Below are 65,227 nucleotides of genomic sequence, written 5' to 3'. Positions count from 1 at the left end.
CCTCTTGAGTCTCTCTGTCCTTGCCCGGAAGATGCGGAACCTTCTACCAGATTGCAGAAGTTGGAACAGTTTGTTGCCAGGATGGGACGGGTCCTTCAGTATCTGCGCTGCTCTAGTCCGGCATCTCCTGGTGTAGGTGTCCTGAAGCGGGGGGAGAGCAATCCTGCAGCAGCGTTCTGCTGTACGGATCACTCTCTGGAGAGCTTTTTGGTCCTTCACACAGCTGTTCCCAAACCACGATGTCATGTTCTGTGTGAGGATGCTCTCCACAGCGCCTGTATAGAAAATCCTGAGGATCTTTGGAGAGACCCTGAACTTCCTCAGTTGTCGTAGGTGATACAGGCGCTGCCTAGCCTTTTTGGTCTGGACCTGAATGTGGGCAGCCCATGTCAGGTCTGAGGAGATGTGGACACCAAGATACTTGAAGGACTGCACCCTCTCCACTGGAGCTCCATTGATGATAATGGGCTTGTAGTCTCTGTGCTTACTCCTTCTGAAGTCCACCACCAGCTCTTTGGTCTTGCTGACGTTCAGCTGGAGGTGGTTGTCCTGGCACCACGATGCCAGATTCTTCACTTCATCCATGTAGGCCGCCTCATCGTTGTTGGAGATGGCACCCAACACCACTGTGTCGTCAGCAAACTTCACAATGTTGTTGGAGCCATGGGTGGCCACACAGTCTGAAGTGTAGAGGGAGTAGAGCAGTGGCGAGAGGACACATCCCTGAGGTGCTCCTGTGTTGATGGTGATGCTGTTGGAGAAGCACCTGCCCACCCTCACCACCTGAGTTCTGCCAGTGAGGAAGTCCAACACCCATGCACACAGACGGCTGTTAAGTCCCAGATCCCTCAGCTTTGTGAACTTTGTGAGCTTTGTGCAGGGCACTATTGTGTTATATTAAGGCTTAAAATGTACATGATGTACATGATGGGGGCGTGGTACTTAATTCTGATCTTATTCAATCAACATTATTGGCGGTACGCAGCCCCATAGACAGGAGGCAGTAGGGGCCTTCGACACCTACTAGTTTATTAGAAGTTTTTTTTTTAATCATCCATTCACATAGATGACCACTAACAGAGGTATAGGAAGACTCCATAATCTGTTGCTGCTGGCTTCCAGTTGATAAGGCAATATTTACAGGTAAAATTATTTAAATGGAGAGCATAACGTCCATTGAATGGACTGATAATGATGAGCCAAAGCAGGTGCTTTGACAGTGGATGGCAGCACGGGCTGACTTCAGTTAGCCTGCGCCACCTGAACTGTGTTTGTGCTGTTGATGCCTTTTAATTTTAATGAAAGTCCATTTTAATGAAAGTATCTGACAAATAACAAGGCTGCTGTGCAGTTAATTCTACTAAGAGGTCATCTAAGATGTCTGTGCTCTAGTAATAGTGAATGAAATTCTAGGATTTTATTCAGATCTTGCCTAAAACCACCATACTGGCAGTGAAAAAGCTGTGGCTTCAAGATTCAAAACCAGTGAGTGAAATCATGGTGGCTACATCGTGTAGACTCCAAACATTTTGGTCAGCATTTGCCAAGCCAACTGTATAAATGAAGTTGGCTTGGGGCCTGGAACCTGGAACAAGAGCCTGGAACAAGAGCCTGGAACAAGAGGAGACTAATGTGCAGAGTAGCAACAGCAAAATGTTTAGAAAGATATGCACAATATTAACTGCAAATACAGTATTAATACAGTATTAACAGATATGCGGTTAAAGTAAAGTACCCCATGAAACTATATACTATATATAATATAAATATTAAAAATATAAAATATGTTTTAAAGAAGTGTTTGTATATTTTAAGTTATTAGTATAATATAAAAGAATAAATCTGTGTAGAGTCATGTTGTTTCATGTGTTTTTTATATAAAATACGAGTGTATATCTAAAGTAAATATAATGTTTCACATGGCATCATCGAAAGACAGTTTCACCTTTATTCAGTTTTTTATGCAGCAAAGTCGATACATTTGTAGCGTCGCCCATTGCGAGTTTTATTTTGTAAAAACCATGAAACTAAAACGGAAGTTGTGCGTGTGCGCTTTTCTCTGACTGCACCGCCACGAGCCAGCAACAGCTGCTGCTGCAGCACATCCCTATCGGTGTGTCGGTGAAACCAGGAGAGAGAAAAAAACACACCTCACCGACGAGGACGTGTCTGTATGTTCATCAAGAAATAATCAATTATATCGACATGTCCTCGCGCGCAGGTACAGAAAACCTCAGACCAAAGGCACGTTCAGGTTTCACAGGAAATAAACAGGTCCTAACAATAAATCTTAGTATAGAAGAAAAAAGAGGACCATGGTTTCTCAGTACGGACGCACTGGTATCTGATTGGCTCGAGGTGGCGGGCTGGGAGCCAATCAGAACACCTTGAGGGATTTTGCCGGTCCTAGCAACAAGAAGAAACACCAAAGGGTTTCGCACTTTTCTCAAAAGAGTAAAAAAGGAAATGTGGTGAATTTATTGAAACTTTTACTGCTAAACTTTCTTCTTCGCTGAATCACGTGCTCTGACACACATCTGAAAATCTGCTTCGCACCGTTTTTTGTGTCAGAAATCACTCCGAGTTGTGAGAAATGCATTAAGAGGGTTGAGAAAACTCAGAGCTTTAACAATTCTTCTTTAACTGAACAAGGACTTTATAAATCTATTATAAACTATGAGGCTGTTTGAAACTATTGTTTGTATTGACAGCATGTCGACATATAGGGAATGATATATGGGGATTTTTAATATCACGTTACTTTGGATCTCTGACCTCATCTTCAAGGTCAAATAAGGTCAAAATTAAAATAAAATGTTTGATCTTTAAAACTTTTTTTAAAATCCTGCTCCTTATTTGTATTATTCACGTGTAGGAAATGATAGTGGCGATTCTAAATAATTAAGTCTGCATCCAAATCAATCAATCAATCAATCAATCAATCAATCAATCAATCAATCAATCAATCAATCAATCAATCAATCAATCTTTATTTATAAAGCACTTTTCATATAATACACACACACACACACACACACACACACACACACACACACACACACACACACACACACACACACACACACACACTTAAAGAGTAAAATTGGGCTGGGGACACATGAGCCAGGTGAGGAAACACTATCACAGGGAGCCGTCTGCACCAGGAGCCGGTCACAGACCGCAGCCACCAGGCTGGGCACACAGCAGGAGGGAGTCAAAGAAGCCCCCCAGCCAGGCTGAATAGACAGGCAGAGCCCCAGCAGCCACGGTCGATCACAGCCCCGGTGCAGAGAGCCCCCTCCGAGGAAACACTGAAGATATGACCCAATAAGAATATATACAGGATAAAAAGATAAAATAAATAAGAATGGGATACAATATAACTTTTAGTTGAGTTTTGCGGCTGATGGAGGTGGGGACTGCTGAAGATTTGATTTAACACCTGGAAACATGGCTGGAAATGGAACAGCACCCTCTGCTGGCTGGATTGTATACTTTACTGTAAACGTTAACTGAAGCTCACTGATGTAAATCTAAGTTTTTAGTGGTTCATGTTTCCTCTTCCCAAAGTTAAGCATATGAGCAAAACTTTGATTAACTGAAGACAGAAAAAGGACAGTATACCCAAGCATGGACTGGACATTCACATACTAACATATTTGTCAACGTCATTTTAACTCATTCACTGCCAATGGCTGGCAGTGAATGAGTTAAATGAACACAAGTTACATGTGAAAATGCGGAGGGCCATTTTTTAAAATTTAGAATTGAATTTGAAAAGGAAATTTTAAAATATGAATGCTATAAGTTTTAATGAAATGCCAGCGGGAACAAAGCGTACACCACAACATTGATTATCTCAAGTATCCTACATCTTCCGTCTGCATCCAAACAAAACTGCAACCTCAGCCGAACAAACACATAACAGCTGAAAGGTCAGTGTGATAGTACGTGTGTCAGGCAGAACTACGCAATACTGACATGATAATCTCAAATACGCCGTGTACTCAGATGTATCTTGATAAGGTGACATTGGGAGTTTTTCAAGCTCTTCTTTCCTTTAGACCCAACAGTTCTGACATGAAGGTAATCATCCAAATTTTACATCCAACTATGTTCTCTTCATTCACGTTACCATATCATAACCTACAGTTATTACAACTGAAGCTGTTGTATTAGCCACTGAAACAGTAAAGCATCTCAGTGAAAACAAAACCTCTAAGTCTCTAATTCTGTGCACCCGACACTTTTATTGTTTAATCCCACTGATCACCAGCCATTGCATCTTTCTCAGACTGCTCATATTCATTTTGCATTGCTGACATGTGTGTCTCATGTATGACAAAAGATTAATACAACAGTCAGCACAAGGAGAGAACCGATGATAATTTTTGAATTTCTTTGATACAATATCTCTGGCTTCAAAGGCTCAAGCCTCTGGACTCTGTCTATGTCGTCTTTATCATGGTGGCCTTGAAGACGTTGTCTGTGTATTTGTAGCTGCACAAAGATCAGGAGATGCAGCTACAAAAGGGGAAAAAAGGCTAGAAAGTCCCTAATTTAAACCCAATATTTCTCATAAGAATGAAGATGGACCATAGTAGGAGGATACACATCTGCAGGTAGCCATTAAATGTCAGTCAGTACCCGTTGATCAATATATACAGCCTCAAATCACAGCAACTGTCACCTACAAGTGTGAGGCAAAGACCCTCCAATAATAAAAAGAAAACCCCAACAATCAGATAAACCCCTTTAAGGAAGCACTTTGGTGACAGTGGGAAGGGAAAAACTCCCTCTTAACACAAAGAAACCTTATGATTTTGCTTTGGAGAAGGTGGAATCTTTAGAGGGAGGTTTCCATGATTTACCACCGCTGTGGACTCCACCTCCACCCCTTCACTCCTCATGGGTGGGGACAGCAGCGAGGATCCACGTGAAAACAGAGACAGCTGATGGCTCGCTCCACCTGCTGCAGAATCACCAGAGAACAGTTCAGAACTACTGAACAGTAGCCTTCAGCCACCTCATCCTCCATCAGAGCTGCAGAAGGTAAGAGGATCTGCACACCACTGACATCTGCAGCAACAATTCACCAGATTTCAATCCTCATGATTGTTCATACATCAACTTTGCCCCCAAAACAGAAACAAGTGAGAGGGACTGTAGGGTCAACAATAGCTTCCTGTAGCTTTATTTCAAAACAAAAGCCACCTAGAGTACCGTATCACATGCTGATGCCAATTTTTACTGTCTTGGTTTGAAAAATCCAAACCTTATAGCTGGTTGCTATTAAAGTTTAAGACTCCCAACAAGCTGTGTGAGCAGAACAATACAAAGCAACAGTCTGAGTTCAGGGCAGGCTTCAACAGGAAGAATAACAAAAATGAACTCAACTCAAGGGTGAATTTTGGCTCCTTTTTAACAGCAGTAGTTCATAGTTGAATAGTTTGGTGTCAGAAATACACTTTTAACCTTTAATTTCAAACTCTAGTCCAACAAGAGCCTTTTTCCATGCACTCTGACACAATAAAACCTGTAAGACAACATTTTAAAGAAACCTAATTGATCAGCAGTATTACATCATAAGCAGTTACTTCCTCAATTCCCAACAACAAGCATCAGCAGCTCAGCCAGGTTACAGACTCTGGTCAGACACCTACTGCAGTACAGCCTCCATGGACTTCATAGACAGTTGTCGTCACCTGTTTATATTCATGGTTAAAGTAACTCAGTCTGTGTTAGCTGTTGATAAATACGAACTATTGTATCACCTCTCAAAACCATTTTTGCTTTTCCTGTCAAACTATCCTGTCAGTTTAAGTCGGAGCTACCTTATTGTGACTTATTTTTAGGAGCGCTTCGTTTTTGTCGTACAGTCACGCCCACCCATTAATTAACCACATGAAGACAAGGGAAAAAAATACTTATATAGTGCTTTTTTACTATATTTGAGCACTCAAAGTGTTTTCTTAACACAAGAACATTTGCCTCATTCATATACACATTTATACAAATGCTTTATTCTGTGCCAGAGTGCTTCTAAACTAATATAGATGCATTGAGGTCAACTCAGGGTTCAGTACCTTGCCCAAGGTACTTTTAACATGCAGACTAGAGGAGTTAGGGACCTTCCGGTAGCTGGGCCAACAGTGATAAATGGACCTTTAAATTGGTAAATGACCCACTTTACCTTCCAAGCCACAGTGACCTGTATTTGAAATTTATTTTGTATGGCCACTCATGTCATATCAGATCTGTAAAACACTTGGGCATTGTGGGTGTGTTTTCACCACGTGTTGAGAACTGGAACAGCAGTCTGGAAACCATGTTTGAGCATGAATGAACTTAAAAACAAAGATAAGGAGGACATGCCTTGCATCAAGGTGACCCCACACATGAGCATGCTCACAAGATAAGTCATATTTTTATGACTAGTTGGGAAAACATTATAACAAAAGTTGTGGAAAACAGCGAGTATATAGTCATTCCATTATATTGCTGTTAAGAGGCCAGTCATACACTCTCTGTCATATACTTATTCAAGGTAAAAATGTTGTTTACGCTGACAGTTGTTTTTTTAGCCTACAGCTATTTCAAGTTCCATGGTGATGGAGTAAATTTGATTCTGTATAGGACTTTGATGTGGCTATGTTACAGTTTGATTGTGGCTGTTACTTTCTGTCCAATCAGAAAACTTGTGTCTTTCAGGTCTCTGTGAGCTGATTGTCTCCCCTCCAACATGCCCCGCCCTCTGCTCTTCCTGTCTACTCTCATTGCACTTGCATGTAAGCATCGGCACAGCAGCCTAGAAGACCTGAATAGAAAGAGCATAATTAAATCTGAACAGTATAGGAATGAAAAAGCAGAAAGTGTTCATGGGCAGATATTTCTGCCATCTTCGTAAGAACTGCTAAATGATGACATCATGATAGAAGTGTTGACCTTTCATGAAGTCGACACTTGAACGTACAGTACTTCCTGTTAAGGTATAGCTAACACCCATCCTCTGTATGTTTTCAGGTGCTCAGCAGATAATTACACCGTCCTCAGTGTTGAACATCAGCTCATGTCCCATCACGTATTATGGAAAGAAGTATGAACAAATCTATGTGAGTAGAAACGTGATGTTTCAGAAGACCATTGTTATTGATTGATGAACTAAAGCAATCCTTGAATTATGTGTAACATTTTCAATTACAGCTCAGTAATAAAAATGGAAATAGTGGAGTAATATGGTGGGAACAAATATGTAAATAGCAAGTCATTTAATTACCATTATCATCAGTGATAATGCCCATGTAATTATCCTGTATCAACAGTGGTTGTAGACGAGTTGTAACACTTGTGTAACTGTGTAATAAGAGGCAAGAATGTGGCAGTAATGTGGAAAGAAACACACACACCTATGAGGCAAAACAGTTACTAATTATAGAGTAATTTTTGTAACACTGTAATAACATTGTGGTAATATCATGATACCATCTCTGCATTCAAGTTTTTATATATTGATTTGTGGTAGTAACCTCATAATAACAAGTTAATATTGAATGATGTTTTTAATATATAAGGAAACCATTAGCGTATAAAGTAAAGTTTGTTCTTGATGTTTGTCTCGGACTTCCCCAGGTGAACAGCACGACTGAAAACTTCGCACTCTGCTTTGATGGTTTCTTCAAAACTCAAACTGGAGGAGACTGTCTTGTGGGGCCTGCAGCCAGCTATGTTACCTTACACATAAATTCAAAAAATTCAAAATTGGAATCACAAGTCCACCAAGAAGTGCCATCAATTAAGGCCAGTTTGAAATGCAACTTGGAATTCTTCATGGAATACACCAAGGCGACAAGTGTAAGTGTTGTTGATTGACATGAGAAGTCAAACTTGACTTTTAGAGTCCACAGCTTACAATTAACTGCTAAAACAATGAAATCAAGCATCCTGATTGTGTCTGGATCTGTGTTCACCCTTTACAGGCCGATTTGTATCTGTTAACTTTTGGGAAACAAGCAGCTCTATTTGTGTTCACAGATGTGACAACTAATGTGGTGAGTTTGTAAACACTTGTGTGTGTACTTTAATATGAGAGAACCATTTTATGCACCAAATAATCTGGTAGATACTTTTCACTCTTGGGCTGAAAGGCACATATAGTTCACAAATCTCACAGCACATGAAAATGAAAAACACTAAATGGAGACTGGGCGCCATAACCAGCCACAGCTGGCTGCTTTGCATTCCCATACCACTGTTTGTGGTATTAGTGTTTTTACCCCTAAATCACTCTTCTGCATTAAGTGTAGGGTGTAAGTCTGCCGTTTACCTCAGCTCTCAATGCGTCCACATTTACTTACTCTTTATGAGTAAGTAAACTTTGTAAAGTTTGTGAAAGGAGTGCAATATGAGTTGATGAGTCAGTGAAGCTAATTTCTGTCTGATGACACTATATTAAAAAGTAGTTTATAAGGTGTACTACGTATCTGGCTGGCCACTAATCAACGTACATCTGGAAGTACAACATTCTTCTTGTCTATTAGATGACCTACAGATTACTTACTGCACCTTTAATATGTCTGAAATGATTTGCCTCAACTCTGAGATCATGATATGAGTTTTGTGCGGTTCTGCTTAGGACTTGGAAGTTTACATCGGTGGTATCAAAGTGACTACAGTGTACAAGAATACAATACAAGATATCAGTGGATGCAGACACTTAGGTTGGTGAATCTCAGGCTCATTACTTTGACTCTGGGATGTTACAGGGAGTGCTGTGCCTTTCTGCTTGCTCTTGCTGGTTTTTAAACTAAAGTAAACCGTCCATCACTTCTCAGGTATTGCATATGAACCTGACACTGTGGTGAGCGCTGATCCAGAAACCTGCTCCAAACTCACCTGCAGTCCTTGAAACCATTGGCTGTGGTCCACTGGAGCGTTGTCAAGGAAACAACACGTGAATATAACCCCATTTATGTTTAAAAGAAAGATCTGACGCGTTAAGGGATTTTTTTTTAAAGTAATTTAATTAATTTTTTTTATTTAGTGTATTTGGTCTCTTCCTCATCAGCGGCTTATGAGGTTAGTGGTTGATTGTTTTCTTCTTTGCTTCCATCAGCTGTGTAGTGGACACCACCTGTACTGTGACTGGCCCAACTGTCATCAACGTCCACGGCCAACTCAACTTCATCAAGGATCGGTGTGCTTACTCTCTGGTTTCTATTCCGTCAATCCCAAACCTGTACCTCGTGGCAAATTTCAGAGACGGCCGTCGTGAAGATGTGAGCTTTTTGGACAGCGTGATACTGCGTCTAGATGGGCCAGGTGTTCATATTCACCTGGAACAAGGCGGGAGAGTTTGGGTAAGCTGCGTCAGGCAAGCTAAGGGTACATCTTTAACCATATTGCCATGTACATTGTTGCAGCCATTCCCCGATTCTCAATGGTGCTCATGGCAATTAATTAATGGTCATAACAATTCGGTCGATTGTTGATCAGTGGTGCAAGTTTAGGTTATGCAAAGAAACTGCTGTGTCTCCTCGCATCGTTCTTCTCAGGGATGTTAGAAGCAGTTCTTTCAGAGCTGCTGAACTCAGTGGTTGTTGCTGTGAAATCAGCCTGTTTGTGTGTTTGACAAGTTTCACTCAGTGTTTCCTCCACTTTATCTCTGCTGTGATGCAGCTGGACGACTCCATGTTGACCCTTGAAAGTTTGCCTCAGCTGGTTCATGGTGTGCAGCTCTCTAAGGACCAAACTGGAGTCACTGCCAAGCTGTTGCTCTCCAACCTCAACATTTCTGTCTTCTTTGATGGCGACACCGCACAGATCCCCTTAGAAGGTACAGAAGATAAAGTTTAATTCATGTAATGTAAACTGTAAACTGTGCTGTTGTGTTCCTCCAGTTTGAAGTCCTTAAAACCTCATATTCCATCCCTGGCTTTTCCAGTCAACATTTTCCTGTATGAATGTGACTGTCTCTTGCTTGCGGTGAAAGTTTTTTGCTTTTTTTTTTTTTTTTTTACTTCAGGTGATTCCCAAAATGTTGACCCCTGTAACAGCTACACTGTACTGAATGATGAGTGGCGTTCAACGAATAACATAAATAATCCAGTCCTACACTGTGATCAATCTATTAACTGGCAAGGCTGGTACCGCCTGTTTCTGGGGAGTTCCAATGCTCGTATTCCCGAGAGGTGTATAGACTCAAACAGGTGTGGAACCCATGCTCCTCTGTGGATAACACAACCTCATCCCTCACAGCCAGGTGAAACTGTAAATCGCACTGTGTGCAACAACTGGTCTGGAAGCTGCTGCCAGTTTCCTTCACACACCATCCAAGTCAAACTATGCTATGGAAACTACTACGTCTACAAACTTGAGAGGCCATCTGTGTGCCACCTTGCGTACTGTGCAGGTATTGTTGCCCTCTAAGCATGATCACACTGTAACAAATTCATCTTTTTCATCCTGCTGCTAAATTCAACTGTTCAGAAGGAAAATGCTCTCAGCTTTACCGCAGTACTCTCACTTATTCATTTATGTATTGACTGTAAACAGAGGTGAACACAACAACATCTGCACTTTCTTCAACCACACCTGCTCCAATACCGCAGACCTCTACAGCCAATCAGGTCAGGCTCACTTCTACAACAGCAGTGAGCAACAGTGCAGCAGTGGAGGGGCGCATCCGCCTGGTTGGAGGAAACAGCTCGTGTTCTGGCAGGGTGGAGATCTTCCACAGTGGGCAGTGGGGGACGGTGTGTGATGATTTATGGGACCTAGTGGATGCTCAGGTGGTGTGTAGACAGCTGGGCTGCGGCAGGGTCGTCTCAGCACCAGCAAATGCTCAGTTTGGTCAGGGCACCGGACCCATCTGGTTGGATGATGTCAGTTGCTCAGGCAGTGAATCAAATCTCACTCAGTGCCAGCACTTAGGATTTGGATCTCACAACTGTGGACACTCTGAGGACGCTGGTGTCATCTGTGAAGGTAAATTTGTGCAGCTGCTTACACTGAAGTCCCACTGCTTGATTATATGTCCAGGATGTTTAGCTGACAGGTTTGCAGTCAACGATTATGATAGCTTTGACTTATGTTACACTGTTTTGCCCACAAGCTCTTTCACATTGAATATTTTATTTACAGACAATATCTTGGAGCCTTACTGTAAACCCAACAAAAAGTCCATCATTTTCCATTTAAAATGCAAATTTGGATGATTTTTTTACTCTTTACAGGCTTTGCACTTGAACCAACTCTTCTTTCAGCTCTTTGTGATGGTAAATTGGGAGGCTTTTGAGTTTTCGTTAAAGTGGGACAACACCAAAATAAAACACCAAAATGCAATGCGTTTCCACAGCTCTTGATATTGCTCCACTCAAATATATGTTATCCAACATGTACCTGCTTTTACAGGCTCCATGAGAATCATATTCTGGAGACGTCTAAGTAACAATATTTGGTCACAATCATACTTGCACCTGGTAGAAACAGGACTTCAGGATTAAATGCTTAAACTTTATCCATTCTAGACTACATTTTCACTGTGGGTTCTGCAAATGATACACAGCTGCATGAAACATAGTTAGTGGGTCCTCTATAACCTTACCTTATGTCCACAGGAAGTCCCTCTTTCTGACTGTGAGCAGCAAAATAATATCCAAGACTTAAAACACCCATGTGACTGCATTAAATGCCCTGATTGCTGGACATGTGACATGCACTGAAATGTTATGGCCCTGTGTTGTGTCCACATACTATTGCATTTTGTTCTGTAGATGCATTTACTAGAAGCACTGGAGGGCGCTAATGAATATCCTTGTTGTTGTGGTACTTGGGAAGGAGAAAAATAAAAAAGGAGTTTTCTCCGGTGATCCTCTGTTCCTACATGCTCATGTGTGTTCATGCCTGCTGAAACAACACCGTGTACGCAAGACATAAATTGTCTGTCTCAGCAAATCTAACAATTTTATATCCAGCAAAAAGTCTTTTTGATTTTGTTTTGAGACTAACAGGGTAAGCAAGAGCACGATGAACGAGATCATTAATCTTCTTTTGAGAATATATGCCTTTTATTTTTTATTTTGTTTATAAACATCGTTTATCAGTGACAACGATGAGGCCGCCTACAGGGAGGAGGTGGATCGTCTGGCTGAGTGGTGCGACACAAACAACCTGCTGCTTAACACCGAGAAGACCAAGGAGCTCATCGTGGACTACAGGAGGAATGCTGACCCACATCCACCCATCCACATTAAGGGGACGGCTGTGGAGCGTGTGAGCAGCTTCAAGTTCCTGGGAGTCCACATCTCCGAGGATCTCACCTGGACGACCAACTGCTCCAAGCTGGTCAAGAAGGCTCACCAGCGCCTCTTCTTCTTGAGGACCCTGAGGAAGAACCACCTGTCCTCAGACATCCTGGTGAACTTCTATTGTTGCACCATCGAGAGCATCCTGACCAACTGTATAACAGTCTGGTACGGGAACTGCTCTGCCTCGGACCGGAAGGCGTTGCAGAGGGTCGTGAAAACTGCCCAGCGCATCGCCGGAGCACCACTTCCTGCCATAAAAGACATCTACAGGAAGCGGTGTCTGAAAAGGGCTGGGAAAATCATCAAAGACCCCAGTCACCCATCACATGGACTCTTCACCCTCCTGCCCTCTGGGAGGCGCCACAGGAGCCTCCGGACTAAGACCACCAGGTACCGGAACAGCTTCTTCCCCACAGCTGTCAGACTCCTGAACTCTGCCTCCTGACATCTGACTAGAGATGGACCGATCCGATATTACGTATCGGTATCGGTCCGATACTGACCTAAATTACTGGATCGGATATCGGAGAAAAATAAAAAATGTAATCCGATCCATTAAATATCACGAAAGCACCTCACAAAACTTGCAACACGCCGTAACTCACCTCAGAATGTTAGCACGTCGGAGCAGTATGCATCACGTGATAGAGCGGCTGTGGCATGCAGGACCTGTCGGTGGTCTGGATAGCATGTGGAGCTTCGCTAGCAACCCGGCATTTCATCTCCGACAAAGTTATCCCGAGAGAAGTAAAGCAAGTGTGTAAGTCCATCTCTGAATGTTTGTAAAGCATTGCTGCGTTAAGCTTAACAAACGACTGCCTCTTCTTGCTGCTACTTCAATCATGAAACTGCTTAACGATCAGCTGATCGGCTTTTCTGTCGCGAGTCCGTGTCTCTAGTTTGCTTTTGGCCCACTTTGCACCAGAAAGAGGAAACCAGCGGCTGAACAACAGCAGCACGTTTAAGCTTGATAAGCTGTTGTTAGAATGTATTTAATCTTACTTTCTACTCCAGGATCTTTTTCTACGTAGCTGACGGCTGGTAACTGTGCAGGGGCGGATCTAGCAAAGTTTAGCCAGGGGGGCCGATAGGGCATTAACAGGGAAAAGGGGGCACAAAGACATACTTTTCTTTCTTATTCTCATTTAAAATGTCTAGCTTTTAATAAATAATTATCTGACACCCAAAGTTTTAATTTGATGCAAAATGAATAGAAGTCCATTATTGTATATAGTAACTATTAAGTCTAATATATATACCCTAGTAAGCTATAGTACTTTTTCCTTTGGGAAGGTACCATCTGTGCAGTCTGCAATTCTGTTGAAGAAAGATGTTGAATCTATTTAATATTTCTTGAAAAATAATTGATTTCTGTGCATTTTTTTTCACACTGCATCAAATTAAGGTTGATTACGGCGATTAAGCATCATGAGGTGGAGCGTGAGGGGTGGTTCCCTATTTTTTATTTATTTATTTTTGTTGTTGCTGGGAGTTGGAACCCTATTAGTTAGGTTGCTTAATATTTATGCTAAGTACTCTTTAAAATACCAGAATAGGGAGGATGGTGTAGGTTTAAGTTTATTAGATTGATCAGTATTGCTGAACTATGAAATATTTTTTTTTGCATACAGGTATAACAGAATAGCTTTAGTGTAGTTGTTGTTTTAAACTTGAGTATGAACTTATACAAAATGCAGCAAGATATTTAAAAAACAGTTTTGTTGATTAAAAAACACTATATCGGATTCATATCGGTATCGGCAGATATCCAAATTTATGATATCGGTATCGGTGTCGGACATAAAAAAGTGGTATCGTGCCATCTCTACATCTGACCAGTGTTGGTCAAGTTACTTGAAAAAAGTAATCAGTAACTAATTACTGATTACTCCCCCAAAAAAGTAATCCCGTTACTTTACTGATTACTTATTTTCAAAAGTAATTAATTACTTAGTTACTTAGTTACTTTTTAAAAACACGATTTACAACCTGAAGAGGTGATAAAGTGATAGATCTTTCAGCCCAATTCTACTTTTTCTACATAATCCATCATACAAAATGTAATCAAATGGAAAAGTCTCTTTTTAAAACTTGTTTTATCAGTTTTAATCTTTTAACTTTATGCATCAAGCAAAACATTTAATTATATGCAACATTCTCTGACTTGAATAAATTAGTTTAACATTTAAACCTATTTTCTACACATTCCAGCACATAAAATAAAATATTTTTTGTGTTTTCACTCACTCTTTCAAACAGATGCAAGTAAAACACAGCAGAAAATAAATAAAGTCAAAGACTCAGCGGTCCTTTTGCTCTATTTTCACCTGTAAAGCAGGAGCAGGGTAGGCGGAGGGTTACCCTGGTGCAGGTGTGCTGCGGTCAGTTGAAGAATCCGCGCGAGTGTCTCTGTGAGTTTCCCATCACATCGTAGCTACTCGGTGCTTGCTCGGAAGTTTAGGGGTTTTTTTCGCTGTAAAAAGAAGTTTTCTTCCCACGCACGATGGACGCTAATGTTTTTGTCACTTTTTATGGAATCAAACTCAAAGTAAGGTCAGTATTTCCACACTTTAAACGCTGCACGCTCATACTCTCTCCCGCACTCGATATATTATCCATTGTTGATCTGCACACAGCTGCTGTCACCAACGTCGCACTTGCTTACGTCACTGTCATGAGACATTCTCGCAAAAAAAATCACGGTTTTAGTAACGCAGTAACGCAGCGTTCCTACGGGAAAGTAACGGTAATCTAATTACCGATTTTGCAATAGTAATCCCTTACTTTACTCGTTACTTGAAAAAAGTAATCAGATTACAGTAACGCGTTACAAGTAACGCGTTACTGCCCATCTCTGCATCTGACCCACGTTAAACTCATGGACTGAACATACACACACCCACAATGGACAACTGTACCCTCAAACACACAATAATAACATGGACTGAACCACCACTCACAACCACTAGCACTTTATATAGCCTCTGTAGAAACTATCTACACCCTCACTTATCTTAACTGCACTACTGTATAGCTCTGTGTAAATAATCATTCTGTACATTCAATAATCTTTAATCCTACAACTGTTTACAACTTGCATAGTTCCCATTTCTGTATAGCTGTATATCTCAGATTTCTGTAAAGTTATTTATTTCATATTCTGTATAGTTTTTCATATTTATATCCTGTTCATAGCCTGTACATAGCTTGTACTCACTACAGCCTTTACATACTTAGTTATAGAATATTCACAACATGCTTCATACCGTGTACATTATAACATACCATAATAGACCCATTTCTGTAGTATACTTACATATCTATACTATTGCTAATATATATTGTAATATATCTATATCACTAAAGCACTTCTGGATGGATGCAAACTGCATTTCGTTGCCCTGTACCTGTGCATGTGCAATGACAATAAAGTTGAATTGTATTCTATTCTATTCTATTCTAAATCCGTAAATTGAGCACTTTACATGCATATTAGACTAATTCATATGGCCACACTGTTGGAATTTACATTGTATTTTACAGCCATTTTTAGCTGTGGACCCTGGTTTCAAGGCCTCTCCTTGTGGGTTTTCTCTGGGTAATTCGGATCCCTCCCACAGTTCGATGACTTGCTGTTCCTGAAGATAGGTGAACTGGTGATTCTAAAATGTCCGTGTGGTTGTAAGCCCTGTGACTGACTTGTGACCAGAAGAATCATCTTTTACATTTGCTGTTGTTTTAAGATTTTTTTTCTCTTAAATTGAGGAAGAGGCGATGCGGAAAGAAGCACCGACAGGCTTGTTTTGAGTTTATTTGACACAATAAAGTGGGTGGAATGAATGTTTCAACTATTCTTTTAAGATATTTCTCACATGTCTAAGGTCGAGACATTATGTCACTTGATTATAGTCTGGATTTTTTTGAAATTAAATACTTTTTTCATGCCAAATATTTAGATGTCAAATCTTTGCAGTGTTCATACCAAAAACTGATTGTATTGAACAAAAAAAGTTTGGAAACTAAAGAGACAATTTAGTTAAAGATATGCACAACAGAAATCTTTAAGACCGGTACAAACACGCTGTTTCATCCCTGCTCCTTCAGTCTGCATGTCGAAGCTTTCTTGGCCAAGACATTGAACCCAATTTGTCCCCAATGCATCTATCAGTGTGTGTGATTGTTTAAAAAGATGACTTCTTTTCATCCTTCAGGATATTCCCAAAGTGTCGATCCTTGTTACAACTACACTGTGCTGAATGATCAATGGCGTTCAACAAACAACACAAACACTCAGGACCTACACTGTGATCAATCTATTAACTGGCAAGGCTGGTACCGCCTGTTTCTGGGGAGCTCCAATGCTCGTATTCCCGAGAGGTGTATAGACTCAAACAGGTGTGGAACCCATGCTCCTCTGTGGATAACACAACCTCATCCCTCACAGCCAGGTGAAACTGTAAATCGCACTGTGTGCAACAACTGGTCTGGAAGCTGCTGCCAGTTTCCTTCACACACCATCCAAGTCAAACTATGCTATGGAAACTACTACGTCTACAAACTTGAGAGGCCATCTGTGTGCCACCTTGCATACTGTGCAGGTATTGTTGCCCTCTAAGCATGATCACACTGTAACAAATTCATCTTTTTCATCCTGCTGCTAAATTCAACTGTTCAGAAGGAAAATGCTCTCAGCTTTACCGCAGTACTCTCACTTATTCATTTATGTATTGACTGTAAACAGAGGTGAACACAACAACATCTGCACTTTCTTCAACCACACCTGCTCCAATACCGCAGACCTCTACAGCCAATCATGTCAGGCTCACTTCTACAACAGCAGTGAGCAACAGTGCAGCAGTGGAGGGGCGCATCCGCCTGGTTGGAGGAAACAGCTCGTGTTCTGGCAGGGTGGAGATCTTCCACAGTGGGCAGTGGGGGACGGTGTGTGATGATTTATGGGACCTAGTGGATGCTCAGGTGGTGTGTAGACAGCTGGGCTGCGGCAGGGTCGTCTCAGCACCAGCAAATGCTCAGTTTGGTCAGGGCACCGGACCCATCTGGTTGGATGATGTCAGTTGCTCAGGCAGTGAATCAAATCTCACTCAGTGCCAGCACTTAGGATTTGGATCTCACAACTGTGGACACTCTGAGGACGCTGGTGTCATCTGTGAAGGTAAATTTGTGCAGCTGCTTACACTGAAGTCCCACTGCTTGATTATATGTCCAGGATGTTTAGCTGACAGGTTTGCAGTCAACGATTATGATAGCTTTGACTTATGTTACACTGTTTTGCCCACAAGCTCTTTCACATTGAATATTTTATTTACAGACAATATCTTGGAGCCTTACTGTAAACCCAACAAAAAGTCCATCATTTTCTATTTAAAATGCAAATTTGGATGATTTTTTTACTCTTTACAGGCTTTGCACTTGAACCAACTCTTCTTTCAGCTCTTTGTGATGGTAAATTGGGAGGCTTTTGAGTTTTCGTTAAAGTGGGACAACACCAAAATAAAACACCAAAATGCAATGCGTTTCCACAGCTCTTGATATTAGCTGACAGGTTTGCAGTCAACGATTATGATAGCTTTGACTTATGTTACACTGTTTTGCCCACAAGCTCTTTCACATTGAATATTTTATTTACAGACAATATCTTGGAGCCTTACTGTAAACCCAACAAAAAGTCCATCATTTTCTATTTAAAATGCAAATTTGGATGATTTTTTTACTCTTTACAGGCTTTGCACTTGAACCAACTCTTCTTTCAGCTCTTTGTGATGGTAAATTGGGAGGCTTTTGAGTTTTCGTTAAAGTGGGACAACACCAAAATAAAACACCAAAATGCAATGCGTTTCCACAGCTCTTGATATTAGCTGACAGGTTTGCAGTCAACGATTATGATAGCTTTGACTTATGTTACACTGTTTTGCCCACAAGCTCTTTCACATTGAATATTTTATTTACAGACAATATCTTGGAGCCTTACTGTAAACCCAACAAAAAGTCCATCATTTTCTATTTAAAATGCAAATTTGGATGATTTTTTTACTCTTTACAGGCTTTGCACTTGAACCAACTCTTCTTTCAGCTCTTTGTGATGGTAAATTGGGAGGCTTTTGAGTTTTCGTTAAAGTGGGACAACACCAAAATAAAACACCAAAATGCAATGCGTTTCCACAGCTCTTGATATTAGCTGACAGGTTTGCAGTCAACGATTATGATAGCTTTGACTTATGTTACACTGTTTTGCCCACAAGCTCTTTCACATTGAATATTTTATTTACAGACAATATCTTGGAGCCTTACTGTAAACCCAACAAAAAGTCCATCATTTTCTATTTAAAATGCAAATTTGGATGATTTTTTACTCTTTACAGGCTTTGCACTTGAACCAACTCTTCTTTCAGCTCTTTGTGATGGTAAATTGGGAGGCTTTTGAGTTTTCGTTAAAGTGGGACAACACCAAAATAAAACACCAAACTGCAATGCGTTTCCACAGCTCTTGATATTAGCTGACAGGTTTGCAGTCAACAACTATGATTTTTTTGATTTATGCTACACTGTTTTACCCACAAGCTCTTTCTTTTTTGGACATGAATTCATTCATTGTATCTGTTCTGGTTTTTTGATAATTATTTACAAAATAATACAGATGTTTATTTTTAATTAAAATTTTAAGGCCTTTTTGACATTTACAGGCATTATATTTGAACATAAATTGTATCTTAAGAGATAATGATTTAATTTAATATTAGCTGCATGAAGAGAATTAAAATCGATCATACTGAAGTTGTTCAAAATTTTCCAGTACCCAGTTCCATCCACTGGCTGTAAGGAACAATCTTTCCACCCCAGTAAACAGAAAACGACACAACAAAAAATGCCCAAACAAGTCTGCTTCATACCACCTGTCACTCACTTCTGGTCATTTCTGCAAAAGACAAAGTAGATTGTGTGCTGAGATATTTTGAAATGTTATCTTAAAGATAATCCAAGAGACCAGTCATTTCCAGAGGTTATATCATCCATACTAAAAGTGTGACCATGGTTAGATATTCACATATGCATCTCCTGAACTTATCATGATATCTTGTGAAACTGTTCAAGAAGTTCTAAATAACTTAGAACTTCCAAAATCCAGAAGACTTGTAGAGCTGATACTAAGACACCCTTTCCCCTATGTTTTTTTTTAAGAATTTCTACCTGAGATGCCCAGTGTGTTGGCCTCAACCTGCACTGTGACCGGCCCCACTATCATTGACGTCCACGGCCAGATTAACTCCATCCAGGATCGCTGTGCGTACTCTCTGTTCTCGACTGCGTTACTCCCAGATTTCCTTGTTCTGGGGAACTTCAGGGACAGACGTCGTAAAGATGTGAGCTTTTTGGACAGTGTGACGCTGCGTGTGGACGGGCATGACATTCACCTGGAACAAGGTGGGAGAGTTCAGGTAAGCGACCTACAGCCACAGTTCATGTGTCAGAGTGGAGTCTGATCCAAAGTCCTCCCTCATCCTCTGCTGTGTCTCCTCTCATCGTTCTTCTCAGGGCTGTTAGAAGCAGTTCTTTCAGAGCTGCTAAACTCAGTGGTTGTTGCTGTGAAATCAGCCTGTTTGTGTGTTTGACATGTTTCACTCAGTGTTTCCTCCACTTTGTCTCTGCTGTGATGCAGATGGACGACTCCACACTGACCCTCGACAGCTCATCTCAGCTGGTTCATGGTGTGCAGCTCTCTAAGGACCAAACTGGAGTCACTGCCAAGCTGTCGCTCTCCAACCTCATCATCTCTGTCTTCTTTGATGGCAACACCGCACAGATCCTCTTAGAAGGTACAGAAGATAAAGTTTAATTCTTGTAACGTAAACTGTAAACTGTGCTGTTATTTATTCTTCTGTGTTTGTCCAGTTTGAATATTGATGCTGATCTGACTCATTCTGTCCTGATCCTCTGCAGGAACTCCAGCAGGTCTCTGAGTGACCTGAGGCTCTCTGAGTACAGCTCCACCAGGTAAGACCTCATCACAAGCTCAGAGTCCCTCTGACTGCTGCTGCTGCTGCTGCTCATGTTGCAGATATTCTGTTTGTATAAAGGAGCCTGAACTTTGTTGTTTGTTGCCCCCTAGCTGTGAGATACAGTACAGTGAGACTGCTGACAGCACGATCAACTGCACCAGTGTGACTGAACGGTGAGCAGACTGATCCACACAGCAGGAAACATCTGTGTTGTACCTTGATCTCTGTTCTAAATTATCACATGTGACTGCAGCATAGATGGAAGATAAACACAACTGATGACAGATTATTATTTTATTGTCTTCAACTTCTTCTTCTCTCTGTGGTACAGCTGTAATCTCCTGAAGGAGGCGCCCTTCTCCTCCTGTAACACTGACATTGACCCAGAGCCCTACATAACCGCCTGCACCGACACTTTGTGTAAATATCCTGCAGTGGACGGACTCAACTGTCAGTTCCTGAAGGCCTACGCCAGAGCCTGCAGTCTACACAACCACACTCTGGATGGCTGGACATCAAAGACCGGCTGCTGTAAGACCTTAATAAGACATTAATAAGCTCTCCTTTGTTAAAGACCTGAACTCTGGAGTTTTAGAGCTCACGTGTTTTCAGGATAATACATCAGTGTGTTCCTCTGTAGCCTCTGAGGCCTTCTGTCAGGACAGGACCTGCAGCGATCACGAGTTCTGTGGTGAGAAGATGGTCGGTGGTGACACTCGCTGCTTCTGTCGGGACATTTTTGCCTCCAAGTACCAAGCAAACAACTCTTTGGGTACGACAGCTGTGACATCACCATGACAACAGGGCTGAATAATGGAGGAAAACTTCTAACTGTGATTTTTCTGACTGATATTGTGACGTTCAGGTGATCCAACGGTCTGCATGCAGGACTCTGCTTCAGTCACTCTGGTTGGTTGTCTCCTGGAGGACAAAGACATCAATTACTCTGCCTTACACCTCAACGACCCGACCTGCAGGGGTCAGGTGGACGAGCTCACCACATGGTGACCTTCAGCTTCAACAGCAGCAAGAGATGTGGGACGGTGGTCACGGTGGGTTTCATCTCCTGCTGTTTAAGCTTTGATCTCTGTGAATTCTAAAATTTTTGGTCATCTGAAGTTTATACCAGTCAGTCAACATCTTAAAGAGTATCAGATGTTAAAGATGAAACAATGAAGAACTTGCTTAGTATCTGATTATGTGACCCTGCAGACCAACAACAGCTACGTCATCTATAAGAACACCATCAGGAGCCAGAATTACTCTTTTGACGTCATCACTCGCAACGCCCAAGTCCAGATCGACTTCTCCTGTGTTCACAGTCAGCCAAGCATCCACATTGCAACCTTCAGAATCAGAGACTGGTTTGTAGTGGCTGCTAGGTATTGTTTGAATATTTGTTAAAATGTGGGCATTGTTAACAGTGCAAATGTGTGCATTCTGCAGCTCCGTTGCACAGAGGATCTCATGTGGAGCTTGGAATTACACTCTGATTATCAAGGCCTACACCGACGCTGGGTGGACACAAGTTGTGCAGCTGAACAGTGAAGTGAGACTGAACCAGAGGATCTGGGTAGAGCTGGAGACTAATGGGCTGGATGGAATCATGGTCACTGTGGTGAGCGACTCCTGCTGGGCAACCAACCAGGCATCACCTACCAGCAGTCCAAGACATGATCTGATCATTAACGGTGAGAGATACTCAGAGTCACTCATAAGTTCACTTTGATCACCTTTATCAGCTCCTCAATAACGTGTATGTATTTTCGTGGTTATGAAAAGCTGTGCAAACCCCGCTGACCTGACAGTGGCAGTGGAGGAAAACGGACTGGGAACCTCCACCTTGTTTTCGTTCAACATCTTCCGGTTCACTGGGGGTTCTGGTGAAGTCTACCTGCACTGCAAACTCCACCTGTGTCCCAAAGAGGAGACCAGCTGCATACCGGTAGGCCTCGCTGTCAAACACTCATAGCAAGCTTTACCTATTCATCCCACCTGTTACAGGAGGGCTTGATTTGTTATGCACAAACCTAACCATCTATTCATTGTTCCAAAGCACACCATTAACATATATGGTCATATATAATCATTTTGGTGCTTTAAGTAAAGCAGGTGCATGTGTTACGTTCTAACTAAACACCTGTTTATTACTAGATTATATTGTTCTGTACATTTTTATCCTCACTTAACTACACTCACAGCACAACACTGAAAACATGAAGTGAATTCAGTTGTATTTTGTTTGAACATCCAGAATTGTAATGCAGCAGCTCGCAGAGGCAGATCAGTTGGATCCAAATACAAAGGTGAAGCCTCCATCGGCATGTCCTGGACTCATTAGGTAACTTCAGGTGACAAATCTAATGAGTGGTGTAAGAAGTAAGATTGGCTGCGAACAGAATCACGAGAGGGCAAGAGTGGTTTCCATGCTGACTACGACTGAATGACCAGTTGCCGACCAAATGCTGAACATTGTTTTTGAGGACAGTGTTCAGCAGACACACAGAGAAACACTACTTCACTCCATCTTCTTTATTCAATATTATTTATATAGTGCCAATTCACACCAAAAGTTGCTTTGAGGCACTATATATTGTAGAGGCCCTACAATTATCTTTATTGTTGTACTTTCTGCCAAAAAAAAATAAAGAATGTGGCAACAACCAGCCTGAGTTTGATCCTTGTTTTCTGGCTCAAACACCATTCAGGTAGAAATCCAGTAATTATCCAGCTGACGATTTCTCCTTTTACGCCACCTAATGGATTCAAAAGCATACAGTGTATCACGGTCCTGGGTGATTTGACCAAGTGTTTTTAAGATTTTGGACTTTCGTTTTATTTATGTAAATATTCTATTTGACTCTTGGTTTACTTGTTTATGTGGTTTCCTGCATTTTCCTTGTGCCTTGATTTTAGCTACCCTTTCATTGGCTCACCCTTCAATTTAGTTTACCTGTGTCTCGTTATCCCCGGCTTTCTCCACTCCCCCTTCTCCGTGTACATATAGTGCTGTATTGGACTTTGAAGTCTGCTCATCTCATCTCTGTGTTTCTGCAAGCTTTACGTTTCAGTTGTTTATAGCTTCCCCCCTTGAGCACACAGTTTTTGATGAAAACAGAGGTGTGACCATAGCAAACAGGAAACTAATGTTGTAGGAGATGAGGCAAGCACTGAACTATTTTAAATCTTGTTAGGCAGAATTTAGAAGTTGACCACACATGTACACAATACTATGCACCCCAGATTATTTCAGAGCATTAAAAACAAATCAAAAACTAAGTTTTATGCAAAAGACTACAAGAATTTCAGAATTTTTTGGGATGAGTTTTTGGGTTCACTTTCTCACAAGAAGAACGCCGGTGAGATTTGATCCAGGAGTTTAAATCTGTACCATGACCGCTTTCGTGCATTTTTCAGGATGTCAGTGGGGCAGTTTGAGGTTTGGTTAGCAGAGTTGGGAAGACATCTGTGGAGGCAGAGAAGTAATTTTAGGGAACTGACTGACAGGGAACAGGAGCAGCTTCTAGCTGTGTATCTGAGGTAAAATAAAGGCCTGAATACTTGCAGATGATTTTGAGCTTCTAGAAATAAATTGAACACATCATTTTTGAAGTGAGAAATGTATTTGGTGACTCAAAGTCCTCCAAGAAGCAAGTCCTTCCACTCAGTTTCTTAAAAGCCTCCTGACACTTTAAACATTAGAAAAATTTATTTCAGTTGGCTGTTTAATGTTTTTGCCAAGTACTCTTTAAAATACCAGAATAGAGAGGATGGAGGATTTAAGTTTATTAGATTGATCAGTATTGCTGAACTATGAAATATTTTGAGTGCAGTGTGTTTTTTGCATACAGGCATAACAGAATAGCTTTAGTGTTTTGTTTTTTAAACTTGAGAATGAACTTATACAAAATGCAGCAAGATATTCAAAAAACATTTTTAATGATTAAAAAATACACTATATCGGATTCATATCAGTATCGGACATATAAAGTGGTATCGTGCCATCTCTAGTATATACAGAATGTGGCAACTGAAGTATACACAGAGGGAAATTCAGGGAAGTGCAGACAGCCATGTAGAACGAGACCCAGCTGAACTAAATTATCAACAATGGCACAAGGAAAGCACAAGCACGCCAACTCAAAATAAACCAAAAATGTCATAATTATCTGTCAAGTTTATTTCTAAAGTACATTTAAAAACTACAGCTGATGATTAAAGTTATGTACATCTAAAAGAAAATTCAAATAACATAAAACAGAGGACACAATCAAAGTTTAGGTTCAACAGTTTTTCCAAACAGTTAGAGTTGAAGCATTCGCAGAGACAACCCTGTGTTTCATCCCTGACAACCAAATACAGCACCGAGCTCCTGTCAGAGCTTCACACTGCAGCGATAAAGCTGTGCTGCACGGTGGGGACCTAAACATAATCATCAAATTAATGACAATGATAACACGATCACATGCTTAACTTGTTACAGACAAATATACACAATACACCTTTTACCTGACATCCTGTCAGAAAACACTGGAATTCACCCTACACCTAAAAATTTCCATGTATGGTGGATCCTAGATGCACTCCAGCTGTCGATGGTGTACTGCCCACAACTCAACAATGGCCTCTGGGAACAGACATAAATAAAAAGTTGTGTAATGTTCAATCTCACATCCTGTCCAACCTTTTGGAATGAGGTCTGTCACACTAGGTGTTTTGGCAAGATGCACTCCAGAAAACATGCCTGTCACCTTTTCATTGACATTTACATTAATTTTAATGTAAATCAAATTAATTTGATTTGCATTAATTAACATTAATTATGTGTAACCACATAATTTCCTCAGGGATTAATAAAGTATTCTGAATGTGTCATTTAGTTCACTAATTAGTAGCATTTACCTTCACGACAGTGGTGATGTCTTTCAATTTGTAGCACAGCAAGTTTTTTGTGTTTATGATTCTGTGAGAATCGCTCCACATGGTTTACCCAAAGTATGTTGATTTCCTCAAAATCAAATGTGAAATGCGCCCTTATATCTGCTCCTCCCAAGCCTTGACATTCTAGATGTCTCATCTCAAAATACCTAAAAATTGTCTTTGTGTCCTTGCATGATGATACTGTAACTAGTTTTGTGTTTTTGCAAATATTTTGTTGACTCTTCATAAATAAAGGAGGTTTTCACATAGTTCACTCAAGTAAAATTGTTAAAAGTTAAATTGTCTACATTCCCCACTGGTTCCTGGTCCCTAAAAAGGTACCGTCTGAGCAGAAGCAGATGTAGATTAAAGTTGTTGTAATATGATGGCATTAACTGGACTCTAACAGTGTGAATACACAGTCATCCCAAAGATGAGGTGCAGTGAGGGTGACACGAAAACTTTCAGTGCATGCAAAATGACATCATTGCACTGAAAGATCCTCATTTTACACTCGGCTCCACTAAAATCCCATCTCGATGCAGTCTGGCCAGTTTAAAATACGTGTTCTTGCACAAAAGCACAACCAGAATACCATAGTAAAATGTCATGTGATTGAAAAAGTGAGACTGTGATGAAGATGATGTACATATGACAAAAATTAAATTTTTGCAAGAAATGCATTTTGAAAGTACACATAGTGTACTTTCTGTGGTGCAGTTTGTTCGCCCGAGTACATAAGCATACGCTGACAGATGTTCACCATCAGAGAAGCATGTACAAACTTAACGGTTCTTGATTCAGAGCCCAAATGTCAGAGTAAAGGAAGGCTTTCAGAATGTAAAGTGCGTATTGTTGTTAGCTGTAATAAAATCCCAGTGGGAACAAAATGTACACTAAAGTCCTTATTATCCAAACTGTTCCACATCCTGTATCTGTGTCTACACCGAGTCAAAGCAACATGACGTATAATGGGGTTTTTCAGATGAGTGTGTCAAGGACTGATAACAACTACGTAACACTGACACGATAACCTGTAAACATGCTGTGTACTCAAATGCATCTTTTGATATTTCAGAGGGCTGATAAAGGGACTGTGGGAGCTTTTCTATCTGTTACACCCAATAATTCTGACATGAAGCTGATGCTAATGACACTTACTAGAGAATTTTGTCAAACATCAGAAAACCTGCTCACAAAGGATTGGATCAATGGGTCAGTGAGTCCAAAGACTAAGCACAACGATCCTTCTAACATCTTTAAATGTAATGACCAATATTTTACATCCTGATATGTTCCCTCCATTCATCCGCTAAAATTTAAAATTTGGGTTAAAACTTTTCAAACTTCAACATGGCATGTGTAAACATACTAGTTTTCTTAAGTAAGCCTAAATTATTTCTGTTTCAGAATCTTATTGTCAAGAACAACAAAATTGTAATCAAACCCATCCTGAAAAAAATACTTTTTTATTAAGCCACAGCTGTGCAAATGATCTAGTTTAACTTTAAATCCACAAAACTTGTGAAATAAGTTAAAACTGAGGATTATCTTTCAACTTACACAGACACATTGTGCCAAAACCAAAAGAAATCAGTTTAGACTTGAGAAAAAGACTTGCTGAGGCTCAGAAAGCTGGAGCTAAAAATACAACATTAACAAAAATTTTCCAGGTGTCAAGAAGTGGAGTGAGAAGGATCATCGATACATTCAAAGACAGCCAGACAGTACAGAACAAGCCTGGCAGAGACTGGAAGGAATAGATCTCAAAGACTGGACAGAAAACTAGTGAGAGACGTGTCTAAAGACCCCAGAAAAACCAACTCCTAGCGAACCTCGTCCCCACAGTGAAACACGGTGAGGATGCTTCATAGTGGAAGGAAACATGAAGAAAGAAAATGTGACAACCCTGAAGGAAAACATCAAGCAGTCAGCAGCAAAACTGTGCTTGGGTCTTCACTTTGTCTTCCAACATAACCGCAAAACAAAACAGACGTGGCTCCTTCAGGAGGCGATGAAAAACCAGCTCACAATGAGCATTACTGACTGGCCTGCACAAAGTCCTGACCTGAAGCCTGCTGAACATCTGTGGAGGGAACTGAAGACCGAGCTCCATAAAAGATGATCATCAAATCTGGAGGTGCTTGAGAATTTTGCAAAAGAAGAATAGGCTGGGGTTACTCGGTTCAGGCTGTTATCCAACAGAGACCACACACAGCTGACTGTTAGCATCAGTGATGCTAATAATTCTGACCCTGCTAGTTTTGTGTTTTTGCAAAGTAAGAAGTAATGTGAGCATTCAAAATAAAACTAGGATGTTTGAACACGCTGTTTTAAACATTCCTGCTCTGTTTAATGAAATGTTCATTGAGCGACTAATGACCCACAGTGAAGTGATCATATTAGCCAGTGAAAGAGTGACATTATTCCATTTTTACCTATAACAGTTGTGGCCGATCTGTGTTTAATTCTGGGTAACTCACTCTTACTGCTTAATCAGTCTCTCTGTAGCTACTCAGAGTTGTGTTGCTGGCATATGTGACGTGCTTCTGACAAAAATTGATTAGTGTATTAATCTTTTGTTTATCTGTCAGCACAAGGAGTGAACTAAAGGAATTTTTGTTTGATACGATATCTCTGGCCTCAAACGTTCCAGCCTTGGGACTCTCCTCCATCTCTGCCATCTCTGTATCTTGGTGGCCTTGACGACTTTCTTGCCCGTGTGCACTTGTGTTTGCAGCCACGTGGTGATTAGAAAGCGGAGATTACGAACGGGACCGGGACAAGATGTTGGTCACTAGAAAAATCTCAGCAATCAAAATTCATAAGGAATTATTTCTAATTTTATTCCATTTAAGAAGACATAAATGTTATATGCTGAAAGGTTTCAAAAAACACCTGAAGCTCTCGGGGGCTTATTTCAGGTGTCTCTCTGTAAGAGGCTGATTCATCAGTGGGAGGTTCCCATCAGGTAGCTCCTCCAGCCCTCCTCTCTACCCCACTGGTTCCTGGTCCCTAAAAAGGTACCGTCTGAGCAGAAGCAGATGTAGATTAAAGTTGTTGTAATATGATGGCATTAACAGGACTCTAACAGTGTGAATACACAGTCATCCCAAAGATGAGGTGCAGTGAGGGTGACACGAAAACTTTCAGCACAAGGAGTGAACTAAAGGAATTTTTGTTTGATACGATATCTCTGGCCTCAAACGTTCCAGCCTTGGGACTCTCCTCCATCTCTGCCGTCTCTGTATCTTGGTGGCCTTGACGACTTTCTTGCCCGTGTGCACTTGTGTTTGCAGCCACGTGGTGATTAGAAAGCTGAGATTACGAACGGGACCGGGACAAGATGTTGGTCACTAGAAAAATCTCAGCAATCAAAATTCATAAGGAATTATTTCTAATTTTATTCCATTTAAGAAGACATAAATGTTATATGCTGAAAGGTTTCAAAAAACACCTGAAGCTCTCGGGGGCTTATTTCAGGTGTCTCTCTGTAAGAGGCTGATTCATCAGTGGGAGGTTCCCATCAGGTAGCTCCTCCAGCCCTCCTCTCTACCTGGGTGTGGACAGCAGGAAGGATCCAAATAAAGAGAGACGGACGGCTCACAGAGACACCATCACCAGACAGCCTCCTTAGCAGCAGCCTCCACCCTCCTCATCCTCCAACAGAGCTCCAGAAGGTAAGACGAGCTGCACGAGTAGAACAATAAAGAGTCACTGACGGGCATCTCTGTGGCTTTAACAGGATAAATAACAGACAGACGAAGGAGTGGGCAAAACTCGCACACTGACTTTTAGAACTTTTAAATGCCGAGTCCTCCTTTTAAAGGATAAATTCAGGGTTTTCGTTGTTTTTTTTGCTCATGATACGCATTCCTCCAGTCTTTTATTCATATTGTTATGTTTCTCTTCTTTGAAGTTTGGTGTTTAATGAGAAAATAAACTTAGATTCAGAGAGGAAATGTGCCAAGTGTTGGTGCAAGGAGACAAATTTCACTGACAGCTGAAGGAGCATGGAGATGTTTAACTCGCACAGTGATGATTGTTCAGTTAGTCTGTTTCTGTGACATCATCAGAGTCATAATTTCAAACATTCTGCATGCTGGGATTTTCCTAACCTTACAGATGATGTACAGTAATAACTCCAAGTGTTACCATTTGATGTTTGTGCTACTTTCTGTCCAATCACAGACGTCCAACTGTGTTTTTTTTTCTTTCAGGTCTTTGTCAGGCGATTGGTTCCCTCCAACATGCTGTGCCCACTGCTCTTCCTGTCTGCATTCATTGTACTGGCAGGTAAGCATGCACCGCAGCTACTTTAAAAGTATCCTTACTAGGGATGGGTACCGGTGCACCGGTTCTGACATAAACGGTAGTAACCAGACCAAAAAGCAGCGCACATTTCGGTGCTTTATTTCGGTGCTTTTTTTTCCTGAGCTGTGATACACTTTAGATTCTAGCCAATCATTTTACGTTTCCGAGGATAGTAGGCGGGTCCAGGTACGTACGTTCTTTTAGAGCAGAGCTACAGATTAAAAATGTCCAAGGTGAAGCGTTCAAAAGTCTGGCTGTACTTCACAGCAAAATATGCAAACTCAGCAGCAACAAGTGCTTTAAGCTGATACTGTGATACTGTGCAAAGGAGGCAACACCTCGAATCTGATGAAACACCTGGCGACGCATAGCGTTTTTTTAAAAGCCGAGAAATGCGCCGTATTTGATGGCAGCAGCAGCCGAGAGGAGAGTCCTGGCCCCTAGCCCTGCCAGTGTAGCAGAAATGATGAGGATGATGATGCAGCAGCAGCCGTTCTTCTCTGCGTGAGTAGCTTAATGTTGTTCGTGTGTAGTTTACGTTGAGTAGGCTAACCACGTTATTACATTAATGCATGTAAGGTGAACTAGCAAACATCATCATAGCTACATGCGGCTGTCTTCTTGTTTGAATACTCTTGAATACAGATACTCCCTTCACCCTGGCCAAAAAGGCTAAAATGACCAAAGAAAAAGTGGGAAACCTCACTCATGTCATTGCCTGGCCCTATTTGGTTCATAACAGACAGAAAGAACATTACCTTAAAAAGGTACAAGAGGTTTTTGGACAAAGTTGGTGTTTTTTCCATTGTTTAAGCACTGCTTCCAGCCAAGAGTGATACCATACATGCCCCATAGCTGCAGAAAAGGCTAACATTGTTGTCTTTTTACAAAAAACAGCTGAACATGAGAGGTTTTTGGACCAATTTTGTGTTCTCCATTCTTTAAGCACCGGTTTGAGCACCGTTTGAGCACCGGCACCGTTTCAAAAGTACCGATTTGGCACCGGTATCGGATAAAACCTAAACGATACCCATCCCTAATCCTTACTAGACTTGAGTATTTGGTGATTAGTATTCAGGAACTGATAATCAGAGACTGAGGAACAAAGACCAAATGACCTGAAGTGAGGAGGGACAGTGAAGGCCATTTGAAGTGCTGATAATCTGACAAACATGGACAGATTTTCCTGGGATCCTTGCTTTCATATCTTTATTTTAGAATAAACAATCATACAAACAAACAAGCATTTTTAAAGAGTTCAAGGGATGTAGATCTCTGTCATCCGCCCATCCATCAATCTGATGGTTCATTAATTACATTCAACACGACTCCCTGAACTCTTTCAAACGCCCTGTCTTGTCTTTTAGTTTCTATGATTTTCTCGTGGAAGGTTTGGCGCGTTTGACAATGCTATGGTCTTTTTTGCATTGAAAACACTGAGCTCTACTAACATTTTGCTCACATTTAACATGTTTGTGTCCTTCAGGGTCCAGACACACTAAATATAGTTTTGGTTCTATGTGGAAGAAATTATTTCCTGTTTTCTGTTCACATTCAATTTAACTCACTCATCTTAAACTTTTCACGTAATAACTGAACATTTCAAGTCCTGTTTTTTGTTAATATTGAGTTATTTTCGTGGCATTTTGAACTAATAAGACTCAGACAAATTATAACCCCTAGTCCTGATCCTAAACTTGAGTTACTAAATTGAAATTTAAAGACAATAAACCAAAAGTGTAACTTGCAGATAACTGACAGCATTTTTTTCAGTGGCAGAAACAAGCTTCCATATTTACTGGATGCAGGAAGATAAAACTGTACCATGGGGAAAATATGGATCGCTACACACAAAAATAGCAGTGTGTGTGTGAAGAGAAAGGCACTGTAGAGAAATATATAGTACTAAAAGTTTATACTTCAAGCACTTCAGTTAGTAAAACTGAAAAATGTTTAACAAGGTCACCAATACAAATATCTGCTCTCTTTTAGAATAATATATTAATGCTTATAAAACAGAAAAGATGTGTTAAGATATCTGCAGCCAGCCAGGAGAAAATCAGCAAATAAAGTTGAGAATCTTTTTTTTTTCTTAACTGATACTCAGAGAAATACAAAAACATTACTTTGAGTTTGATTCCATAAAAAGTGACAAAAACATTAGCGTCCATCGTGCGTGGGAAGAAAACTTCTTTTTACAGCGAAAAAAACCCCCTAAACTTCCAAGCAAGCACCGAGTAGCTACCACGTAATGGGAATCTCACAGAGAAACTCGCGGATTCTTCAACTGACCGCGGCACACCTGCACCAGGGTAAACCTCCGCCTACCCTCAGTCCTGCTTCACAGGTGAAAATAGAGCAAAAGGACCGCTGAGTCTTTGATTTTATTTATTTTCTGCTGTGTTTTACTTGCATCTATTTGAAAGAGTGAGTGTAAACACAAAATAATATTTTATTTTATGTGCTGGAATGTGCAGAAAATAGGTTTAAATGTTAAACTAATTTATTCAAGTCAGAGAATGTTGCATATAATTTAAGTTTTGCTTGATGCAAAAAGTTAAAAGATTAAAACTAATAAAACAAGCTTTAAAAAGAGACTTTTCCATTTGATTACATTTTGTATGATGGATTATGCAGAAAAAGTAGAATTGGGCTGAAAGATCTATCACTTTATCACCTCTTCAGGTTGTAAATCGTGTTTTTAAAAAGTAACTAAGTAACTAAGTAATTAATTACTTTTGAAAATAAGTAATCAGTAAAGTAACGGCATTATTTTTTGGGGAGGTAATCAGTAGTTACTGATTACTTTTTTCAAGTAACTTGACCAACACTGCTCGCCATACAGAGGTCCGAGGGATCTCCCAGAAATGGCCAAGCTCATTTCTGGAGAATAGGTGACTGATCTCTTACCCAGTGCAGGTTAGGTTTGCAGTATTAGTTACCATCATGATATGCCCCAGTCACACTTTCACAGGACAGGAAACCCAGCGTAAATAAGATTGAATCCACACTTTTAAGCTTAAATTTCAAAACTTACATTTAACTACTGATTTTATCTACTGTTCTGTTTTTATCTGTTTTGATTTTATATACTGTTTTGTTTGTTTGTTTGTTTGTTTGTTTGTTTGTTTTATTAGTTTCAGGTTGGCCATTCTTGTATTTTGCTCGTTTGTGTTGTTGTGTTTGCACATCTCTGTTGCTTGTGGGGCTCGCACACAAGAATTTCACTCGCATGTGCTGTGCCAGTGTGCCTGCACATGTGATGTGACAATAAAAAGTGATTTGATTTGATTTGATTTGTTAATTAGTTAGTTAGTTTATTTGCTTGTTTTAATCAATTTTAAATCATGCTTTTTATTTTTTTTTTGTTTCTAATGTCTCTGTAAAGCACTTTGAATCACCTTGTTGTTGAATTGTGCTATACAAATAAACTTGCCTTGCCTTGCCTTGCCTTGAATCCTGCTTCGTAGTGGACCTCCAGTCTTTGCATTTGGAGTTTTTTCCCTGTCCATATCTGTCTGTTACTGGTTTTTCAGCTTCACCCTGATTATCTGTGAGTCCCTGTCATGTATTTCATACATTTTGTTTTACTTTGTTTTAGCCTCACTGGCACTCTGAATGTTATCAACTCAACATATTCAGATCAAAACAGCTCTCATTCTCTTTTCCAAACACTGCATAGCTGATCTATACGATGCAATATCTGAAGTTACAACATAGTAACCTTTCTGTACTTTAGTGTTTAGGCCTGTCGTGAGAGTACATGTTAATGTACTACCGTAACATAGATAAGACTTCATAAGTCCCCATATATCCATCAACCCTATTTCTTTAGCAAAATAATTTGAATAGTTGTTTTACACCAGCTATGAGACTGATCATGACCTATCCGGCTGTCCATCGCTGCATCGAGTATGCTCTGCTATTACAAATGAGAGTGTAAAGTGAGTAAGTAATAAAAAAGTTAAGTCTACTATACCCATCCATATAAGTTCCCCAAGTTTAACTTGTAATCTACCCTCCTTTTCCAAGATTTTGGCAACTTGTACGAATACTTTGTTTCTACAAACGCGTGAATGTGAACCTTTGTTTGTCCTAACAGCTAACAAGCTGCAGCTCACACCTCTCACGTGTGTCTGTGTCTTCAGGTGCTCAGCAACAGTCAGTCACTCAAGCTTCAGTGGTGGACATCAGCTCATGTCCCATCACATATTATGGACAGAAGTACGAGAAGCTCTATGTGAGTAGGATGAAGCCTGATGTTTTAGCAGAGCTTTATGTGTTGTTGCTGTTTAATCTCCACCTGTAGCAGAGATGATGTTTGCAGACTGAGTGAAGAGTTCAGAGATCAGCGTCTTATTAATGTCCTCTGCAGTGATGCTGAGTATGTAACCATCACCTGATGCAGCTTCCTGAAGAAGAGCGAGAGCTCTGACTGAAACCTGAGCACCAACAGTTCAGCTGTACATGACAGAAAAACCCACAAAATATTTTGCTATTTGATTTGTTGTGTCTCTGATTTTTACAGGTGACCTTCACAAGACGAGACATTGTGATGTGTTTTGACAAGTTTTACGACCCTAGGAATGAAGGCGACTGCATCGTGGGGAGCTCACCTGACAAAAGGAGAGCAGCTTTTAATATAGTTCAAGCAGAGTCTGTTCTTGAACGTTGGGTTAAAAATAAAACACAAACAATTCAGAACAGTTTGAGATGCAGTGTGCAAATAACCATGCAGATCAGCAGTTCAAAGGTGAGTCCTGCTCTGCATCACAAAGCCTGAAGGGTGTGCCTAAAATGAATAGTTTCAATCAACACTGAAAACAAACATAAAATGAAAAATGTTTTTTTTATTTTTTAAAGGGACATTGTAGACTAATTAACATGAGTATGTCAGATGCAGCCGTACAGGCTAGTTTTCACCTGAAGGGTGAAGGAAAACCAAAGATGCAAAGGCATCTAAGCGTAGACAGGAGACAGGACCAACGCATGTGAATGGTAAAAGTAATGCATAATCATAACCAAACAAACTAAACATCAAAAGCAACTATTAAAGATTGAAAACAGAAGCACTTTAAGACAATACAGACCATGAAAACAGAGACTTGCATGGATACCACTTCAGTATATGACAACATGTTGGATTATGATCGTGTTTGTTTAAAAATCACTTTTTCTGCTATTTTTGTTGCTAGCAGAAGGATTGGTCTGATGATTGGTTATATAATCACCTGATTTAAAAACATGTGTGATGACTGTAGTTTTTATAGCATATGGAAACACTCCATTATGAAATTCAAAATGTTTTAGCAATGCAGCTCAACAGGCCCAATGTTAATGTTGTGAACCTGAGCTTTTCTAAACACTTTCAGATGAAACTTCTTCACAGTGACTGAATCTTTCCTGTTAACCTGTTTACAGATTAGCTTACACCTATTCAACTTTGGGACAGAAGCAGCTCTGAGTTTGGAAGCACATGGCACTGGTTTAGTGGCGGTGAGTCTGTGTGTATATGAACAATAACACTTTGACGTAATATGTTAAATACTTTATATTTAATGCCAACATTTGTGTCTGTTTTCAGCTTGATGTCAGTTCTTTCTGTTCTGTGATTATAACATTAGCTGTGTTTGTTTCTGTTTAGTTCTATACTCAGGTCAGTGATGTCGTAATCAACAAAGTAGAGGTTAATAACATTGTTTACAAGTCTCAAAATCATACCATAGATATCAGTGGATGCAGACACTCAGGTTAGTGAATCTTAAACTCCTACCGTGACTTTGGGATTATGTAATTCTGAAAGATTTGATTGTTACTGTTTTATTTGCACTTACAGTTGGAAAACTGTTGAACTAAAGTGAAGCCTCTCTTCCCAGATACTGTGTATAAACCTGGTACTGTGGTCAACTCTGACCCACAAATCTGCTCCAGTGTCACCTGTTCTGAGACTGCAACCCTCCAGACCTCTGGTTGTGGTCCATTGGAGCATTGTCAAGGCAACGGCATGTAAATATTTTCTCTTCATATTTTGTTACTAAAAGGTTCTACAGTGAAATAACTTAAGAAATAGAGGGTCCCCTGGGGTAACCTTCTTTGGCAGCAACTCATGGTGATGTTTGTGGTTGGTTGCCTTTGTTAGCTGTGTGTTGGACACCATGTTAGACTCCACCTGCACTGTGACCGGCCCCACTGTCATCGACGTCCACGGCCATATGAACTCCATCCAGGATCGCTGTGCATACTCTCTGTTCTCGACTCCGTCACTCCCAGACTTCCTTGTTCTGGGGAACTTCAGGGACAGACGTCGTAAAGATGTGAGCTTTTTGGACAGTGTGACGCTGCGTGTGGACGGGCATGACATTCACCTGGAACAAGGTGGGAGAGTTCAGGTAAGCGACCTACAGCCACAGTTCATGTGTCAGAGTGGAGTCTGATCCAAAGTCCTCCCTCATCCTCTGCTGTGTCTCCTCTCATCGTTCTTCTCAGGGCTGTTAGAAGCAGTTCTTTCAGAGCTGCTGAACTCAGTGGTTGTTGCTGTGAAATCAGCCTGTTTGTGTGTTTGACATGTTTCACTCAGTGTTTCCACCACTTTGTCTCTGCTGTGATGCAGCTGGACGACTCCACACTGACCCTCAGCAGCTCACCTCAGTTGGTTCATGGTGTGCAGCTCTCTAAGGACCAAACTGGAGTCACTGCCGAACTCACCAACCTCAACATCTCTGTCTTCTTTGATGGCAACACCGCACAGATCCTCTTAGAAGGTACAGAAAATAAAGTTTAAATCATGTAATGTAAACTGTAAACTGTGCTGTTATTTATTGAGCTGCTGTGTTCCTCCAGTTTGAATATTGATGCTGATCTGACTCATTCTGTCCTGATCCTGTGCAGGACCTGCTGGTTCATCTGTGGAGGGTCTGTGTGGAAACTCCAGCAGCTCTCTGAGTGACCTGAGACTCTCTGAGTACAGCTCCACCAGGTAAGACCTCATCACAAGCTCAGAGTCCCTCTGACTGCTGCTGCTGATGTTGCAGATATTCTGTTTGTATGAATGAGCCTGAACTTTGTTGTTTGTCGCCCCCTAGCTGTGAGATGCAGTACAGTGAGACTGCTGACAGCACGATCGACTGCACCAGTGTGACTGAACGGTGAGCAGACTGATCCACAAGGCAGGATCTGTTTACCCTTTGACGTAATAAAAAACATGTGTGTTGATCTGTCTTGTAAATTACATGGTACATCACATGTGACTGTAGCATAGATGGAAGATAAACACAACTGATTACAGATTATTATTTTATTGTCTTCAATTTTGTTTCTCTATCTGTGGTACAGCTGTAATCTCCTGAAGGAGGCGCCCTTCTCCTCCTGTAACACTGACATCGACCCAGAGCCCTACATAACCGCCTGCACCGACACTTTGTGTAAATATCCTGCAGTGGACGGACTCAACTGTCAGTTCCTGAAGGCCTACGCCAGAGCCTGCAGTCAACACAACCACGCTCTGGATGGCTGGACATCAAAGACCGGCTGCTGTAAGATGTTAATAAGACCTTAATAAGACGTCAGATTGTCACTGATTTCTAGAATCGATTCAATTCTGATTCGATTTGAATTGAATCGGGGAAATTTGGCCTCAGACAGTCAGAAATATTATAATTCAGATCATGCATCGGTACATTTCTATATTTTTATATCTATAAAAAGAAAGCTGACACTTGCGAGACTTTATCAAATATTGAAGATACTTATTATCTAGACGGAGGAATAATCACACGTGGGGCATCGGCTTTTATCGGAACATTCACACCAAAAGGTGACTTTGTTTATTGAACTCTCGCGTATACTCCGCAGCATAACAGGAAGCATCCTTTCAAAATAAAATCACAACAGATGACAATGAGGGCATACCTATTAACTAGCTCAACAAAACTGTTCTTGAAGTAGACTGAGAGAGAGAGAGAGAGAGAGAGAGAGAGAGAGAGAGAGCTGTGCATGAAGTGTGATTGTATCGTGGTGGAAGCAAAACAGCAAAAGTAAGAGGGAATTCACGTCGATGTTTATCAAATGTGAAGCGTAGTTTGCTGCTTCTTTTGCTGCTGGTTCAGTGAATTTTGGTTGGAGAGAGAAACCTGCAGCTTCGGAATCTAGCGCAAAAAAGCGTGGACCCGCCGAAACATCAGAATCAGCGAGCTGTCGGCTTTCAGCCCCAGTCCGTGCCGTCGGGTGAGAAAGGCAACATCTCACTGATCCTGATCCTGATCCGCGGGTCCGCGCTTTGTGTTTACGTCTTTGTGCAGAATCCGTGTACCTGCTCTCATTTACTGTTTTAGCTGTTTGGTGGTTGTTGAAATTTTGTGAGGTTTAACCTGAGATTCTGGCTTTTTGGGCAAAATAAATTTAGATTAAAAAATCGATTCAGGATTTTAATGAATCGATATCACGTTATCCAAGCTAGAATCGATTTTAATCGATAAATCACTAATCAAAACCCACCCCTATTAATAAGCTCTCCTTTGTTAAAGAACTGAACTGTGGATTTTTAGAGCTCCCATGTTTTCAGGATAATAGATGAGTGTGTTCCTCTGTAGCCTCTGAGGCCTTCTGTCAGGACAGGACCTGCAGCGATCACGAGTTCTGTGGTGAGAAGACGGTCAGTGGTGACACTCGCTGCTTTTGTCGGGCCATTTTTGCCTCCAAGTACCAAGCAAACAACTCTTTGGGTACGACAGCTGTGACATCACCATGACAACAGGGCTGAATAATGTAGGAAAGCTTCTAACTGTGATTTTTCTGACTGATATTGTGACGTTCAGGTGATGCAACGGTCTGCAAGGAGAACTCTGCTTCACTAACTCTGGTCGGTTGTCTCCTGGAGGACAAAGACATCAATTACTCTGCTTTACAGCTCAACGACCCGACCTGCAGGGGTCGGGTGGACAAGCTCACCCACATGGTGACCTTCAGCTTCAACAGCAGCAACAGATGTGGGACGGTGGTCACGGTGGGTTTCATCTCCTGCTGTTTAAGCTTTGATCTCTGTGAATTCTAAAATTTTTGGTCATCTGAAGTTTATACCAGTCAGTCAACATCTTAAACAGTATCAGATGTTAAAGATGAAACAATGAAGAACTTGCTTAGTATCTGATTATGTGACCCTGCAGACCAACAACAGCTACATCATCTATAAGAACACCATCAGGAGCCAGAATTACTCTGACGTCATCACTCGCAAAGACCAAGTCCAGATCGACTTCTCCTGTGTTTACAGTCAGCCGAACATCAACACTGCAACCTTCAGAATCAGAGACTGGTTTGTAGTGGCTGCTAGGTATTGTTTGAATATTTGTTAAAATGTGGGCATTGCTAACAGTGCAAGTATTTTAAGATGTTGGGATTAGGGCTGCTCGATTATGGCAAAAATGATAATCACGATTATTTTCACTGAAATTGAGATCTCGATTATTTGACGATATTTATTTAACCCTTACGACCTACTATAGAACCAAGTCCGCCAGAGCTTATATTATTTTTTTACATGTTGTAGTGCCATTTGTGGGAGCATTTCAAGTTGCTATACAACTATTATAGCCCATATTTTAATAATATGTATGCATTAAGTCCATAGTAACTACATTAATTGCAAAAAAGTGCAATAAACTACAAAAAAAAATTGAAAATCATTTTTGTTTTTTTTACATATATTTCTACTTGGAGAAATTTAAGAGGTTTATCCCTCAAAACTTTAAATACAAAAAAGTTGCAAAAAATAGTTTACAACAACAGGAAATTTATTTTGAGTGTCTTCATAGTTTTATTTTGGAGATACACCAATTTTTATATACTGCAGGAAAAACGAAAAAACAATCCTAGCATGTGCATCAAAATAAACTATTTCCAGCAGTGCAATTCGAGTTCTAAGCATCCCAGAAACTATTCAGAAAAGTCAAACATGACCAGTATAGGCTTTTAAGCCCTACAAGTAAAAAACTACATTTTCCGCGAAAATGACGTCATTTCCGGTTTCGGGCAGGAAATGGCGGACATGCGATAGTTCCCGCTGACGTCTGTTTCACTGTGGGAAGTGTTACGAACAGCTGATCGGATCGGCAAAGCGTGTTTCTGGAATATTATGTTTTTGTTCCTGCAAGCGCTTTTTATGCAATTTTTGCAAAGCTTTATGTGGAAGGAAACCGTGACCGAGGACAAGCTGATGGAATAAGATGTAAGTACAACTCCTCTGGTTTCATATGCAAAAAAAACTTATTGCGCTAGCTTACACGGCTCAGGGTTCTTCAGGGATTTAAAAATAGTTACACAAAACGGAGCGTGCTGCTCTGACCGGATTTAAAGGGTAAACAATGACTTTAAAAAATAATATAAAATAGTGTGCAATACCACTGAAGTTTTTTTTAACCTCTCTTTTCAACCAACGGCAGTCACTCTCCTCTCCAAATAACTTCTGCTTAGCTTTCCGAGCTTCCCTCGGGTCCTCTTAATCAGCGGTCTCCACCCTTTTTTGCGCCACGGACCGGTTTATGCCCGACAATATTTTCACGGACCGGCCTTTAAGGGTAAATGAGGGAGGGGCTAATAATCGGCTCAGTCATTTTTAATGATCGTTGAAAGCCCAGATCGTAATCGTGATTAAAATTCGATTAATTGAGCAGCCCTAGTTGGGATTGTTGTTAACAACAGTGTAAATGTGTGCATTCTGCAGGTCCGTTGCACAGTGCATCACATCTGGAGCTTGGAATTACACTCTGACTATCAAGGCCTACACTGATGCCGGCCGCACACAACTTGTGGAGTGGAACAGTGAATTGCAGTTGAACGAGAAAATCTGGATGGTGTTGAAGACCGATGGCTTGGATGGAAGCATGGTCAGTGTGGTGACCGACTCCTGCTGGGCAACTGACAAGGCATCACCCACCAGCAGTCCAAGACATGATCTGATCATTAACGGGTGAGAGAAACTCAGAGGTGGTGGTTGCTCGCTGCTGCTCAGAGATTAATTCAACTCCTTTTGATCACTCTCATGGACTCCTGAACAAAGTTTATTTTCCTGCTTATGAACAGCTGTGCAAACCCTGCTGACCCGACGGTGCAGGTGGAGGAAAACGGACTGGCAACCTCCACTTACTTCTCCTTCAACATGTTCCGGTTCACTGGGGGCTCTAGTGACATCTTCCTTCACTGCCAACTCCACCTGTGTCCCAAACAGGGGAACAACTGCATCCCGGTACGCAAATGTTCATAGAAAGATATACCAAATCTGGCCATCTTTTCTGATTTCATGAGACATTGCTCTGCACATAGACATTTCTCTTCAGTGTGCAAATGTTCAAGCACTGAAGCGCATTATTTACTGTTCCTTATCCATAGTGTCTTTTGCTATTGATGTCCAAATAGCTTCTAGATGTCCACAGAGAATTGGTTTGCATAAAATGAGCTGTCTTTGAATACATTAAATCTCAAATCTGCTCAACAGAACTGAAGTCTGACCTTTCGCTTCGCCATTTCATCAGGTCCAGAACTTCACATTCTTTTTTCTTGGTCAAATAGTGTCTGCACAGCTTTGACTTATGATTGGGGTCAATGTCTTGTTGGTATATGAACTAGAGCTGGGCGATATGAGATTTTTTCATATCACGATTAGAGATGGACCGATCCGATATTACGTATCGGTATCGGTCCGATACTGACCAAAATTACTGGATCGGATATCGGAGAAAAATAAAAAATGTAATCCGATCCATTAAATATCACGAAAGCACCTCACAAAACTTGCAACACGCCGTAACTCACCTCAGAACGTTAGCACGTCGGAGCAGTATGCATCACGTGATAGAGCGGCTGTGGCATGCGGGACCTGTCGGTGGTCTGGATAGCATTTGGAGCTTCGCTAGCAACCCGGCATTTCATCTCCGACAAAGTTATCCCGAGAGAAGTAAAGCAAGTGTGTAAGTCCATCTCTGAATGTTTGTAAAGCATTCCTGCGTTAAGCTTAACAAACGACTGCCTCTTCTTGCTGCTACTTCAATCATGAAACTGCTTAACGATCAGCTGATCGGCTTTTCTGTCGCGAGTCCGTGTCTCTAGTTTGCTTTTGGCCCACTTTGCACCAGAAAGAGGAAACCAGCGGCTGAACAACAGCAGCACGTTTAAGCTTGATCAGCTGTTGTTAGAATGTATTTAATATTACTTTCTACTCCAGGATCTTTTTCTACGTAGCTGACGGCTGGTAACTGTGCAGGGGCGGATCTAGCAAAGTTTAGCCAGGGGGGCCGATAGGGCATTAACAGGGAAAAGGGGGCACAAAGACATACTTTTCTTTCTTATTCTCATTTAAAATGTCTAGCTTTTAATAAATAATTATCTGACACCCAAAGTTTTAATTTGATGCAAAATGAATAGAAGTCCATTATTGTATATAGTAACTATTAAGTCTAATATATATACCCTAGTAAGCTATAGTACTTTTTCCTTTGGGAAGGTACCATCTGTGCAGTCTGCAATTCTGTTGAAGAAAGATGTTGAATCTATTTAATATTTCTTGAAAAATAATTGATTTCTGTGCATTTTTTTTCACACTGCATCAAATTAAGGTTGATTACGTCGATTAAGCATCATGAGGTGGAGCGTGGGGGGTGGTTCCCTATTTTTTATTTATTTATTTTTGTTGTTGCTGGGAGTTGGAACCCTATTAGTTAGGTTGCTTAATATTTATGCTAAGTACTCTTTAAAATACCAGAATAGCGAGGATGGTGTAGGTTTAAGTTTATTAGATTGATCAGTATTGCTGAACTATGAAATATTTTTTTTTGCATACAGGTATAACAGAATAGCTTTAGTGTAGTTGTTGTTTTAAACTTGAGTATGAACTTATACAAAATGCAGCAAGATATTTAAAAACAGTTTTGTTGATTAAAAAACACTATATCGGATTCATATCGGTATCGGCAGATATCCAAATTTATGATATCGGTATCGGACATAAAAAAGTGGTATCATGCCATCTCTAATCACGATATGTTTTTTTCATTTCAGGCGATAACGATATCTATCACGATATAAGCCAAATAACTATTTGTAAGATTTAAATGTGCCGTTGCTCACAAGTAAAATGTGAAATAATCAGCAGCTTGTTTTTATTTAAATATTTATTTCCCATAATAAGTTCAACAGGGTAGATGTACTTAAGGAACATGAGACTTTTTCAGATAAATAAAGGCAAATATTGCAAACTACACAAAAGGCAGCCGCTAAAGCGTTTAAGTTTCAAAATAGAACAAACAAAACAGACTAAATTGTCAATTCCACTTAGAAACAAAATGTTAATTCTAAAAATAAATCTTAGTTTGTTTTACAGAAGAACAGACAAAACTGACTAACTTTTGTCAATATCAAATAAACTGAGAACTAAAAGGAAATTCTCAATCTCTCCTTGTTGTATAGCTGAGCTTTTCAAACAGTTTTAACAGTTACTTTAGTCTGACAAAAGCCGAATGACGAATTAGCGCTTCCAGTCAGAGACTGAGGCTACATCCACACGTACACGGGTATTTTTGAAAACGGAGATTTTCCGTTTTCGTTTTAAAAAATAATCCCGTCCACACATAAAGGGAGAAATGAAGGAAAACGCTGCTATGAACATGCCAAAGCAGCAGGTGGTGCTAGATTCCTAACCGTGCAGAAATGTTGGCCAATCAGAAGTCTAGAAGCCTCGGTGGGAAAAAGTAAACAAAGCTGGGGCATAGAAGCAGACCCGAGTCGTATGTGTGGACGGACAGTAACTGTGTATATGTAAGCATTTAAACACTGCAGAGTAGAATTAACAGTAACAGTATTGTAGAAATTCATTTCACTGAAACAATAACGTGGCGCACAGTGTGACGCATGCACCAGTTTATTGTATTTCCAGACTTGCTTTCGGCACAATTTACAGTGCATGCTACTCTGTTTTTTGTCAGACTTGAAATAGCCGAAATACCTTCACCCTACGGAACTTCTTTGGCTCTTCCGTTCGACAATCTCTCCGGCATTGGAACCATCATCTGTTTTCTCTTCGGTCACGCTCGGTTGATTTTTCTAGTCGGCACACTCATTTCCTCCATTACGCGCTGGCTCCATTACCCGCTGGCTGCTTCCCAAACAAACACACGTGCGGCTTGGCACTTGTGCTGTACGTAACAAGTCACGCGACGTGACGCTGCGGCTGTGATTGGTTCGGCTCTGCGCTACTTAATTTGGATTGGCTGACCTTTATTTTTTTTTTTTTGTATTTATTTTTTTTTAAGAGGACAAGAGCGGCGAGGTCTATCGCGATAGCTTAATTTCTCTATCGAGTAAAAGTTATATCGCGATACATATCGTTATCGTTCTATCGCCCAGCTCTAATATGAACCCACGACTAATCAGCTCCGGTCCAGAAGAGACTCCATAATGCACTAAAATGTTGTGGTAGACTTTCTTGTCCATGACACCATAGATTTTTTTCCTAATTTGCCCGAGCTGTTAGATATGGGTGCAGTGCATCAAGCATTAACCCTTTAAAGGCGGTCGGAGCAGCAACGCTCCGTTTTGCGTAACTATTCTTAAATCCCTGTAGAACCGGAACCATGTAAGCTAGCACAATAATTTTGTTTCGCATATGAAACCGGAGGGGTTGTACTTACATCTTATGCCATCAGCTTGTGCTAGGTCACGGTTTCCTTCCACATATAGCTTTGCAAAAATTGCATAAAAAGTGCTTGCAGGAACAAAAATGTAATATTCCAGAAACACACTTTGCCAATCCGATCAGCTGTTCGTAACACTTCCTACATTGAAATAGACGTCAGCGCGAACAATCGCATGTCCGCCATTACCTGCCCGAAACCGGAAGTGACGTCATTTTCGCGGAAAATGTAGTTTTTTACTTGTAGGCCTTAAAAGCCTATACTGGTGTTTTTAAAAGTCATGTTTGACTTTATGCTTTTCTGAATAGTTTCTGTGATGCTTAGAACTCAAATTGCGCTGCTTTAAATAGTTTATTTTGATGCACATGCTGTTTTCTTTGCAAATTTGCATTATAGGATTGTTTTTCAATTTTTCTGCAGTATATAAAAATTGGTGTATCTCAAAAATAAAACTATGAAGACACTCAAATTAAATTTCCTGTGGTTGTAAACTATTTTTGCAACTTTTTTGTATTTAAAGTTTTGAGGGATAAACCTCTTAAATTTCTCCAAGTAGAAATATATGTAAAAAAACAAAACAAAAACGATGTTCAATTTTTCTGTAGTTTATTGCACTTTTTTGCAATTTATGTGGTTAATATGGATTTAATGCATAAATATTATTAAAATTTGGGCTATAACAGTTGTATTGATGTATAGCAACTTGAAATGCTCCCAAAAATGGCACTACAGCATGTAAAAATATAAAGTAAGCTTTGGCGGCCTTGGTTCTATGATAGGTCTTAAAGGGTTAAAAGGTTCTTCAGCTTTTGAAAATGCTGTTTCTGATGCTGTTCATTGTTATCACCGGAATTCATCATTTTTAAAAGATGAATCGACCCATATATAATAGATGCTGATCGACTTTCAGAGACTACTATCATCAGATTCAATAAAAATGTTATAATTGGAGGGTTTTGACACAAAAGATGAAATGTTTGCTGTCAGTGGCTTCAGTCCTAAATGAATGGATCACTCTTGGTTTTGTAAAGCCTGGACTTTGTCTTTAACTTCCAGACGTGTAACACACCTGCTCGGGTACGCAGATCTGCCAGTTTGACATATGAACCTGAAGCTCCAGCCTTCATCAGCGTGTCCTGGACTTATTAGGTAAGGTACAATCGGCTTTTGTGATTTACCATCATATATGTTATGTGGTGATTGCTGAAGAGAACAGTGAAGTTTAAGTAAGAAATTCAGAAAGAGGAAAAATGCCTGAGGAAACCTCACTGGTGGAGGTGGAAAGAGACATTACAGATATGTTAGCAATTTTTACTGGAGTTAAGTTTTCTGCCCACCTAAACTGATGGGTTTGTATTTCCAACTTTGCCTGATAAGCTGTTGAGTGAATAAAATGTCCTAGTTTATACAGTGGTTCAAAAAGGTGTTTCCCCCCTTCCTGATTTGCTATTTCCTTTGTAGATTTGTCACACTTAAATGTTTCAGATCATCAAAAGAATTTAAATTTAAAATTTTAAGAGGAAAAAACCTACATGGCCCTGTGTGAAAAAGTGATCGCTCCCTTAAACCTTATAACTGGTCGGGCCAAACTTAGCAACAACAGCTGAAACGAAGCGTTTACCATAAATGGCAGTCTGTCTTGTACAGTGCTGTGAATGAATTTCGGCCCGCTCATTTTTGCAGAATTGTTGTAATTTAGCCACATTGGAGGATTTTCAAGCCTAAACCACCTTTTTGAGGTCATGCTACAGCATCTCAATCAGATTCAGGTCAGGAATTTGACTTTGGCCACTCCAAAGTTTTCATTTTGTTTTTCTTAAGCCATTGAGGTGGACTTGCTGTTGTGCTTTGGATGATTGTCCTCCTGCAGAACCCAAGTGAGAATATACGGCCATCTGTTCGTGATCTCAGCTTGAGGTCAAGAATCGTTCTTTTGTGACCTCCTGGATGAGTTGCTGATGCACTCTTGCAGTAATTTTGGTAGGCTGGCCTGTGAAAGTTCATCACTGTTCGAGGTTTTGTCCATATGTGGATAATGGCTCTCACCGTGGTTCACTGAAGTCCCAAAACCTTACAAATGGCCTTCTAACCCTTTCCAGACTGAGAGATGTCACCTACTTTGTTTATCAGCCGTTTCTTTGGATTGTGGTATGTTGTTTTGCTTTTTGAGATCTCTTAGCTTGCTTCAGTTTGTTAGAAAATTTCTATTTAATTACAAATACTTTTTCATACAGGGCCATGTTATCTTTGTCTAATATTTAAATTTTTTGATGATCTGAAACACTTAAGAGTGACAAATACACAAAAAATAGGAAATTAGGAAGGGGGCAAACACTTTTTCACACCACTGTACGTCACCTGACAGTCCAGCATCAGGGCAGAGGTCATCCTCAAACACAGATGATTCCAACAGAAGAACTGGGATATGATTTGTGAAAAGGAGCCAAGGTCTGTGACAGAAAGAACAGCAGTCACAGTTTACTCTGGTTGTCTTCTCAGGTGGTTTCCACGGTGACTTTGATGGACTGACTGACCAACCGAGTGCTGACCTAATGTGACAGTGTTCGCAGAGACAAGAGACATGCTGCTTTTATCCATCTCCTTTATACTTGTACTATTTCTGCTAAAGGATGGAAAAATAAAGCGTGTGGTAACCAGTCTGTGTTTTTCCAGAATTTCATTACTTCTACTTTTTGGCTCTGAAACTGTTCAGCTTGAACTCCAGTCTTTTCAGCTTTAATGAATATTTCCTGCAATACATTCAGAGGCTTTGAAAAGCTGACGGGCTTAGAAAAATGAAAAGATGTGCACTAATATTAGTGTTACAGACACCACCCATTCATTCCACATTTAAACATACAGTTGTGGTCAGATGTTTATACACACTCATCATGAATGTCATGGTAATTTGTTTTTTTTAAATAAGTTATTGGAACTGGCCTTTTTCGATGGTGGAATGATGGTATAGCATACATCTTTAATTACTTTAAAAAATAAGAGCTGGGTGCTCAAGTTTGAATTTATTTGGAATTTTCTCTAATTCACACAGGGTCGAAAACTATGCATAAAGACTTAAATATATACTTACATCCTCACTAGTATTTGGTTAAATGTCTCAGAAGGTTTGACCTCAACCAAACACTTTTGGTATCCATCAACAAGCTTCTGGCATAATTCAGGCTGGATAATTGACCATTCATCATGGCAGAATTGGTAGAGTTTATTTCAATTGGTTAGTTTCCTCGCAAAGACCTGGCTTAGCTAATGTGAGCTAATGTGCTTTATCCATTTGAATCGAGTTTTCGTTCGTGTTTGGGATCGTTGTCAAGTAAAAAAAAAAGGAGAGTCCTGTATTATTGCATCCACATTGTGTAATGTACCAGTAGCAATAGTGTAAAAGCAGCCCCAGAGCATGACGCTACCACCATGCTTAACGGCCGCTGCAGTGCTACTCCTCCAAACACACCACCTGTCATTTTGGCCAAATAGTTCAACCTTTGTCTAATAATAATAATAATGGATTGTATTTATATAGCGCTTTTCGACACCCTCATAGCGCTTTACAATTCCACTATTCATTCACTCACACACTGGTGGAGGCAAGCTACAGTTGTAGCCACAGCTGCCCTGGGGCAGACTGACAGAAGTGAGACTGCCATATCACGCCATCAGCCCCTCTGGCCAACACCAGTAGGCAGTAGGTAAAGTGTCTTGTCCATCGAACCGGCAACCTTCCGGTTACATAGATGAGCTTCCCAACCCGCCGCCCCGGTCGTCTAGTCTCATCATAAAGATGTTCTGCAGAATGCATTTGGCTTGTCCATATGAGCAGCTACAAATTTCAGTGGAGTTTGAAGGTGTTATTTTTGGAGTAGGAGTTTGTTTCTTGGTCAGCACCCTCTCATTCCGTGGCAATTTAAAACTGACTTTGCTATCGACGTTGATGCTGGTGTTCCAGAAGTTTCCTGTTCATGGCAGGCTTGAGCCTGGGGGATCCCTGAACATCCTGACCAATTTCCTCTCATCTGATAGTGACAGTTTGGCTCTTCTTTCAGTCCTTAGCAATGAGACATCCAAATAACTTGTACTTAGATGAAACTGCTTGAACTGATGATCTTGGAATCTGCAGTTGCTTAGAAATGGCTCCAACAGACCTTCCCAACTCATGTTAATCTACAGTTCTCCTTCTTATATCTTCACTTAGGCTTTCCCATTACAAGCATTGGTCAATCCAGTGAGGGTTGTTTAACAAATTCTTTTTATCCGGGCAATGAGAAACTACCATTTGCAGCCCACATTTTTTTCTCTTTTATTTTCAGGTGCTTACTTTACCATGTAAGAACCATGTAGAACCTTCAGCGTCAAGATGTGTGAATAGATATTATATAGAACACACAGGGAGTGGGCAGAAGTTTTAACACTGATGTCCCTCTTCTAGCCAACATGCAGGACAGTTTATATGGCTAAAATATATTTTTGTAGCAGGCTGTAAATATCTTTATTTCTGTTGTAAAGTTTGACATTTTGCGTCTGTGGGAACTGACTCACTTTTGGTCACTTTTAGAACCAGTCTGAAGTGGATATTAGAGAAACTGCAGTGTTCAGTGCTTTAACATTAGCTTTATTTGTTAGCCCCAGAGGTTGATTTTGCATAATGCAGCTTGGCATGCTGCAATATTAACATACACCAGGTTACTGACAACCCTTTTTCGAGCTACCAAATGGAAAAATGGGAAAGCCAAAACGGATAAGACTACATCTAAAACACAATATCCTCTTTAGCATGAGACAAAACAAAACTCAACTCTGACCTTCCCCTTGGTCTCAATGCGTTGGCCAATTATCCAGAACATAAATCTATTGGAATTTTAAGATCAGAGCCATACCACCAGAAAACAAACATCTACTCAAACTGGCATATGGATACTATGAAACATGCATTTCTACAACAGTCTGATTCTAAACTACCTGAATCTGATGTAAACCCGTTCCTATTGATAGAAAATCTCTTAAGACATTTACTGTGGGAGGTCCCAAAGAAATCCAAGATGACAATAATCATTCAGAGAATTCTACAAAATAAGACAAAAAACTATTTCCATATCAAAATATAAAAACAAAGATAAGAAAAGTCAACATAAACTTAAATTATTAACTTAATATCATGTTTAAATTACATAACTGACAAATTACAAACTGCAAACTTCAAAAAAAATTACTAAAACTTTAATAAGATGATTAAATCAGTCCCAAGGAATCCTGGGAATTATTGTAGTTCATTGCTCTGGTGACTTTGAAAAGTAATCAGTATCAGCTAATGTGTCACCAATCAGAACTGAGGATGAGTGGATGCCCCACCGTTTTAGTGCTGCTCTTCAAACGAGCCATAGAGATTGAAAATGTGACGTCATTCAAGGGTAAAACCGCAAAGGATTCTGGGAATTCGTGGCAAGAGGTACTAGCGCATACAGGCTTTCAATTGAAATCAGTTACACAGCGATAAAAAGAAACACAAAAAATGGAAAGAAGCTGTTGTATTATTAACTGTAATAGCCGGTCACATGACAGCCACGGGAAGCCGACGGGTAAAGCAGATAAAACAGGTTTTTTGTTTTTTTGTATCACTAATTGCCCAGTACGATTACAGCATACAATATTATTGTCACTGCTACATTTCTGTAATCCGTACCAGAAATTATTTCCACTACTAATTAATTACCATTGAGCTTAAAGGTCCTATTAATAAACGGTTAACGAATGTGTATTTATGAAGACAATTTGTGAGACTGGTAAACTTACCTTTGTTTGTACGATGGTCTTTCGTTCTACACGGTGCATTTCAAGGTCCTGCACCCATCTGTCAGTAAACTGTACCTGGGCTTGTTGCAGTGACCTGAAGTTACTAAACTTCATGAATGTATGCACTGGTGGTTTTCTTTGCCTTTTCGTCGAGTCTGTCTTTGTACAGACCGGCATTGTTATCCTTCGTTTTGTACATACCTTTTTTGGGGGGCAAAGAAAAAGCAAGAAGGTATTGGAACCGGAGAATGAACGTTTTGCAGTGCTGCAAATACTTGCATTTGATGCGGTACTTGGATTGTTTTGCCACGAGTTCCCGGCATGCAATGTGCGAAAGTCACGTGGTCTGTCAATCTGTATTGTGGGCTTGTTGTTCCTACTGAGGTTCAGACAAACTGTTTGGGTTTCTGGTTGGGGGTCGGCGTGGCTTGTGGTGGGAGGGGCTTTTGCTTCTCTGATGACTCTCCCTGGTCACTAGCTGTGGATAAATAAAAGTAGAAAATGAGGAACTGTCACACTGATCTGAGCCCTGAAGTGAAAAATAAACTGAATATGAGCATAATGGAGCTGAAAATAGGTTTAAGGTTTAAAACAAGAAAAGAAAATGCACAGTTCTCACACCCGGAGTGTACCGTCGTCTTTTATATGCAATCTAAGGTTTAAGTTCTAATGACCGAAAATCAGGCTGATCTAAACTACATCTACATAAAAAAGTCAAAAGAGAAGACTCATATGACATTTGTTATTCATATTTTAATAAATAAAAAAAAATGTGAATCCTGTGACCAAATCTAAAAATCAATGAAAAATTTGACATCACTCTAAGCCACCACCAAAGGTGTGCAATACAGTAAATGTTGGTCTCAATCTGATACTAGATTGAGACCAACGTTTAATGAAATGCTCTAAAAGTTAAATTAGACAAAGATGATCAGAGAAAATAAAAACCATAGTTTTTAAATGATGATTTCCCTTTTTAAGAAAGAAAAAAACAGCGGTTTTGTGATAGGCTGACGTTTGTTTTCTTGGTTTTAACTGGATTTCTTTTTACAGTTTCAGGACTTTTGTACAAAAACACATAGCTTGTGGTAATTAAGCTTCAGGTTTTGGTGAAGCCCTCAGAGGTGAAATACAAATGTGTGTGTGCATGTATTTGTGACTTACTCTGTAGCTTGGAGAGAGAGTACTCCAGCCCTCTCATGGCTTTAGCTTGGTTACTTTTAAACCTGGCGAGACCGAATTCCTGGCGGAGAAAGACAAAGAATTAGTCAAAGATAAATACCCGCACCATACGCAGTGTTGGGAAGGTTACTTTTAAAATGTATTCCGTTACAGAATACAGAATACATGCCCCAAAATGTATTCTGTAACGTATTCCGTTACGTTACTCAATGACAGTAACGTATTCTGAATACTTTGGATTACTTAATATATTATCGTGCTTTTTACAACAACGTGAATGTACTATTGCTGTGTGATTTATTACTATTACTGAAGGTCCGCGACTCCGAACTGTAGTAAAGGGACCTCTGACGAATACGGCGGGGTCCCTGTCGGCTCGTAGCCGAACAATAGCTTTACTTTGTTGTGTGGGTCAACTTTTCTTGCGAGAGACAGAGAGAGGCGTTGAAAGACTGCTCCAACGGAACTTATTGTTTTCGGAGGAAAACACGAACACGGTGTACAGTCGAGTCTTAATAGCTTACTTACAACTGGGCTCGTCAGGCACTCTTCTTGGCTGCAGTGGTTATTATTATATTTACATGCTTCCAGCTCCCGTTTTTGCTCGATGACAACTCGTACCTTTCCACTCGCCTTTTTCTCCCTCCTCGCGCTCACAGACACATAACGTGTATGGCAGTCCATTCTCCCTGCAACACGGACTACACTGCCCATGATGCTACATTCTTTAGAGCTATGCTTGTAGCATTCTGCCTGTTAGCTTAGCACAACAACAACAACAACAACGAAAAGGCGCTCTCTCACCCAGGAAACACACAGTCGCAGAAAGAGAGAGAGAGCGTCGCCCTGTAACCATGGCAACCGTAACGCTGCCGCCTGGAACGAAAGAACGTAGCTGTCAAACAAAACCCAAACAGTCCTGACCCGCGACAAAATGAAACAGGAAAGTACCGCAGTGTAATCCATTTATTTCAACAAAGTAACTGTATTCTGAATACCACCTTTTTAAACGGTAACTGTAACGGAATACAGTTACTCATATTTTGTATTCTAAATACGTAACGGCGGTACATGTATTCCGTTACTCCCAAACACTGACCATACGTTAGCTGTATATAGATACTGACGAAGTGTCACATAGTTGGTTTTGGTATCTTGGCTTGGCTTGAGAGCCAGGAGGTATTACTTCACAATTTTCTGAGTGTTTGCAGACAAGTCAGCATCTTCCATGCAAACTATGGGCGACAATGGACAATCTGATAAGAGACCAAACCAATCGCAGACAGAATTTTGGTGCAGCACCCTCTTTGCAACGAATTTCCCCAGCAACAACTCGCTAACTAGTCATGACAGTTATAAAGAAAGACAATAAATTGAATGAATTATGAAACGCTTATTTTTTTCTATTAGATCTGAAAATGTTGTGTAATACTACAACCTGAAACTACAAACAGATTTCGTTGGCCTGTACAGAAGAAAAAGGGAAAAAAATGTAACAACAGCTGTGAAATGGAATAGTCCAAATCACCAAAAGTAAACTGGACCTGGGCTTGTTGCAGGGATCTGAAGTTAATAAACATGAAGTGCATACACTCACACTTAGGATCATACAATAATAAATATGTCCGTGATGAAAGTTGGGCAGCACGCTAATGTCCTTACTCCACTCTGTATGCTCGTATGGGTCTGACCCTTTCAATCCTTTGATTTTTTCCTTGTCCTTTTTTTTTGCCTTTTCGTCAAGTCTGTCTTTGTACGGACCTGCCGTGTTGTCCGTCGTTTTGTACATAACTGTTTTTGGGGTAAATAAAATGCAAGTAGGGATTAAAACCACAGAATTAATGATTACCGGTGCTGGAAATACTAGCGCTTGATGCAGTGTTTTGATTTTGTTGCCACGGGTACCCACAAAGCAATGCACGAAGGTCACGTGGTCTGTCAATCTCTATCAGAAATACACTAAGAGAAGCTGGTGTGTTCTTTATACTTTAAGTGATAGTAGGTTGAGTTTGGGTTTTGGTGGCCAATTTTCCTTAGGACTGAAACATTTGTATGTTTGTGTATACCTGTATGGGTCGACCCAGTCCATATACAGCTGTGGAGATCCAGGCCTCCCTCCTCAATTTGGTCCAAGATGGCCGACCATGGTTCTCTTCAAACAGACACCGCTCCACAACAGTCTTAGAGGCAGAGACGGTAGAAAATGTACAAAAAAGCCCGTTTTTACTCCAAACACAAACTATGTTCAAGCACAGGAAAAAGTATTATATTCAACTTAGTTAAATACTGAAAATGTTAAAACCAACCAGACTGTAAGAGGCCTTGTAGTTTTCCAGTCAAAAAGCATTTATACCTGTGTCCAGTGCAGTTCTTTAAATCTGCAAATTCATCCATTTTCTTGTCCTTTCTGAGATGAGCAAAAGTGGAGAGAATGGCCTCATTTAGGAAACTATCTCCAGCCTTTCCAGCAAGGCATTCCCAGTCCAGTCCTGTTTCTGTCCCAGGTCTCCTCACAGCTGGACATGCCCAAAACCCCTGACCTAGTCCATCAAAGTCTAGATGTGCAGGAGATCTCCTATTCAGGTGCTCAAACCATGTCAGCTGGTTCCTCTATTACAGTGGTTCCCAAACTTTTTTTTGCTGCCTTTGTTTTACAACACGCACACACACGCACAAACACATCCTCCAACCACACACGCCCATATTTTGCTCCATTGCGGTTTCTTTCACACCTCAAACATTTAGTAAACAACTAAGCAAATACAAGTAACTTGCAATAAATTACAGGCAGTAAGAAAGTAAACTATTACGCTACGTCCACAACTACACGGGTATTTTTGAAAACGCAGCTGTTTCGTTCACACATAAACAGCATTTCGAATCACCGAAAACTGAGATTTTTTTAAAACTCCTTTTTTTCCGTTTACGTGTGGATGAGTGTCAGAGATTTACAGTTAACAAACAGTCAGGTGAATAAACAACAATGAGACACTTGTGTAGGTTAACGTGCTGCACGGGTGAAAAACTCAGAGCAAATCACACCGAACTGAAGTATTTGTTTATTTTTATAGGTTACATCGTCAATATGCAAATATAATCACATTTCCTGTTACGCAGGTCCTGATGTCTGTCTGCATGCAAGCTGTGTGTGTGTGTGTCACAGAGTATGTGTGTTGCAGGTCAATTTCTAAGAATAATATAATGCAAGTCAACTTCTGCGGATATGTATTTCTGTACTGATCTCTTGTCAGCGTCACAGGGTCAGCTTCCTGTTTCAACAGAAAGCTGTGTCTGGTGAAATATGTATAACATAACATTTGAAGCATAATCAAATAAAACAATAAAAATTCCTTAACATTCCCTCCTGTTGTTAAAATATTTCACCACTTAATCATACTTTATTATCAGCCAACAATCACTTGCTTTCAACACTTTCAATTGTAGCATCATTCAGTATGTGTGAGTGTGTGTATTCCTATACTAAATCTTCTTCGTCCGGTTCATCTTCTTGTGGCAGTCCAACATAGGTGATTACTGTGGCCTGTACCATTTTGTCAATCATCGATCTGATACAGGGTAGAATGCATGTAGAGAACATGCAAAGCAATAAAAGAAGAACTCCTATCAAGACAAGTCCTTTGATCATGAGGGTCCTCCAGCTGCCGCTCAGCAGCCAGGTCAGCCAGTTCTCTGTGTTCATGACATAGTCTTGTTGCTGTGCATTACTAAGTTGTCGTAACTTCTCCAGGGCGGTGGTCATGGTCAAAGAATGCACGTTATCTGGAATATAGGTGCAGCAAGTGGTGTTGAATAAGACACAGAGGCCCCCTCTCTCAGCGAGAATCATGTCCAGGGCGACTCTGTGTTGCATGACCACTATTCTGATCGCGTCGATTTCCTCATTCTGAGCCTTGTTTATCCATATTGAGCTGTTCAGGAAAAGTCCAAATCGGTAGTCAAGAGTCTCGATTCTTAGCATGGTTTTTCCATTCCCGATCCATGGGAAAAGTGAGTGCAGGACTTTCTGTCCGGTGGTCCACAACTTGAACTCCGCTGGCACATCACTGCCCCAGATTGGATCATGAGGTTGCACATCATCAGTGCTCCTCTTGCGTCTTGGTTGGTCCTTGTCTTTCCTGCGGCATCCGGAAAGTCTGGGAGCAGTTTTGGTTCATCCCCAGCTTTCTGTTTCCGTATGCGAAGGTGAAACACATTGGATGTTGTATTCCTGGTTCCCTCCTGACGTTGAAAGATTTTCCCTTGTCATTGGTCGCATTCAGGTTTACCCAGTATCGGTCATCACAGCTGTAGTTCCAGTCTGAGACCTCTGGTGCACAAAATACTACCTCATTAGGTTTATAGTTGATCAGTGTTCCATTACACCGTCGCAGGTCAGTTTTTGTGACTTGTCTTTTTAACTCCAACTTGAAGGCGAAGATGTCTTCGGGGGAACATGTTCCGCTGTTGGCTTTGTAGAATATACATAGGGCTTCGGAAAGGCTGGGTGATTTTCCATACAGGGTGGCTTGCATTGCTGTTGTTGGGAGGTGTGAACAGACGTAGCAGCCAGTGTGGTTGTCTTCTGTATGTACTCGGTTGTAGACGTACCGGTACCAGGCATTGTTCAGTCAGGGGTGGTTGTGGTCTTTATCCATATCCTTCAGGTGTAAGTTGTCATATGACCATTTCTTCTGCAGGTGGTGCTGTGGGTCCTTGTCTCTCCAGGTGAGTATCAGTAGGCTCACTAGGAGCGCAATGCCAGCCACTATGAGGACAAGGTTCTTCATGATGACCAGGCACACCCGGGCTCCAAGTGAGTAGACCACTGGCGAGAAGAGAAAAGGGCGGGATATACCCAAACAGCCCTTTCCTCCACCAGGAGAACACCTAGGAGTCGGGGGAACCGGCGTCTATGCTTGTGTTGTCACTCACTTTTTTGCAGTGGCTTTGGTGGATCCAATCAACTGGTTGCAACCTGCAAGAAACTGGAGAGATATCGCTCGGCAGTTTATTGTTAGCACAATCTCTTTATTCTCAAATAACTTAGTCATCCACTCTGCTAGGGTGGTTTCTCTTATAGACTTATTAATAGGCTCACTAGTGAGAGGCAGCGGAAATAGCCTCCCGTGAACGATTTCAAAGGGTGTGAGCTTTTTGCGAACCCTGGGTTAGTTGCATCCACATCTTCACCAGGCCCAAACACTCAGGCCATTGTCTTCCTGTTTCCTCCATACATTTTCTCAATCTCTGTTTTATTGTGCCGTTAGTTCTTTCCACTAATCCTGCGCTTTGTGGATGATATGCGCAGTGATGTTTGATGCTGAAACCCAGAGCTTCAGAGACTTTACTAATTACATCATTAACAAAATGTGTTCCATTGTCTGATCTTATCAGAGAAGGAATGCCGTATGTAGGAATGAAATGGTTGCATAAACATTTTGCTACTGAGATTGCATCTGCTCTTTTCACTGGATAAATTTCTGGCCATTTGGAGAACACATCCACAATTACTAGAGCGTATTTTGATGCTTGACATTCGTTCAGTTCAATAAAATCCATGTGGATTGTGTGAAATGGGTGCGGTGGTGTTGGGGAAAAGCCTCTTTTAGGCTTGAGGTTTCCCTGTGCATTATGTTTCTGGCAAATCATGCATGTTCTGATAAACTCTTGTGCTGAAGCTTCAAAATTTTGAGTATAGAAGTGTTTGGGGAGGATACTCATCATTCCACCCCTTGACAAATGCTTTAAGCTATTTGTCACTAATGCTGCTGTCTTGTGTAGCAATTTTGTAGCCGTGCTCCACACTTTAACCATTTCTTTTGCTCCGCTATAGGAGCGGCTTCCTATTCATCTCTAAGTACATCAAGTGGTATTAGCTGTGAAGTTTCAGACATTAAAGTTCATATTGGTTGCTGTGCGGCCTTCTTTGCGGCTTGGTCTGCGAAGTTATTGCCTTTAGTAATTTCTGAATTATCTTTTTTGGTGTGCAACGCATATTGACTGTCAGTGTGAATATTTATATCTTGACCTTTGCGCAGCATGCACGTATGATAGCCGCTAGTTCTGCACTCTGTGCTGAAAAAGAGGAAGCTAAAGGTTTCGCTTCTAAAACAGTAGGCTGCAGTGTACTAAAAATGTCTGGTCGGGGTTTCATTTTTTCAGTTAGCTTCAGCATACAGCTGTGTTCGGCACCATCTACTTCCACAGGAAGGAGAGTGCTTGTCACAGTCAGGCAAAGCTAAAACTGCTTGTTTGCAGGGCAAGTTTTAAGTCAATAAATGCTTTGTCTGCCTCTGGTGTCCATTCTATTTCATCTTTCAGAGCTAAGTGTTTGCCATAGATCAAGTTTTGCAAAGGTTGGGCAGTGCATATTCAGGTATCCAACATCTGCAAAAGTTGCAGAGACCTAAATAACTCATCATTTGTTGTTTGGTGACAGGCTTAGGGGGGGTTTTGTACAGCTACTTTTCTGCTGTCTAACAGCTGTCTGCCTTGTCCTGTCAGTCTGTGGCCAAGGTACGTTACTTCTTGGCTCCACAAGTGCAATTTATGCTGTGAGACTTTATGGCCTTGCTCCGCTAGATGTTGCAAAACTGTCAGTGTGTTTGCTACGCAATTAGTCTGTGTGTAGCCTGTAATCAAAATATCATCAACGTATAGCAGGAATTTACCTGGGGCAGGAAGCGTGCAAAATGACATGGGTTTTCTTAGAGCTTCTGCATAAAGAGTGGGGCTATTCTGGAATCCCTGAGGCAACCTTGTATAGGTATACTTCTGGTTGGCAACAGCGAATCCAAATAGCTTTTGTGAGTCAAAGTGTAGGGGTATGGAAAAGAAAGCATCGGATAGGTCTATTACAGAAAACCACTGTTCCTTTGGTGTTACTTGATTTAAAATTGTGTGTGGATTTGCCACCACAGGTGGGGTTTGTTCTGTTATGTCATTTATCGCTCTAAAGTCATGTACTAGTCGATATTTCCCCGTGTCTACTTTTTTCACTGGGAAAATTGGAGTGTTACAGGTTGTTTCAGTTGTTTTTACTAAAATGCCTGCTTTTTCCATATCTGCAATTACTGGTCTGATCCCTTTTTCTGCTTTTGTGCTTAAGGGATATTGTGGATTAACTGGCCTGTAAGTTGTGGTAGTTTTTACTACAACTGGATCTGCTAGATCTGACAACAGAGGGTTTGTGTTCAGAGCCCAGAAGTAATTGTTCTATGTTATACACGTCCGTGTTTCCATTGCTCTTTGCCTCTTCGTCTTTTTTTTTTTTTTGTTCATTACGTTTTCACTTGAGGCATTCCTAGATACCGTCTAGTTTTTCAAAGAATTCACACATTTCACACATCTTACATATTCCAACTTTGAAGTTAAAGTTTTCTTATTTTTATCTCTCTATATATATATTTAAACTTTGAATTGCTCACAGTTTACAGCTCTAAAACTGGGCATTTGTAAATCATGTACGTGAATTCGCATATGTTGCTTTTGCAGTGTTTCAGACCCCTTAAGCAGTCAGTTTTCTTTCCCAAATTTGCTAACCTATGGGTTTCTTCCGACCGCTGCACCTGGAGAATTGGTCCAGGTCTGTTTTGCTCCTGAAGAAACACAACTAAGACATTTTCATTATTATCCTGAGTACTTAAACTACCCGTTTCCCTCTCTCTGGTCAGAAATACCAACTCATGTTATGTGTATAAGTGTAAGCAGGTCTTCATTACTTGTCGTATGCATGTTAATGTTCAGTGAGTGTAAGCTGCTTCCTTCATTGCCTCTGTATGTTATTATCAGGTTTAATTCATGCATCTTTACACTGATGTCTTAATTCAAAATCATCTCACTTCTGATTCTTTCCAAAAATAATTTCACATGTAACAATTTGTGTATGTGTGTTTTCTATTCATTGATAGACAGCTCCCTGTGCTGTCCTCTATGCAACTTCTGCTTTAAAACAAATAAATAAAAATGTTTAACTTGCTCATTAGCTTAGTAGTGTCCACATATTTAAATCAGCTTTTCAATCTTGTAGCTTTAGCTATTATCTACAGGGTTGGGCTTATTAGTTGTCATTATAAATGTGCTCTACATCTCAGTAATATTTATCTAGGATAAATGACAGATTTTCAAGCAGGTTAAGTGCCTCTATGCACCTAATTGGTTTAGATATTGCCTTTATTTTCTTCATCTCATATGTCATTATACTGAGTTTGAGCAATCCTTAAGCTTGATGCAGACTACTTCATAACAATTATCCATCTCACATCATACTGACTAGGATACTTCTTGTCATTAATATTATATTTTTATTAATATTATCATCTTTTTCTTTCTATATAATGACAACAGTATATTACAACATTTTATCAGTGTAAATCACTATACTACTACTGAGCCAATTTAATAGTTTAGGATCATCTTACTCAGCAAACAGATAATTTAGAATTCATCCAATCCGTACAAATTTGCTTTTTCTCCGCCTACTTTTTAGACTGGTCTTCTGTTTGCCTCATCTCAGATCCAACCTTCAGTCACATTCATTCTCTCTGTTGCATGTTGAACCAAGTAATTTATTATTATTATTATTTTTATATTTTATTTTGTATCCATCAAGGGCTCTGGGTGGGCTGCAGTCCCACCCGTCATCCAGGCTGGAGACATTTACCTTTACACACACTTTCCTTGGCTGAACAATGAGACAGCCTTAATCTACCTTATGCATCTCTCTTTTTATAGAAAAGGTTTTCATGTGAATGATTTCCTTTTATTTATTTTATACAATCTGGGAATGATCGTCATGCCAACTATATTTCATTATTTAGTTCTGTTTGTAAGGTTCCTCTTAAAATAGTTACTGCAGAGGGACTGCAAACCATTTGGTTTCGTTTTGTAGAAGATTTGTTTACAAGGTATTTTATTGAGTTAAATATACAGACAGACCCGTGAAGCTGTCACTGGCACGAAGAATGAGATAAGTTATCAACAACAGGCTTCTACTTTCAGCTATTCTTGAAAGCGGTTGTCGATTTTACGTGATGACGCACAACTTTAATTTCCCATTCAGCCAGTACGTGAGCTATCAACGGTAAACAATTCAGTGGAGTAGTTCAGCCACCTTAATGTGCTGTTAAATCAACTTACTCCACCAACAAAACAGTAAAAACAGTTTATGCGCGCAATTTCTATCCTATGTTAGTTGACACTTTCCGTACACTTATTTACTTTCCAGTAAATTTAGACTTCCAGCCTTTTTTTAACTGCGAAACGAGTGTCTATTACACTGCCAGTTTCGACTTACAAGCGAGTCTTAAAACTGCCAGTCCCCGTAGGACGAGTTTTCTTGGAACAGTGTCACCCTAAACACCGATAATTTTACGCAAGGTGTGTCAAATGTGGAATAATCACCTGGCTTCGCTGTTGCCGGTCTGTCGGGCGTCCCCCTTCAAGTCCCACAGCCGTGGGCCTGTATAACGTCGGCCAGGACCCGAATTTTAGCGTCCCTGGACTTTCAACCCTACCTGGAGGGCGCTCTGCAGAGACTTCGACGCAGGTTTGTCACGGCGTCGGGACTTGAGGAAGGATACCACTGTGAAATGGAGCATAATATTATTATTAATACCAGTCCATTAACGACTTCGAAGGACCAATTAAATGTCAGAGATTTACAGTTAACAAACAGTCAGGTGAATAAACAACAATGAGACACTTGTGTAGGTTAACGTGCTGCACGGGTGAAAAGCTCAGAGCAAATCACACCGAACTGAAGTATTCATTTATTTTTATAGGTTACATCGTCAATATGCAAATATAATCACATTTCCTGTTACGCAGGTCCTGATGTCTGTCTGCATGCAAGCTGTGTGTGTGTGTGTCACAGAGTATGTGTGTTGCAGGTCAATTTCTAAGAATAATATAATGCAAGTCAACTTCTGCGGATATGTATTTCTGTACTGATCTCTTGTCAGCGTCACAGGGTCAGCTTCCTGTTTCAACAGAAAGCTGTGTCTGGTGAAATATGTATAACATAACATTTGAAGCATAATCAAATAAAACAATAAAAATTCCTTAACAATGAGGAATACAGAGTTCGTCACGCAACGTCAAAGGTATGTGCCTTTTTTCACGTCACGCTGTGCGCACGTTATTGTTTACATGAGATGAATTGCAGAATGGCAGATAGAGACAAAATACTGTTAATCTTACTGTCTACAGGTTTTACACACTAACATATACAAACGCAGTTACTGTCCCTCCATTTAGAAAGGCAGAGGCGTCACGGTGTGATTATTTTACTGTATGTGTAATAATATTCAACATTGCTATCAATGCATTTTTCAAAAAATGCCTCTCTGTGCAAAATGGGTTTAAAAACATAAACAACTGTGGGATACTGTTTGTCCGTGATTGGGAGAGCACAGTGCTGCTCCCGTCCTTAATTGGAAAACCAATCCTGCACGGGAGACCTACCTTGGCACTTGTGCAGGTGAAACCAAAGGGCAAATATGCTTCACCAGATTTTCTAGTCTTTGGCTTAGAATGAAGTTGGTTTGGAAACATATTCAGCGATGCTTCATCTCCTGCTTTGCATTTCTGTGGGCGCCCTGTGCTAGCAGTGTCCAAGAGTTTTGTTTTTTCTCTCCCCCCCCCCCCCCTTTTCATACCGCGCCCCCCCCCCCCCTCTGCATTGGCTCTGTCTTGGTGATGAGCGTGTGGGCCTGAGGGTCCACGATAGAATCTTCCAGGACGTAGACCCAATGGCGTGTCCAGCGGGGTGGCCTGGGGGGGCACAGGCCACCCCCCAAACCAGACTGGCCACCCCTGGTGCCACCCCAAAGGCAAAACAATAAAATTCAATCAAATATCAAATGTCCGATTATGTTTTCACGGTGACGCTCAGATATCCGAGTGTAAGTGAATGCAGCATCGCTTCTGCGCTATGCGCATCACGTTAGCAAAGGTAGGAGAGCCAAGCACGAAAGACGGCACTGCAGGAAACAATTTTTCGGTGAAAGAAAATGAGGACAGAATAAATGTCCCGGTAAGTAATATCAAGTTTGTTGAGTTTAGTAAACTTCGGTGAAATTAGAATACCAAGGAAAAAAATAACACTTAAAGAATTATTGCAGCTGTGGAATATTTCAGACAGTATGCTACTGAGGGCAGCTAACATAAGAGTTATGAGTTATAAGATAATCTAAGTCGTAACATTGCTGTATGGAGCTGCAGATTTGGTTGCAGGTTAACATAGCTGGACTGGCCATCGGGCATACCGGGCATATCCCCAGTGACTTATTTTTTATTTTTTTTTGTAATGGCATGAACAATGAGGGGTGGTGGATTGGCCAGATGCAGGTCGATGTGTAGAAATAACTCCGTTGTTTGGTGGTGGCTATGACGGGGCTTCCACAGAGGCAGCAGGTGGATGAGGGAAGGGGAGGCAGGAGGAGAGACCCGAAGCAGCCGCCAGTCCGAGTGTCAGGTGAACTGAACTTCAGGTAAGAAGTTATGACCTGCAGTCTATCTGGGTCAGATATAAACCAAGTTTAGGTGGAGTTTATTTTCATGTTGCTGACTTTTTACTGTCAGTTGCAATAACTCATACTGCGTTCTAGCCAGTTTGACGGAGTTTTTATACAGCTGGGTGGGTGCTATGATGTTACTGATAGTGAACTTTATTTTATTCATAAGGTTAGTAGAGTTGCCAAGGGCTCCTTAAAAAAATGGGATGGTCCCTCATTCAGAGAAAATATTACGCGTTTCGTATTGAGCTGAGAAGAGACGCAGTTTGTCCCGGACTTTAGCTAGAATGGAAAAAAGACACAAAGCTGGATTTATTCTGTCTTTATGCTGCACAGCTGCCTCTTCTCTCATTCTCTCCCCCTCCCTCTCCTGTTGCTACTTCAATCATGAAACTGATCAATGATCAGCTGATCGTCTCTCTTGTTTGTTTATCGCCCACTTTGCGCCAGAAAGAGGAAACCAGCAGATATTGCGCTAAACAACAGCAGCACGTTTAAGCTTGATCAGCTGTTGTTAGAATGTATTTAATATTAATTTCTAGTATCAGCTGATGTTTGCTGGAGCCACAGCTGTAAAGCTGCTGGTCATGATGTCTGTTTAGATATGTGGTGAGAGGGAAACATGAAGATGAAACCAGGAGATGTCCTTACTGAATCATCAGAGCTGAACAGGTGATGGAGAAACAGGTTTACCTTTTAGGTGACATGAATGAGTTGAAGTTATGAACTGTTTCTGAGAGACAAATAACACCAGGATCCTTTTTTATGTAGCTGACAGCTGGTAACTGTGCAGGGGCGGGTCTAGCAAAGTTTTGCCAGGGGGCCAGGTAGGGCATTAACAGGGAAAGGTGGGCACAAAGAAATACTTTTCTTTCTTATTCTCATTTAAAATACCTAGTTTTTATTAAATAATTATCTAAATCTTACAACAAAAGTTTTTATCTGACGTAAAATGTATAGAAATCATACATATACCAACAAGACTGTACATCACTGTCACAACAGCATTTGTTTTCATTCAAAGTCTTTATGGCTTTACTACCTGGTGGGTCGGTCTGTAGTAAAAATGCCCAATTTTTTTGTCCCAGTCCAGCCCTGCAGGTTAATACTGGCAGTGTCACCATGCCAGCTGACTGTATTTTATCATCAGCCAGTGTTGTTCTTTATCAATATTACCAAAGTTTACCATAAGGCAGCATAGAAAGTATTTACTTGCTTTCAGGTTTTATTCAAATGTTAGTCTTTTCATTTGTTTCCCCACTTTTTTCCTGTTTCAAAATCAAACACCAGTTTGTGAGAAGATTATCTTCTTTTTTTAACAGGCAGATAAAGTTTTGCATTGGCATTGGCTAATTTGTCAATTGTTTGTTACAAATGTTCGTATTTTAATTTTCAAAAATGTTTTTGCCCAAAACATATGTGCACTATATGTCAGTAAAAATACTATGCAAATATTGATGTCCTTGAATGCTGAGTAAACACTGACAAAGCACTGATTGTATCTCTTGTACTTTATCAACACAGTATCTAAAAACTTTGCACCGTAGTGGTTAAAATCTCATTCTAATAAGAGTTAAAAGTGCATTTGGTTATTAGGTTTATAGGATTATTGAATTATGGTTAAGGGTTGGTAGAATTTTTTTTTTAAACATTATCTGCCAATTAAATCTGCCACCCTTCTCCAAATCTGTGCCCCTACCTGGCCCCCCCAACAAAAATTTTCTAGACACGCCACTGCGTAGACCGCCCGAGCCATGTGCATGGGGAAGACCCGCTCCGCCCAGCCCGGCAGGCGGTTGGTCTTCGTCAGCAGTCGCCTGGACAGCAGGTGGTTGGGTTGGGTTGAGTTCCTCTTCATGTTTAAGTTTGTAGAATAAAATTTATGTTCCCGTTGCTATGAACACTCACTGACTTTGATCACGGCAAGCAAGAGAGGATAGGACAGTCGTGCCAAAGTCCCCATTAACAGGACATAGACAGCTGATTGTGCCTGCATTAGTGCCTGAAAATCCGGGTAGCTTTAAATTCTAACAGTGTGTTTAAATGACTTTAGTTTTCATACCACAAAAAGTTTTCAGACGCTAGTTTTCAGACACCAAATGAAAACCGTTGGGGTGAGCACGTTTTTAAATATGCAATTGTTAACAGTAGAATCTAAAGTTGCCACTTTAGTGAAAAAATGACTTTGCGTTGGCTGGGAATTGAACCCGGCTCAATTGCTTGGAAGGCAGCTATGCTAACCTCTATACCACCAATGCTCACATTAGGAGAGTGGAAAGTAGAGCGACTTATCCTGTGATTAACACAATACTAGTACTTCTATGCAATGCTTTTCATCATAGCATTTGTTTACTGTAAAAACTGTTAGCTGCGACCGTTATTAGGTGTTGCTACAGCTCCGAGGCCAGCATTGCTAATCCCTTTGTTTTATAACCGCACTTCACCAGCGGGCTCAAGCTAGTTAGCTGTTTAACGCGGTCGCCGGTCGCCGCTTCGTC

The 65,227-nt window shown here is 40.6% G+C and overlaps 4 protein-coding genes and 2 pseudogenes across 4 annotated transcripts; 4 read left to right on the top strand and 2 right to left on the bottom strand.

Annotated features, from left to right (window-relative positions):
- Nucleotides 1–7,827: 7,827 nt before the first annotated feature.
- On the top strand, nucleotides 7,828–22,661 carry LOC146635375 (alpha-tectorin-like; annotated as a pseudogene).
- On the top strand, nucleotides 9,670–11,632 carry LOC146635377 (uncharacterized). The gene is made up of 4 exons (XM_085349854.1): nucleotides 9,670–9,832; nucleotides 10,022–10,408; nucleotides 10,552–10,983; nucleotides 11,616–11,632. The coding sequence occupies exons 1-4, from the start codon at nucleotides 9,670–9,672 to the stop codon at nucleotides 11,630–11,632; spliced, it is 999 nt and encodes a 332-aa protein (XP_085205980.1).
- LOC146635376 (uncharacterized) lies at nucleotides 16,495–19,865 on the top strand. The gene is made up of 4 exons (XM_085349853.1): nucleotides 16,495–16,903; nucleotides 17,047–17,478; nucleotides 19,503–19,759; nucleotides 19,857–19,865. Exons 1-4 carry the CDS (start codon nucleotides 16,495–16,497, stop codon nucleotides 19,863–19,865), a joined length of 1,107 nt encoding a protein of 368 aa, XP_085205979.1.
- A 6,829-nt stretch (nucleotides 22,662–29,490) lies between the features above and the next one.
- Nucleotides 29,491–45,381, top strand: LOC146635374 (alpha-tectorin-like). The gene is made up of 17 exons (XM_085350537.1): nucleotides 29,491–29,536; nucleotides 33,703–33,794; nucleotides 34,083–34,307; nucleotides 34,976–35,050; nucleotides 35,199–35,304; nucleotides 35,431–35,560; nucleotides 35,694–35,943; nucleotides 36,165–36,315; nucleotides 36,443–36,530; nucleotides 36,637–36,699; nucleotides 36,887–37,086; nucleotides 38,143–38,274; nucleotides 38,368–38,555; nucleotides 38,716–38,864; nucleotides 40,272–40,517; nucleotides 40,631–40,793; nucleotides 45,289–45,381. Exons 1-17 carry the CDS (start codon nucleotides 29,491–29,493, stop codon nucleotides 45,379–45,381), a joined length of 2,397 nt encoding a protein of 798 aa, XP_085206663.1.
- Nucleotides 45,382–50,417: 5,036 nt separating this feature from the next.
- LOC146635372 (PRELI domain-containing protein 1, mitochondrial-like) lies at nucleotides 50,418–64,587 on the bottom strand. Its single transcript, XM_085349851.1, has 5 exons — nucleotides 64,475–64,587; nucleotides 61,875–61,962; nucleotides 53,280–53,393; nucleotides 51,196–51,274; nucleotides 50,418–50,509 (listed from the first exon to the last, which is right to left on the bottom strand). The coding sequence occupies exons 1-5, from the start codon at nucleotides 64,585–64,587 to the stop codon at nucleotides 50,418–50,420; spliced, it is 486 nt and encodes a 161-aa protein (XP_085205977.1).
- Nucleotides 54,689–56,000, bottom strand: LOC146635373 (uncharacterized; annotated as a pseudogene).
- Nucleotides 64,588–65,227: the final 640 nt, after the last annotated feature.

Source organism: Diplotaxodon limnothrissa, linkage group LG3 (genome assembly GCF_057381915.1).
Source record: "Diplotaxodon limnothrissa isolate DT_005_m linkage group LG3, D_limnothrissa_male_GT1.1, whole genome shotgun sequence".
NCBI classification, from domain to species: Eukaryota; Metazoa; Chordata; class Actinopteri; order Cichliformes; family Cichlidae; genus Diplotaxodon; species Diplotaxodon limnothrissa.
The sequence above is the reverse complement of the archived record's forward strand: the minus strand, read 5'-3'. Positions and strand labels throughout refer to the sequence as shown.

Excerpts from the sequence above, each read along its gene's own strand:
- LOC146635377 (XM_085349854.1), top strand. The coding sequence starts at position 9,670 with ATGCAGCTGGACGACTCCATGTTGACCCTTGAAAGTTTGCCTCAGCTG. Across the intron at positions 9,833-10,021 it reads CGCACAGATCCCCTTAGAAG|GTGATTCCCAAAATGTTGAC; the intron begins GTACAGAAGATA and ends TTTTTACTTCAG. Across the intron at positions 10,409-10,551 it reads CCACCTTGCGTACTGTGCAG|AGGTGAACACAACAACATCT; the intron begins GTATTGTTGCCC and ends GACTGTAAACAG.
- LOC146635376 (XM_085349853.1), top strand. The coding sequence starts at position 16,495 with ATGACTTCTTTTCATCCTTCAGGATATTCCCAAAGTGTCGATCCTTGT. Across the intron at positions 16,904-17,046 it reads CCACCTTGCATACTGTGCAG|AGGTGAACACAACAACATCT; the intron begins GTATTGTTGCCC and ends GACTGTAAACAG. Across the intron at positions 17,479-19,502 it reads CGCTGGTGTCATCTGTGAAG|AATTTCTACCTGAGATGCCC; the intron begins GTAAATTTGTGC and ends TTTTTTTTTAAG.
- LOC146635374 (XM_085350537.1), top strand. The coding sequence starts at position 29,491 with ATGCTGTGCCCACTGCTCTTCCTGTCTGCATTCATTGTACTGGCAG. Across the intron at positions 36,531-36,636 it reads TCTGAGTACAGCTCCACCAG|CTGTGAGATGCAGTACAGTG; the intron begins GTAAGACCTCAT and ends GTCGCCCCCTAG. Across the intron at positions 40,794-45,288 it reads AGGGGAACAACTGCATCCCG|ACGTGTAACACACCTGCTCG; the intron begins GTACGCAAATGT and ends TTTAACTTCCAG.
- LOC146635372 (XM_085349851.1), bottom strand. The coding sequence starts at position 64,587 with ATGAAGAGGAACTCAACCCAACCCAACCACCTGCTGTCCAGGCGACTG. Across the intron at positions 51,275-53,279 it reads GACTGGGTCGACCCATACAG|GAATTCGGTCTCGCCAGGTT; the intron begins GTATACACAAAC and ends TTTCTCCGCCAG. Across the intron at positions 50,510-51,195 it reads CTCTCTCTCCAAGCTACAGA|CTAGTGACCAGGGAGAGTCA; the intron begins GTAAGTCACAAA and ends ATTTATCCACAG.